The sequence below is a fragment of the Haliotis rufescens genome, unplaced genomic scaffold (genome assembly GCF_023055435.1).
Source record: "Haliotis rufescens isolate VD_foot unplaced genomic scaffold, xgHalRufe1.0.p SCAF_6, whole genome shotgun sequence".
In the NCBI taxonomy this organism is placed as follows: Eukaryota; Metazoa; Mollusca; class Gastropoda; order Lepetellida; family Haliotidae; genus Haliotis; species Haliotis rufescens.
In genome coordinates this window covers 58,758,741-58,830,829 of record NW_025964334.1, presented here as the reverse complement: position 1 = coordinate 58,830,829, position 72,089 = coordinate 58,758,741, and the positions used below count along the sequence as shown (strand labels likewise).

The following is a 72,089-nucleotide window of genomic DNA, read 5'->3' as shown; positions in this document are numbered from 1 at the left end:
AACGTACCAAAGCAGATACTTCCTCAAAATATATACAGTGGAGTTACCGCTGAATTTACATCATGATTAAAAAATATTAAATTTGATTATAAACATTTAATTATAAAAAAAAATACTTGTGATTTGGAACACACATGGATTTGTTATCATTCGATCTTATGTTTCAAGAACACAAATCTAGATAACTATAATCCGGGTCTGTATGTAGGAATGTCAGTGAGAAAAATTCGTTGTTTACCGATCCCTCGGGGCATATTGTGTGATGAACACCTCGAGATCGGTTGACAACTTATACTGTTCTTTTACATAGGATATTGAATGTGTCAAAATCGTTGCTGGACGAATGATCGATGTTTATTGGCGTATTTGCATTCAGGAATATGCACAATAAGAAACACACCATGCACCTATTGATCCGGAGTACTGATGTCGAAATCATGTATAACATCAAATGTTGCTGTCTCAACCTGAGGCAAAATATACGAGCGAGATTTATCTACAGATCTTATTTATGCCTCCCGGCCTACCACTTTGTGAAATTACTTCAAAGTGTCAACAACTGTTGTTGTACCTGATAAAGTCGATATATATTATCTAGTATCATAGATAGAAATATGACATTTTGGAGCTCGATAGTCACTTGTTGTCGTTGTACAAAGGCATTGAAAACTGTTCATTGTCATGTCACATAGGGCCACATGGTTGCGCTGAACTCAGTATCTCGTGTGACCGCCCCGGGCAGCAATCACGGCTCTGCATCTCCTCGGCACTGACTGGATAAGTGTACGAATTCTGTCCTGCAGAATTCTGCGCCATTCTGCTTGTAATGCGTTGGCCAGTTGACCTGCTGACCCACAACAAAGTCAGATCTCTTGGTGTAGGATATGGCCCCCCGCACCATGACACTATCGCCACCGAATTTGTCGAATTCACGTACACAATGTGGGGCAAAACGCTCATTTCGACGACGATAAACACTTGTCTTCGATCTCGCCGGTGAAGAAGAAATCGTGATTCATCGCTAAACCATACTGGTCTCCAGTTTCTCCAATTCCGAGGCTGTAAGGTATGGCACCAACGCAAGCGTTACTGTCGATGGATCTGTTTCCCCGCCTCGCGAAGATGGTTCCTGACAGTCTGGACCGATATCCTCCTCAAACCAGGGATGCGTCCCACAGTCTCCATAGCTGTGGCATTGCGATGACGTAGGTGGAACAGTCGAATGTAGCGATCCTGTGCAGGGGTGGTAACTCTTGGACGGCCGGTTTTCGGACGGTCTACAGTGGAATTGAACTGTATGTATCGGCCCCAAAGGTGGCAAATGATACTGTGGTGAACGTTGAAGTGGCGTGCAACAGAAGACTGCGATTCCCCTCTTTGGATATGTCTTATAGCGATGTTCGGATCGGCAGCGCTGAGTCTCGCCATTTTCGAACTTGAGAAATGTTGACAATTGAATGACAAATTATTGGCTTATGCTTTCCTTTTTATAGCCACGAGTTACGAATGCCATAACTTGCGAGTGCATTTTGCTTTACTGTTTTCCTCCATGACATTTTTCAACAAGTGAAAACAGTGCCGTTTAAGACATTGCAAATCGACAATGGCTGCGTTTTGATGCATCGTTTGTCGAATATCAGGCCACCAACATTTTCCAATAAAACATATCCACTTTAAATACCGGATTTTTTGTGTAGTCAGGTTTAATGAACTACATACTACCTGTGCGTTTCTTTTTTTGAAGAGTGTACATAGAAAGTGTGATGACACCCAAAACTAAACTAAAAAATCTGGACAACTGTATTTTTACAAAGAATACAAAAAAAGCGGCGAAATCCTTTCCAATTCATATGAAGTATCCGTCAAAAAGATTTTTGTCCATTATACGATTCCGACTATATCCTGAGCATGAGTTCATGAATCACTATCAAATAGTCATGATACCAGGTGTTCGCGCAAAGATGGGCGTATCCTGCCCCACCGGGGTTCAGGGAGGGAATTTTGTCGTGATCACCAGGCTACACCGGGATATCCAACCATCAAATATTCCTGTATCAACCTACATGTAAGACAAAAAGTCATTGTTTTTCTACAGATCTATAGTTTGAGTCTTTTTATCTTATGGTTCAAAGTGTCAAATACTAAAAATATCCATGGGAATTGCGGTAACACCTATAACTGGAAACTCTGAACAACGTTTAATTGACAAAGAAAATATAAAAGCTGCAAAACTCTTTTCATATTCACATGAAGTCTCTGTCAAAAGCCGAGTCGATTTACGATTCCGACTATATGGTGAGCATGCGTTTATGAATCCCTATCAAATAGTCATGATACCAGATGTTTTACGAATAGGTGAGACTATCTTTCCTTATCGGGACCCCACCTAGATTCAAGAATAATATGGTTATCAGGGGGGACCAGCCTACACCCGAATATCCTGCTGCATGTTTGTCTTCCTACAGAACACATAGTTTCACTTAGGGGAATGATTCTTCATGGTGCACTATGGACATAATTTGTGATATGGGTGACATTTAAGAGGCACATTATGTTTTATATATTTCCAGTCGAGCGTGCTACTTTACAAGTAATATGTATTGCACGATCACATGGCTGATGGTCGCGTTATGAATGGATGGTAATTCACCCACATTGTCATCAGACTTGAACTATTTAACCAATGAAGTTACATTGATGGTGTTATTATAACATGTGAGAAAGTGTTGTCAGTAGACACATAGGCAGTTAGTGCATGCATTACGATGTACGTTTTAAATGGAAATACACATTACCTCCGACATAATTAACATTGTGCACATCCTGTACAACTGTTCATCGTGAAGGTAAAATCAATATCTACATTTGACGCATCCAAATTTCATCATGCGGATGAGTCTTTCAGAAGTGCAATAGTGAATACATTACAATGCTGGCTATATTTGATAATAGTTGGAGTAGTTGGAGTTGAAATGTTTCTTTCAGGAGTATTTGTTTCCTTATTCTTTTGCCTCCTGTCTCTTGACAAAGGGACCAATACAATTCGCAAAATCGAAAACATTATTTGGTTATATATTATCACTTCCCGTTTGGTACACGGCGCGGCTAAATCAGGAAGAGCTTCAGGATTTTTAGTTAAGAGGAGCCGAAGATGAAGCTACCCCAAAACACCTGCCACCCCATCGGCTTCAGCGACGCCTTGTCTCGTGAATGAGAAGAAACAATTCACTGCCATGTCACAGTTACAGGGCGGCGTGGTAGGTCAGTGATTAAAGCGTTCGCTCGTCACTATGAAGGTCCGGGTTTGATTCCCAACATCAGTCCAATCATCATGTGACCATACTCAATCAAGTCAAAAAATAAATATGACAAAGCACTGTCTATAATTCCTGCTAAGAGGTAATGGCTTCCATCACAAACACAAGCACAGGCAAGTCAATTGCTCACGTGAATAAAACACACTAAGGAACATATAAAATAGGGAATTACATTGCACATCATTTTTGACACTGATGCCTAAAATTTGGAAATGTTCTTCACGTGTTTACCATAAAACTTTTGAAAACTTCCCTGAGGCCACGAAAGTTGTAACAACATCAAACATCAAACTTGATCAAACATGAAGTCATTTGAGTTTAAAGAAGTTGCTTTTTTAGTTTAACATCAAGGTTACATGGTATGGTATCAAGAAGCGACCACGATTTCTATCAAGGTGAGATTGCTTCACCGTCTGTCACCCATTTCCAGTCGGAGATGTTGTAATCAGTGTAATGTGTGTAATCAAGACAGTATCTATTCATGTAAGACTGTGGCATGGTATCTCAGTGACCTAGCACTATAAATCGGCATCAGTCCGGACTAGCACAAGCAGCCACACATACACCAAAAACACACACACACGCACACACACACACGCACACACACAGACACACACACGCGTGCATGTACGTTGCAATAAAAGTGCAATAATATACATTAAACCCCTTTTCACCTCACCATTATCTATGAATAATTAGGTATAAAACAGCGTTTGGGGGGCTTGCATCAAATTAAACTTGCTTGGACAGCTGTTATGCCCGGGCCTAGTACCCCTTCAAAATTACACATTAACTCGAGTTAAAGGACCGGTGTAGAGGGACCCATGAAGATCCGGGTTAGAATTCGTCTTCAGCAACCCGTGCTAGTCGAAAGAGGCGATTAAGGGGGTCGGGTGGTCAGGCTCGCTGACTTGGTCGATGCATGTCATCGTATTGCAATTGCGTAGATCGATGCTCATGATATCAATCACTGGATTGTTTAGTCCAGACTCGATAATTTACACACCGTCGTCATATAGCTGGAACATTGTGTCAAACCACAAACAATCAATTGTCTAATATTACGCTTGGAGTGTTTGTTTACAATCTGCACCACCAGTTTGAGGGAGCTCTGATGTAGAACAAATTGAACTCGACAATTTCTAAAATGAAAATTGCGGGACATATTTAGTCAATATTTTATTTCGTTTCCGCTAGGCAATTTTTAAGTGTCTTCCGTAACGTTACTTGAAGACTTTGAACACGTAATTACTGAAACTGTGCTGTATCTCAGAGATACAGTACTACGGTAAGCATTCTCTTAAATGGCTAACACTGTAGTCAACCAACGATTGCTTACAGAACAAGGATCATTGCCGGGTTCGAACCCTGACCATCGAGTTTTAGCGCCTTGATCGCCGGAGCCCCTTGTGGCAGACTGGGAGACCCATGCTCATGGCCATGTTACCCAGGGGCATTTCAAGGATATTTCAGACTGCAGACTTCCTGTAGAATACGCGTACACTGTTTGCAATGGTCGCCACGTCCTGGGGCAGGACTTACTGACGGCAGCAACACTGGTGATAGTTGCAGTCGCACATCGCCGAAATACCGCTCACGAAGACCAAACACACTTTGAATAAACAACAATACAACATTAACTTCAAATCACATTTATTTATGATCTGGGGTTTGTAACTTTATGAACTAAAAAATGTCCATATGAATGAGTATTTCAGGATTTCATGAGGTATGTGACTCCGTCATGTGTCCAGCTACAGATGCTGGGTCATATGACATCATGGCGGACACTGGCTACTTCGACAGGACGTAGCCCAGCACAAGCGCCAAGGACCCGAAAAGGACGGAGAAGCCTTGGGAGGCGGCGGAGTTCTCAGGCTCTGAAAAACATTACCATATATATCGTGAGATCAACAATAGACATGTGTTGTAATGTTATCAAATATCCAATTTATATTTTGACCTGAGCAATTTCGAGGCTGACAGAAACTAATTCGTGAGTGTGCACGCGTTGTCTTTCATTACAATCATGTTCATTCAAGCGAATCCCCGAGGAGTCAAACAATGCAAATCAATTTCAAACTGACGTTTCCTTCCAATAGTATACTCTCACATAAATGTACGTGAGGCAGAAACCTACTGTGTGATTGTTAACGGCGCTGTGTAGTGTAATTCGAGGGAAGGAAATAGGCTATTTATAAAATCCCTCGCCCCGCCACTAGCCCTCACACCCCATGTCGAGGTACATCACACAGCAGGTGTTCGGGTTGTAAACGAGAAATATTTTAAAAACATAATAAAAAAGAGCATAATTTAATAAAACGTTTTCATTAACACTATGAAGGAATGTTAATCAATGTTATCTTTTGATATGATTCATGTCAGTGTACATTAGTTCTGTTTCGTATATCGTAATGTGCAATGGTACTGGAGGTGAGTGGGTGAATGTCGTTTAAGGCCACTCTTATACAGTTTGCACCGCCCCCGGCATTTAAGTACATAGCATATCCAATAATGCCATATTTCAATTTCATTTAATATATTTCAGTAATTATAATCAGTTATATTGGAGACATTTTCTCCACCATAGGCTTTATCAGAGGCTTTATCAAGAAAATAATGAAATAGTTCGTTTACCTGAAGCCGCTGAAACGGGGCTAAACCCAATGCTGATCACAGCGAAAGCTGGAAGAGACAGATATATGAAGTTAATTGAAATAGTTTAATTTGATATATAAAATGCACATTAGATAATGCATCCACATGGCACATCAGATCATGCATGCATATGGCACATCAGATTATGCATCCTTATGGCACATCAGATACTACATGCATATGGCACATCAGATAATGCATGCATATGACACATGAGATAATGCATGCATATGGCACATCAGATAATGCATGCATATGACACAACTGATAATGCATGCATATAGCACATCAGATCATGCATCCTTATGGCACATCAGATAATGCATGCATATGACACATCAGATCATGCATCCATTTGGCACATCAGATAATGCGTGCATATGGCACATAAGATAATGCATGCAAATGGCACATAAGATAATGCATGCATATGATACAACAGATAATTCATGCATATGGCACATTAGACAATGCATGCATCTGGCACCTTTGATAACGCACATATGCATGTACGGTCCAATGGCATGGTTCAGTTTACGTTTGGCTTTAGTACATGTCCATTGACACTCAAGCGTTTTCTATACAGGCAGCATTTTTACTCAACAGACAGAAACTGATTACATTTGACACAAGTTGCTAACAGTCGCCAATACATCATCAATGTGATTACTCTAAAAGTTTGATGAGAGTATTTCACAACAATTTAACAATTTGATATTATAAAAAACAACATCCACAACAATTTGCAGCAGAAGGTGTGGTTAGAGAACTTCAAACATGTAAACAGTCGATGTCATGAAAAGAAATATATGATAAAAGTATGACGTTGAAACCTACCGACAAGCAGGCACATAGCGAGAAGGGATTCCATCTTTAAGATCAAGTTGTAGCTTCAGACGACTGTGGGGCACCCTCAACCCGCAGTCACATTTATACAGCGGCGGTTGTTTGGTGTGTCACGTGATCAAAGATGACAAGCAGTATTTTTCTTATCCTTTCATTCATCTGTTGTATAGCGTGTAACTCTGTGCGGAATCAATAGAAGTGCCAGTCGGTTAGGTAGTTTCCGATAGCCAGTATCGATTTCTGCATGGGTATTATTTGACTATGACGGGCATTGTGTGATAATATTGATCTTTAAAAACTCCATAGTCACTGTGACTCGGCAGAAATACCAAGTGATATATTGATAAGATTACTTATACGTATATGGAAACATTGTAGTGCTTTGTAAATGTTATTTGTTATCAAATAAAAGAGACAAACCCATTCCACACTCAGAAGAAGTATCTGCGAAAAGCATAGTCGATTGTATGAAACCGACTTTATAATGAACGTGTGTTGGTGAATCACTGTCAAGTAGTGATTATGATCATACCAGGTGTTCGAGAAAAGCTGAGCGTATCATGTTTCACCGGTGGCATCCGCCACAAACACATGCAAAGGCAAAACAATTGTTCACCTGAAAAAAGGACGGCAACATATGGTCAAGGTCAAACTAGGGAATTGCATTTGGCATCATTATTGTCACTGATGCGTCCATTTTGGAAATGTCCTCCACATGTCTGCCATAAAACGTTTTTAAAGCTTCACTGGGGCCTTGAATGTTGTAACCTTGATCAGACAACCTTAGTAGAAAGAGCATGCTCGACTGTATCTCAAAAGTTGTCAAATCTAAACACCAAAGTGAGTGAGTTGGGTTTAACGCCGCTTTTTAACAGTATTCCAGTTATATCGTGTCAGCCTAATGTGGGAGGAAAGCCCGAAGTGATGCAGGTCTCAGACGTTTACCACTTGGTGAAACCTAGAAACATAATCGGGGTGAACCGGGATTCGAACCCACAAACATAGGTTTCTGGCGTGCCCAAGGGGCGCAACTCTGCACAGTGAATCGCGGGGCCTTATACCACTGGGCCGCCCGTGCACCAAAGGCTTGAACGGCAGGACATGCTTGAACATAAAGGGAAAGTTGAACATTGGAAAGTTCTCATTTGTCTCAGCATTATTAGTTTTAGCCGTATCACAAGGGGCTCGTAGTATAAACCCAACGAGGAACGCATAAAACCATATGTACCCCGAGTGATCCTGCTACAACGAATTTATCTTACCGCCATGTGTTAATATGACAATGAAAGACAAATTCAAATTCAATTCATCCCACTTCAAACCTGGATTTAGATTGAATAATTACCGCATAAACACACGAAATGCCAAATGGAAATCCCTCGGGTAATCTGGGTGGTGCTACCACTGATTATACAGTGTAATAAGCTCATTAACTGGGCATCAAGATGACGACAAATGTACAGATGAAGGGCTATACCAGGAAACATGGATGACTACAAGGGAATACCAATCGAATTACCCTCGCAATCCAAAATTCGAAAACGCTCCCACTTCAGGGATACTTTTATATATTTGACTTTAACCAACAGGGGTACAATGTATTTCCAAATAACGACATCCGATGAGCTTCCACCGTTCTCTTTGTCTGTTTGTTTATGTTGAAGAAATTAACTAACATGCGCCCTTTATTATATCGAAATCTTCATAGATCATGGGTAACCAGTCATTGTTCATAAATGCGTATAGATATTGCCTCAAAGCTGTCCTTACAGACGGTAGCCCGGTCTCTTGTCACGCTCAGTTGCGTCAGCGATGTAATCGCCTTACGGCAGCCAGTGAGCCCTGGTGGACAGTGTTAGACCGTCAGGAATAAACCAGAGATTAGGGCATCTCGTGAATGAGAATGATAACAAGATTTCCTTCAGTTGACGAGAAAATTATAGAATATGTTTCTATTTCTAATGCAATTTATCCGACGTCAATGTAAGAGAATTCCCAGTTTTGATTATCCGCTGAAAGAGAGTCCATTTGGCGAAAGGGCAAATAGATGTGAACATTATCTTAATGGACCACTGAAAATAAGTGATGACACCAGGTGTTCGCGGAACGGGCAAGCACGTTCTGCCCTACCGGGGGCACCCGCCATTCACACAATTACAAGAACTCCTGCCATGCGACGGTAGCCTGTAAACAAACCAGACAATCAAGCGATTGATGGATCTGTAAATACCCCTTCACAATAATGTATTTATTTTGTTGAAACCAAAAAAATCGATATGTTAATTTTGAATAACGCCTTTTGAAGTTGACTCGATTAAGATGTATGCTATTGAGTTTATGTTGAAACTCGGGGACTTCAGTCCACCGGCAGAAACATCGACCTAGTTCAAGTAAATATAAAACATCAATACAAGAGAATAATGCAAAAGAATAAAGCATTGTCTGTCGAGTGTAGTTTGAACGACTTCCGTGGTGAAGTCTCGTTAAAGACTCACATGCTACATAGTTTATGACTACGACTAGATATAAAAACGTAAGGTCTTTCAGTGACTCAGCACTTTTGTATCTGCTGAAGAAAAGGTTCCTTTATTGATTAAATTTCCGCCAGGTTAACCCATTTCCTTGGAGAGCTCTAGACACTGCAAGGCCTCGTGGTGTGAGCGTTCACTTACCCCACACTCTATGTTATGTGTACTAACCCCACACTCTATGTTATGTATACTAACCCCACACTCTATGTTATTTGTACTAACCCAACACTCTATGTTATGTGTACTAACCCGACACTCTATGTTATGTGTACTAACCCAACACTCTATGTTATGTGTACTAACCCGACACTCTATGTTATTTGTACTAACCCCACACTCTATGTTATGTGTACTAACCCCACACACTATGTTATGTGTACTAACCCAACACTCTATGTTATGTGTACTAACCCCGACACTCTATGTTATGTGTACTAACCCAACACTCTATGTTATGTGTACTAACCCCACGCTCTATGTTATATGTACTAACCCCACACTCTATGTTATATGTAATAACCCCACACTCTATGTTATATGTACTAACCCCACACTCTATGTTATGGGTACTAACCCAACACTCTATTTTATGTGTACTAAACAAACACTCTATGTTATCTGTACTAACCCCAAACTCTATGTTATGTGTACTAACCCCACACTCTATGTTATTTGTACTAACCCTACATACTATGTTATGTGTATTAACCCCACACTCTATGTTATGTGTCCTAACCCCACGCTCTATGTTATGTTTACTAACCCCACACTCTATGTTATATGTACTAACCCAGCACTCTATGTTATGTGTACTAACCCAACACTCTATGTTATGTGTACTAACCCAACACTCTATGTTATGTGTATTTAACTCAACACTCTGTGTTATGTGTACTAACCCCACACTCTATGTTATGTGTACTAACCCCACACTCGATGTTATGTGTACTAACCCCACACTCTATGTTATGTGTACTAACCCAACACTCTATGTTATGTGTACTAACCCCACACTCTATGTTATGTGTACTAACCCCTCACTCTATGTTATGTGTACTAACCCCACACTCTATGTTACGTGTACTAACCCAACACTCTATGTTATGTGTACTAACCCCACACTCTATGTTATGTGTACTAACCCCACACTCTATGTTATGTGTACTAACCCCACACTCTATGTTATGTGTACTAACCCAACACTCAATCTTATGTGCACTAACACAACACTCTATGTTATGTTTACTAACCCAACACTCAATGTTATGTGTTCTAACACAACGCTCTATGTTATGAGTACACTCTATGTTATGTGTACTAACCCAACACTCTGTGTTATGTGTACTAACCCCACACTCTATGTTATTTGTACTAACCCAACATTCTATGTTATGTGTACTAACCCAACACTCTATGTTATGTGTACTAACCCAACACTCTATGTTATGAGTACACTCTGTGTTATGTGTACTAACCCCACACTCTATGTTATGTGTACTAACCCAACACTCTATGTTATCTGTACTAACCCCACACTCAATGTTATGTGTACTAACCCAACACTCTATGTTATGTGTACTAACCCAACACTCTATGTTATGAGTACACTCTATGTTATGTGTACTAACCCAACACTCTATGTTATGAGTACACTCTATGTTATGAGTACTCTCTATGTTATGTGTACTAACCCAACACTCTATGTTATCTGTACTAACCCCACACTCAATGTTATGTGTACTAACCAAACACTTTATGTTATCTGTACCAACCCCACACTCTATGTTATGTGTCTTAACCCCACACTCTATGTTATGTGTACTAACCCCACGCTCTATGTTATGTGTACTAACCCAACACTCTATGTTATGTGTACTAACCCCACACTCGATGTTATGTGTACTTACCCAACACTCTATGTTATGTGTACTAACCCAACACTCTATGTTATGTGTACTAACCCAACACTCTATGTTATGTGTACTAACCCAACACTCGATGTTATGTGTACTTACCCCACACTCTATGTTATTTGTACTAACCCAACACTCTATGTTATGTGTACTAACCCAACACTCTATGTTATCTTTACCAACCCCACACTCTATGTTATGTGTACTAACCAAACACTTTATGTTATCTGTACCAACCCCACACTCTATGTTATGTGTACTAACACAACACTCTATGTTATGTGTACTTACCCAACACTCTATGTTATGTGTCTTAACCCCACACTCTATGTTATGTGTACTAACCCCACACTCTATGTTATGTGTACTAACCCCACACTCTATGTTATGTGTACTTACCCAACACTCTATGTTATGTGTACTAACCCAACACTCTATGTTATGTGTACTTACCCAACGCTCTATGTTATGTGTACTAACACAACACTCTATGTTATGAGTACATTCTATGTTATGTGTACTAACCCCACACTCTATGTTATGTGTACTATTGCCTGGAATACAGAACGTCAACGCCAGACAAAATCCTGTCTTGATCAGGCCGTCGTCGGAACAGATGACAATGGTGCGCCACAAGGCAAGATAGCAAAATTATATTAATGTCTCATCGAACATCAGTATTGGCACCAGGTGATCGCGAAAAAGGGAAATCATGTCCTACAGGTAGCACCGCCACTTTGCATGTGTCAGCTTAATGTGTGAGGAAAGCCCGAAGTGATGCAGGTCTCAGACGTTTACCACTTCGGTGAAACCCACGAGCACGGGTATGGTGCTGACAAACCTAGAAACATAATCGTAGCGAACCGGGATTCGAACCCACAATCATAGGTTTCTGGCGTGCCTAAGGAACACATCTCTGCACAGCGAATCCAGCGCCTTAGACGACTGGGCCGGCCGGGCCCCCTAATCATAAGGAATTCTATCGGACATTATTTTGCCTACTGTATACTGTTCATGTATGTATGTATGTATGTATGTATGTATGTATGTATGTATGTATGTATGTATGTATGTATGTATGTATGTATGTATGTATGTATGTATGTATGTATGTATGTATGTATGTCAGTGTTTGTGAGTGTGTCCATGTGTGTTAGTGTGTGTGTGTGTGTATGTGTATGTATGTATGTGTTGCACAGTGGAACTAAATATTTGAGCATGGTTTAACATAAATGAAAACTAATCTAAATTTGAATGGCTTACCTTTTAATAAACTGTGGAAAATCTATAATGAACTAAACATGATTCTCTTAATAATGTGATAAAAAAGATGAATAAACTTGAATGAAAGAAACAAAATATTTTATGTTAATACTAATTCCAATGCTAACGCTAACCAGCTGAGAGTACGCCTGTGTATTGTTACCCTACGGGAGTCCAACGCTAACTAACTGACGCAACTGATGGATGCTCCCTGACGTCTTATATCTGTGCAGAACCCTCACATTTCACGTGCACTCATAGCCATACGTTGGTGATCATGCGATGCGATTTTAATGCATAGTGTAAATATAACAGATTAAAATAGAAAAAAAACACTTATTCCGTTAAAAAAGCGAAACCTTTTAATGTGACCATTTAATTCCTCAGTTAATTAATTAATGGTAATGTTAATGATATTCATCACTGTAATGGTAGGCCTATTAAATATATAAACGAGCAGTGTGGTACGACGGTATTGATTAACGATAATTCTCAGTCAACACACACGGCACCTCCCATCTGCGGGCTATGTTATAGTGTTGTAGGACCAGCAAATTGCTACGTTTTGTTCACATGCACTCCCTTAATAACGGCCAAACAGCTATTGTATTTTCAAAGTAAATTAACATAGTAATTACTAAATCATCACGGATTAATTCTTCTGGTAAAACAGTTCATTATATATCGTGCTTCACAGGGTTTCACTGGGAAACACGTTCGGCTTGACTGTGGAGTAACATGGTCATTTGCTAAGTCTTAAACTGAGGGAAGACTGATACCGTGACATAATATATTGTAGGAATGATAATGTTATAAGACATATATTGTAGGAATGATAATGTTATAAGACATATATTGTAGGAATGATAATGTTATAAGACATATATCGTAGGAAAGATAATGTTATAAGGCATATATTGTAGGAATAGTAATGTTATAAGACATATATTGTAGGAATGATAATGTTATAAGGCATATATTGTAGGAATGATAATGTTATAAGACATATTGTAGGAATAGTAATGTTATAAGGCATATATTGTAGGAATGATAATGTTATAAGGCATATATTTTAGGAATGATAATGTTATAAGACATATATTGTAGGAATGATAATGTTATAAGGCGTATATTGTAGGAATGATAATGCTATAAGACATATATTGTAGGAATGATAATGTTATAAGGCATATATTGTAGGAATGATAATGTTATAAGACATATATTGTAGGAATAGTAATGTTATAAGGCATATATTGTAGGAATGATAATGTTATAAGACATATATTGTAGGAATGATAATGTTATAAGGCATATATTGTAGGAATAGTAATGTTATAAGGCATATATTGTAGGAATAGTAATGTTATAAGGCATATATTGTAGGAATGATAATGTTTTAAGACACATATTGTAGGAATAGTAATGTTATAAGACATATATTGTAGGAATGATAATGTTATAAGGCATATATTGTAGGAATGATAATGTTATAAGACATATATTGTAGGAATGATAATGTTATAAGACATATATTGTAGGAATGATAATGTTATAAGACATATATTGTAGGAATGATAATGTTATAAGACATATATTGTAGGAATGATAATGTTATAAGGCATATATTGTAGGAATGATAATGTTATAAGACATATATTGTAGGAATGATAATGTTATAAGACATATATTGTAGGAATGATAATGTTATAAGACATATATTGTAGGAATGATAATGTTATAAGGCATATATTGTAGGAATGATAATGTTATAAGACATATATTGTAGGAATGATAATGTTATAAGGCATATATTGTTGGAATGATAATGTTATAAGACATATATTTTAGGAGTGAGTAAGTGAGTTGGGTTTAACGCCGCTGTTAACAGTATTCCAGTTATATCACGGCGTGTCAGCTTAATGTGGGAGGAAAGCCCAAGTGATGCAGGTCTCAGACGTTTACCACTTCGGTGAATACCCACGAGCACGGGTATGGTGCTGACAAACCTAGAAAGATAATCGGGGCGAACCGGGATTCGAACCCACAATCATATATTGTAGGAATGATAATGTTGTAAGGCATAATGTTGTCTCAGTAAACTTCAAATGACATTGACCTTCATTTTTGTCAATTTGACCTGCATCTTGCGTCCTGCATCTCGTTAAAGTCTCGCGTGGTATTCTGTATGAGGACGCTGATGTTTAAACGTAAATTCTTCCACTGACTCATTGCTTTTCTATCATGCACCCAAGCTGGAGAAATAGGTTTCCTTGGAGAGCTATAGACACAATAAAGCCTCATGGTATGAGAGCGGGCGTCATCCCACATACTCATTATGTTCATATGCTGTCTGAGAAAGGGCCAGAATGTTGTTAGACGTAACAATTGAGATTTTGACAAGTCATGGAGTGTACTGTACGACTGTGACCAAACATGATAATTCTATACAGAAAATGCATTACCGTGACTGCAGAAATAGAAAGTGTGTCAAAGTGAAACATTAATAAGATTACTTTTATATTATAATAGACGTAGTGTGCGTCTTAGTAACATTGCGTTTGTCGGAGTTTATATCAAAACTTGGATTCACTGAAATTTGATTCAAATAGATTGTTATGTTTTCAAATGGAGTTCTAATGGAATATTATTTTCGGTTTAGAAACCATGGATTGGAAAAGTTTTGAGACTTTATTCTGTCAATGAGAAAACTACTCAGTCTGTGTTCAGCACGGAGCGATATGTTCTTACCATATCGTGTAAACTGAACATATATATTGGTGAACTATACATCTGCAAAGCAGTTGAGTATCACTTTTGCATTCATTCTACACTTCCATTTCTCTTTTTGAAATATCTACATTCGACATTGATCGCATTTAGATGAATGTATATGACACCACTAATATCTGATTGAAGGTTTGGAAATACCCTCCATCTGTCTGTCATATAACGTGTTTGAAAGCTTTAACTGAGGCCTTGAAACGCTGAGCAAGAGTCATATGACGCTCTTTGATCTTCGAAAACATTGCATGCTCACATGCACTTGAGCAGTTGTGAAATGAATAAACAGTAGAGCTGGTGGAATATTGCTCGACATAAAGGCAAAGTTGACCATTAGAAAGTTGTCTTACGTTCTTATGGTTAGTGTTTTTGACACTGATTGTTTTATGCATAGATCTGAATGTGAAAAAAATGTCGGTTTCACCTGTCTCACGTATGTCTAATTCAGGGGGGTAAATCGACCATTATTGAACGACATAAGGTTATCGATATACATGAAGCTTAAGTTAAACTTCCTGGCCACGTTAATTTGTTTTGATGTTGCCAGTCCAAGGAGTAAATTCCAATTTATATGCATAAAGAAACAGATCAGAGGGTAGAGGTGTCCAAACGGAAATATTGATTTCTCCGTCAACTTCAGATGACATTTAGCTTCATGTTTGACAAATGGTCGTAAACGTTTGAAGATTAAGATGTAACTGTATATATGGCCATTGCGTTGGACAACACATTCCAATGGATCAAGAAATGAAGTGTTTCGCTAAGTTTGTCCTATGACATAGGGATGTACAAAGTTGCAAAAATTTAAAAAATGATTAATATTTAATGTTTTAACATAATATAACTTGGTTTTTGAGAATCCACAAGGTATTAATTCCATTTGTCTCAAATACTTTCTGTGAAAATACAGAAAGTCCTTCCTTGATTAACGTTAGTTTTTAAGACAGGGATTTGATGGTACATTTGCTTGACCCAACAATATCTACCTCTATGTATGGAATCCTGTACCGTTACATGTCAGGCTAATGTGCCGAGTCATTGCCATACAGACCGTCTTCAAAAGAAATCTGGCTGATTGAAATACGTTATCCGGTTAATGTTGCTGTATTCATACTGGATAAACGACCACAGCCATAAACATTAAATCACCAGTTTCGATCATCCGTCAAAACAGATTCCTTTTATCGCGAGGCAAAGCAATGAAGACTAAAGCAGGTCTACTATTTCAGTTTTGTATTATGTTGAGTTCAGTTGAGAGTTTCCAGAAGGCAAATGATTGATTCGTATCAGACGTCGCGTTTGGAAGAGTGTCGTCATGGAAGATTCCTCCGATCCCACAGAAACATCGAGCGTTGACACAAATACTGGACAGTTCATTGTTTACGTGTGTGCCATTGAGGTTGCATGACTTGCATTTCTTAACCTATTATAGGTGGGTTAACAGACACTTGTGCTCAGCTGTACATTCAAGCTTGTGGTCACGGTTAGTGCACAACAGAATGTATCCCATCGCCGTCTGTATCTGGTTGATTCATTACATTACAAGCGTGGCTCCGACACACGGGCTCCACAGCAAACTTCAATTTACCCACGTGCGAACATTTAAGAGTGAGTGAGTGAGTTTGGTTTTACGCCGCTTTTAGCAATATTTCAGCAATATCACGGCGGGGGACACCAGAAATGGGCTTCACACATTGTACCCATGTCGGGATTCGAACCCCGGTCTTCGGCGTGACGAGCGAACGCTTTAACCGCTAGGCTACCCGACCGCCCCGAACATTTAAGAGCGTGTGAAAGATACATTAATATAAAACCCCGGTTGATACTAAATCTCCAGGGTACTCAAATCCGATTTTCGCACACAATAGAAAATACATTAAGTGACACACACAGGCCAATTGATATTCATATTTCAGCGAGTTTTTTTGTTTTTTTTTGTGACGGGTACCACCGATTGGACAGACTGAGCTCACCTTTTGTACGAGCAATTGGTATCTTCACTAATTGATAGTGATTCATGAACAGGTGCTTGTGGCACAGCCGGAATCGTACAGCAGACTGCTTTTAGCAGAGATTTATTAAGGTTATTGAAATAACGTTGTCGCTTTTATTTCATTGCACATGGACCCCCAGTACACGTTAATTTGCAAATATTTGGATCAGGCTAGTAGGTGGTGTCGTGAGACCAGCATCAGCACCCAGGGCTTAGGGTTGAAATATGTCTCTTTAGTTTAGGACCTGTCTACAACCCATCTTGCATGCTGCTGCAGGTATAAAAGCAAAATTGACATCCAACAATAGACGTAAACCCTGGATGGCATATCAGCTGCGGTTGACATTTGCCAATTCTTGTGTCTTGAAAGTTGTGAATCGTGAAACAGAACTTCCCATAACAGTGAGTGAGTGAGTTTAACGCCGCTGTTAACAGTATTCCAGTTATATCACGGCGTGTCAGCTTAATGTGTGAGGAAAGCCCGAAGTGATGCAGGTCTCAGACGTTTACCACTTCGGTGAATACCCACGAACACGGGTATGGTGCTGACAAACCTAGAAACATAATCGGGGCGAAGCGGGATTCAAACCCACAAGCATAGGTTACTGTCGTGCACAGTGAATCGCGGCGCCTTAGACGACTGGGCCACCAGTGCCCCCACATTGGTATGTGACACTGAACTGTTGCTTATGCGTATAGAGAGAGGACATGCTGGTATTCAGTATGTTGGTATACTTCGATTAGTTAAATATGTACAAGGTTACCAGGAAGGGGGATTTATTAGAAAGTCTAAAAAACAGGGTTTTCAGATTGACGGAGTTTGGCCTGACGCGGTGTCACTGCACATGATGATTTCAATGACAGGGGTTTGCTTCACCGGACTTTACGTGAAGAAGGTTCTATTTGAAAATGTAATTATAAACACGAGGGAGTGGGAATATTCCCGAAAATTACCGACGTAAGGAGGGGAGAAGTGTTTTATCCTACATATAAATCACCAAAATGTACGAAATACGAAAAAGAATAAAAGAAACGTCGGGATACGTTATTGTGAAATACTAGCACAGTCGCGGTTAAGTTAGGTAATACACGACGAGTAGGAGTTACATATAATACAATAAAACACTGCAGGGACAATAAACAATAAGGGGCGAAGCAGTTCTCCTTGCAGTGTTTTATTGTACGATAAACAACGACCACGAGTCGTTTATTTCTTTTATAAGAGGGGCGGTCGGGTAGCCTAGTGGTTAAAGCGTTCGCTCGTCACACAGAAGACCCAGGTTCGATTCCCGACATGAGTACAATGTGTAAAGCCAATTTCTAGTGTCCCGTGCCGTGATATTGCTGGAATACTGCTAAAAGCGGCGTAAAACCGTACACATTCTCTCCTTCGTGAGATATCAACACTTTGAACAGCCTCTTTAAGGACGTTTATAAAATGAACAAACTTCTGCAAAATATTTAGCCCTATTTAAATAATGGAGACTCCCAGAATACAATCTGACCTCGGCAATGACGGACAGGTCTGTTTAGAGAACAGGGGGGATTACGTTTGGTATTTCCTGGATATTCTCACACTTTACACGTCGATGATCGGTACCTTTTCTTCCATTATCGATTGTCATATCTCTTCTACTTTGGAATGTGATCGTTCAGCCACTGCGGTTATCTGTGTAGCCCAGCTACATCTATTGGGAACAACTCAATAGACATTCGCCTCTCAAAACTAACGTCGTCCAAAGACGTCATCAAGTTGCGAGCGCATTTTCGATTCTCCAAAAATGACATCATGATAGCTCATTTTTTTATCGTGTAAAAACCACGCTTCGTTCGTCATTGTTCTTTGCGATTTATCGAGTGGCTGTCGTATATTACAAATTCGATAACAGCGGGCAAGGGACATTCCGTAACCTGCAAGATGACTCGTCCCCCTATCGATGAATGTTGTGTGCGAAAATACGACCAACCAATCAGAATGCGCGTATGACTTCGGTCAAAGAATCCGTCAGGAATGATTTTTTTATTTTACACATGTTGGGAAATATACCGAAGATACAGTTAAATGTGTTCAGTCATACTGTATAATACCGTAAATCCCGAAGTGTTTTAAAAGCATCTGGAATATATATCATATGTCGGGGAACTATATGTAAATCATTAAGCAACGAGTTGGCAATTCTTTCAGCTATGCCCGTTTGCACCTAGACGGAACCCAGTCGCAAAAATGGCCACGAGAGGGGCCCGAGTCGTTGTACGGCTTGTCCCGGAATAACACAAGTTGGTCACGAATGGGGCGGGAAAGATCGTGTGTCCCATGGAAGACAACTAAAGTCAGGTTCGTGTAGGAATTGACAGCTTTGCCCCAGCTGTTCAGTTGGAAAACAGTGGGTAAACTAAACATGGTATGTGACACCCAATATAACACACAAGCATGTCTGACAATTTAAATGTAAATAAAACAACAAAACCTGTTCCATATTTATAAGAAATCTCTGCTGAAAGAGTTAAGAGTACCATTCCGACTTTATCAGGAGAGCATGTGTTTATGAATCACTATCCAATAGGGAAACCTCCCATCATGTCTCACTTACACGTAGTGCCTCACATACTATGAGACCCCAATGCAAGATACCTACCATACGATCGATAGGCAAAGGTGGCAGGATAGCGTAAATAAACATTTCAATTATCATAGGAAATCTCCATCACACCATGACGACAACAACGTCGAAACTTATGCAGATACATATGCGACATTCCTCTTTGGTTTGCTGAGGTTTATCTATTGAATGGGTGGTGTTGGCAAGGCTCATTTGACATTATGTCGAGTAGGTCACGTTGTTGTTGACTAAAGCCTGGGTCTGTATGGATAGCATGTGACAGGAGCACTGTACTCGTTGGTTCAATTCATCAGATTTCTCGTAAAAGCAAATCTGTATTGATTGTAGGTCAACCATGTATCACACTCACTCACTGACTCACTCAAATCTGTATGTCCTGACACTCCGTGATATTATTGAGATACTGTTAAAAACTGCGTGAAACCAAACTCCCTCCCTCCCTCCTTCACTCACTCACTCCTTCAGCCACAAACTCCTTCACTCACTCACTCACTCACTCCCCTTTACTCCTTCACTCCTTCACTCACTCTCTCACTCACTCACTCACTCACTCCTTTACACACTCACTCATTCCTTCACCCCTTCACTCACTCACTCACTCACTCCTTAACTTCTTCACTTCTTTACTCACTAACTCACGTACGTCCTGTCACTCCGAGATATAATTGAGATACTGTTGAAAGCAACGTGAAACCAAACTCCCTCCCTCCCTCCTTCCCTCACTCAGTCCTTCACTCACTCCTTCACCCACTCACTCACCCCACTCACTTCTTCAGTAACGCACGTACGTCCTGCCACTCCGAGATATAATTGAGATGCTGTTGAAAGTGGCGTGAAACCAAACTCCCCCCTCACAAACTCCTTCACTCACTCACTCACTCACTCTCTCTCTCTCTCTCTCTCATGCACTCACTTTAAAACTCACTCACTCACTCACTCCTTCGCTCACTCCTTCACTTTCCAGATATATAATTGAGATACTGTAGATAAATCATTGGTCGGGTAGCCTAGTGGTTAAAGCGTTCGCTCATCACGCCGAACACCCGGGTTCGATTCCCGACATGGGTACATTGTGTAGCCCATTTCTGGTGTCCCCCGCCGTGATATTGCTGGAATATTGCTAAAAGCGGCGTAAAACCACATTCACTCACTCACTCCGTCACTAATGTACTAGGCGCCCTTTGTCCCTAGCTTAGCGAGCTGGGACTTTGTTTAACGAGATTCTGCAAGGATACCGAGAGCGTACAGAGATCAAATTAGATATGTGTCCGTGTATACCAAATGTATTTCTTTGGGTTTAAGGCCGTGAAATGGAAAAAAAAGTGACACACAACTCATTGATTCGGCTCGTGTTTCTCTCGGTATTCCAAACGTATAGGTGCCAAACCCTCGTAAAACATTGAAACTCTTCAATTTCCTATCAATTTCTCTACCTTGAAAAAAGAGGAAGTTCCATTTCTAACGTTTGTGATTGTTTGAAAGTTCGAAATTGTTAATTTCCAACTTACTCCAACTTACTCATTACTCTAAATGTCATTAATGTGGTTTAGGTCGCTACCCCCCGTACATGTATGACATAACCCCCCTTCAGGGATGAGGGACTGGTATGGACACTGACGTAAATGTGTGCATTTCAATAACGTTTTCATGCATTACCGAACTAGGCATACATACGCAAATTATTTGGAATACCACAACACGAAGGGACCGTATTTCCCAAATTTATCCATGTGAGGAAATGAACGTTTAATCCGAAATCCTTATGATCAACGTTTTAAATGCACGTAGCATTTGGCCGCAAAATGTGTATATATCAGGTAGGTCATGAAATAAAAGAGCATCCAAGTGAGTATGAACATATATACCCTTGAAATTGTATATGACACGGTTCAGATGTATCCTATGTTTCATACGCTAGCGCTCCTAAATGTTCAGTCATAAGTAAACGGACGATTACCATATAAACAAAATTAACATTTATTTAAGTGTTTCGATAATATAACTGCATTATATTGCCAGCAGTGGCTCCGTCGTGTGCAGTAATCACGTGCACATATGGCGAGGGGATCCACTTTATCAAAAAAGCATTAAGTGAGTGAGTATGGTTTTACGCTGCTTTTAGCAATATCGAACCCGGGTCTTCGGCGTGATGAGCCAACGCTATAACCACTGGGCCATCCCACCGCCCGCATAGACCATTGAAGTTTCCTGTGTACGCTGAGTGTTTGTTAACCCAACTTCATCGAAGCACTGTACTGAATTGCTATCAGGTTTAACCGAATAGCTAATATGGAGTACAATGGTTGTGATTATGACGAAAATTTTAAAATTTCCATACCACAAACGTTTACACCCAAACGCGAATCAGGAAGGAATACTAATAACGCCTTCCTCTTTTTCCTTATTTAACACATTACGATCGACTGGTATAACCTGGGGTGGTGTTTTACTTCCTCCACTCCAGCCCTTGCTATCAACATGAAGGTCGTCCTCTTTGCCTGCCTCCCAATGGGTAAGTATCTCTATTTAAACCCTCATCCTCTTACACTGTTTGTTAATTATCGGATGACAGGGTATGTATCGTCGAAGACGCCGGATGAGTTGATTAGAATTACGTGGTTCAGACATGCCAGACACCTATATGATTGTGCGTTCGAATACGATATTCGCCATAGTTATGTTTGTGGGGGTTTGTCAGTACCATACTCTCACGAGGGATTTCACCACGTCTGAGACCTGCATCACTGCTCGGCTTTCCTCACACATTAAGCTGACACGCCGAGTCATTTGTCAATTATCTTTTTTCAATGTTGATACATACTTTCTGCAGACTCACGCTGTACTATTTGTCTTATGTATCTATTGTCACACGTTGTCTAACCAGACAGATGCAACACTTATTGTGGGCGTCTTCTCACATTGAGCTGACATTTGGTGATGCAACTGAAATACTATAAGTGAGAGAGTTAGAATACAGACCAGTACTTTATAGCAGTTGTATACACTGCATCATTTGATACCACAAAAGCAATATGGATGTTTGGGATTGTTGTTGCAGCTATTCTGTGCCAGACAATGGTAACGGCAAATAATATGACTACAACCCCTGCAACCCCTAGTCCAACAACGTCAATGCCAGCAGCAACGTCAGCGCCACCGCCAAACACCACGTCCAGTGATGGTAAGTTAGGCCAAATATATATATAATAATTCTCGGGCATCACTGCGTCGTTTTATTTCCAACGCGTCAGACAGTTTTATTGCTAAAATCGTATATTAGTCAAAGTCACCGTCTGGTATAAATATAATGACCACAAGACTGACATTGCAGAAAGAGAAGAGCTCATATCTGCCCAGATGTGTTTGTTGGTATTCTTGGAGGGCAAAATATTTTTAAAAGAATTCAATACTTCTTTTCAGTAGTCCTTTATTAGTCCACCTTAAAGGCGACTATGCTTGTCGTAAAAGGCGACCATGCTTGTCGTAAAAGGCGACTTTGTTTGTCGTAAAAGGCGACCATGCTTCTCCTGCTAGATTAAACTGGAATGCTGCTAAAAGTGGCGTTGAGCTCACTCAATCGTATCAACTCAATTGCATCAACTCAGGTGATTTACAAACACACTTCTGTTAAACATCCTCAAAAAACGAGTTCCTATTGCTATTTTGTCCTTTGTTGTAATGTAATGTACACAGTCATATATTGATAACGATAACATTATTTCCTTGCGTCGTGTTGGCTCGGGCTGTCAATTAATCTACTTCCGTCTATTCTTTAATGCAGTGAGCTGTGACATATAACACCATATATACTGAACCAAATTAAAAACTTCACAATCCTAAAATTTTAACATTTTGACCAGTTATCATTGTGGGCCCTTATTGTGTATTTAAACAGTAATGGCCACGTATTGTCTTCAGATAACACCCGTTTTTGTGCAGGTGAATCGATCAAAGTCATGTGCACAGCACTATAAAGGCACAAATGGTTTTTCACGTGCAACTGGTCACGTGGCCATAATACCGCACGTGTTTTCAGCCATACTTGTAAGCAGTCATTAACAAAAAAAGAAAAACACAAGAAAACCAAAGTCTTTACGGCCATTTGTCATGCCACGCCTTTCAAATGTGCAACGTGAACGTGCCATCGGCATGTTGCAGTCGGGAACGTCCGTAGCTGAAGTCGCAAAGACGATGGGTTGTAGTCGACGGACTGTTTATGATTTACAGACGCGTCTACAGCAAACGGGTACCACCGCTGATCGCCCTCGGCCAGGTCGACCACGTGTGACGTCACATGCAGAGGATCGTCAGATCGTCTAACGTCACGTCCGTAACCGATTTTTGACGTCTACATCAACCAGAAATAAACTTTTTAGGGGTAGACTGAGTGCAAACTGTTCGAAACCGTTTGAGAACTGCTCACCTTCAAGCACGACGGCGGGCCGATTCTGACTCAATTACACAGACGTCAACGTCAATTGTGGGCACAGCGACACTTACGATGGACTCAGAGGAATTTGAATCAAGTCGTCTTCAGTGAAAATCCCGATTTAATCTTCGATTTGCTGATGGTAGGGCGAGGGTGTGGAGGCGCCGTCATGAACGTTACGCCCAGTGTTGTGTACAGGAAGTTGACAGATTTCGAGGCGGAAGTGTCATGGTTTTGGGTGCTTTCTATGGCAATGCACGTTCCAGGCTTCTTGTCATCCGTGGCAACCTCAACGCTGCTGCTTACCGCGACCAGGTACTGGCACCAGAACTTCTGCCTTTTATGGCAGCACATGGACCCGGTTTGATCTTCCAACACGACAATGCCAGACCCCACACAGCAATTTGGACAAGGAATTTCCTTCAGAATGCGGGAGTCAACGTCATGGACTGGCCGTCAAAGTCTCCCGACCTCAATTCCATCGAACACGTCTGGGATGCTCTTGGCAGAAGACTGCGCACTCTCCAGAACCAACCATAGAATTTGCAAGATCTAGGCACTATTTTGCAGCAGCAATGGCGTCGTCTTCACAATCATGTGTTCACAAGCATCACAAGATCCATGCGGAGGCGTTGTGTGGCAGTTGTCAACGCACATGGTGGCCATACACGCTACTGAACTTGTGTGCCATCAGATTCTCGTGCTTGGGACTTATGATTTAAACTGTTGATGTTATTACCGAATACCGTAGGTGCTTGGAACAAACTATGGTTACCACCGTTAATTAAAATCCTTCTTTCGACATTAATGATTAAAAATTACCTCTCTGATACATTTTTCCGTTGTATATCATATATGGGATTACTTTTAAAAATGTGAAGTTTTTAATTTGACTCAGTATATTAGTGTTATAGAGACCAATGCCCGAAGATTTCTGCGTACCACGATGTGTTCAATGCTAGAATAGTCGAGTTGAATTCCATATGTTGTTGACGTTTGATATTTCCGAGTTCCAAGAAGTTGGTTTCAAAAGTTGCATTTTCCTACAGTGATTAATGGTAGCCATTGCGGACTGTTTCAGGAAGGGAGGTAACTGTGTCACTGGTTCCCCTGATCGCCAGCTCTCTGCTGCTGCTCATCCAGTAACCTGTGCATGACGAACCATGACGTCTGACCTCTTTCTGACTCTGACTGGCCCTGGTCTCTGACGTCGTTCAATGCCTGTGCCAGCTCAGGGGCGACATAGATGCTTCTATGACGTGGGACAGCCGTGTGCTTAAAACACTGATAGTATCGTTGTCGTTTTTCTTTCAAACAATTAAACATTTCTTTTGTTAAAAATGTTATCTTTGTTTTATATTTGGACGATGGTACTTCAGTTATATCAGGAGTGGTTAAATGAGTGAGGAATGCAGTGACTGAGAGTCAGTGATTGACCGACAGAGAGACAGTGATGAGGAGAGAGAGAGACAGTGATGAGGAGAGAGAGAGACAGTGATGAGGAGAGAGAGACAGTGATGAGGAGAGAGAGACAGTGATGAGGGAGGGAGAGACTGGTGAGGGAGGGAGAGACAGTGATGAGGAGAGAGAGACAGTGATGAGGAGAGAGAGAGACAGTGATGAGGAGAGAGAGAGACAGTGATGAGGAGAGAGAGACAGTGATGAGGAGAGAGAGACAGTGATGAGGGAGGGAGAGACTGGTGAGGGAGGGAGAGACAGTGATGAGGAGAGAGAGACAGTGATGAGGAGAGAGAAAGTGTTGAGGGAGGGAGAGACTGGTGAGGGAGGGAGAGACAGTGATGAGGAGAGAGAGACAGTGATGAGGAGAGAGAGAAAGTTTTGAGGGAGGGAGAGACTGATGAGGGAGGGAGAGACAGTGATTAGGAGAGAGAAAAAATGTGAGGAGAGAGAGTGATGAGGAGAGAGAGAAAAGGTAATGACGGAGGGAGAGACAATGATGAGAGAGAAAGGCAGTTATGAGGAGAGAGACAGTGAAAAGGAGGGAGAGAAAAAGGGATGAGGGAGGGAGCGACAGTGGTGACGGAGTGAGATATGGTGATGAGGAGAGAGAGACAGTGATGAGGGAGGGACAGATAGTGATGAGGAGGAGAGAGAAAAAGTGATGAGGGAGGGAGATTCAATGAAGAGGAGAGAGAGAAAGTGATGAGGGAGTGAGAGAGTGATGAGGGAGGAAGAGACAATGATGAGGGAGTGAGAGACAGTGATGAGGAGTGAGATACAATGATGAGGAGAGCGAGAAAGTGATGAGGGAGTGAGAGATAGTGATGAGGGAGGAAGAGACAGTGATGAGGGAGGGAGAGACAGTGGTGAGGGAGGAAGAGACAATGATGAGGAGAGAGATACAATGATGAGGAGAGAGAAAAAGTGATGAGGGAGTGAGAGACAATGATGAGGAGAGAGAGATAGTAATGAGGGAGTGAGAGACAGTGATGAGGGAAGGAGAGACAGTGATGAGGGAGGGAGAGACAGTGGTGCGGGAGGGAGAGACAGTGGTGTTGGAGGGAGAGACAGTGGTGAAGAGGAAGAGACAGTGGTGAGGTGGGGGAGAGACAGTGGTGAGGGAGGAAGAGATAGTGGTGAGGTGGGGAGAGACAGTGGTGAGGTGGGGGAGAGACAGTGGTGAGGTGGGGGAGAGACAGTGGTGAGGAAGGAAGAGACAGTGGTGAGGTGGGGAGAGACAGTGGTGAGACGGGGGAGAGACAGTGGTGAGGTGGGGGAGAGACAGTGGTGAGGAAGGAAGAGACAGTGGTGAGGTGGGGAGAGACAGTCGTGAGGGAGGGAGAGACAGTGGTGAGGGAGGGAGAGACAGTGGTGAGGTGGGGGAGAGACAGTGATGAGGGAGGGAGAGACAGTGATGAGGGAGGGAGAGACAGTGATGAGGGAGGAAGAGACAGTGGTGAGGGAGGGAGAGACAGTGATGAGGGAGGGAGAGACAGTGATGAGGGAGGGAGAGACAGTGATGAGGGAGGGAGAGACAGTGATGAGGGAGGGAGAGACAGTGATTAGGAGAGAGAGAAAGTGATGAGTGAGGGAGAGACAGTGGTGAGGGAGGGAGAGACAGTGATGAGGAGAGAGAGAAAGTGATGAGTGAGGGAGAGACAGTGGTGAGGGAGGGAGAGACAGTGATGAGGAGAGAGAGACAGTGGTGAGGGAGGGAGAGACAGTGATGAGGAGAGAGAGAAAGTGATGAGGGAGGGAGAGACAGTGATGAGGAGAGAGAGAAAGTGATGAGTGAGGGAGAGACAGTGATGAGGGAGGGAGAGACAATGGTGATGGAGGGAGAGACAGTGGTGAGGGAGGGAGAGACAGTGGTGAGGGAGGGAGAGACAGTGATGAGGGAGGGAGAGACAGTGGTGAGGGAGGGAGAGACAGTGATGAGGGAGGGAGAGACAGTGGTGAGGGAGGGAGAGACAGTGGTGAGGGAGGGAGAGACAATGGTGAGGGAGGGAGAGACAGTGGTGAGGGAGGGAGAGACAGTGATGAGGGAGGGAGAGACAGTGATGAGGAGAGAGAGAAAGTGATGAGTGAGGGAGAGACAGTGGTGAGGGAGGGAGAGAAAGTGATGAGGGAGGGAGAGACAGTGATGAGGAGAGAGAGAAAGTGATGAGTGAGGGAGAGACAGTGGTGAGGGAGGGAGAGACAATGGTGAGGGAGGGAGAGACAATGGTGAGGGAGGGAGAGACAGTGATGAGGGAGGGAGAGACAGTGATGAGGAGAGAGAGAAAGTGATGAGTGAGGGAGAGACAGTGGTGAGGGAGGGAGAGACAGTGGTGAGGGAGGGAGAGACAGTGACGAGGGAGGGAGAGACAGTGATGAGGGAGGGAGAGACAGTGGTGAGGGAGGGAGAGACAGTGGTGAGGGAGGGAGAGACAATGGTGAGGGAGGGAGAGACAGTGGTGAGGGAGGGAGAGACAGTGATGAGGGAGGGAGAGACAGTGATGAGGAGAGAGAGAAAGTGATGAGTGAGGGAGAGACAGTGGTGAGGGAGGGAGAGAAAGTGATGAGGGAGGGAGAGAAAGTGATGAGGAGAGAGAGAAAGTGATGAGTGAGGGAGAGACAGTGGTGAGGGAGGGAGAGACAATGGTGAGGGAGGGAGAGACAATGGTGAGGGAGGGAGAGACAGTGATGAGGGAGGGAGAGACAGTGATGAGGAGAGAGAGAAAGTGATGAGTGAGGGAGAGACAGTGGTGAGGGAGGGAGAGACAATGGTGAGGGAGGGAGAGACAGTGATGAGGGAGGGAGAGACAGTGATGAGGAGAGAGAGAAAGTGATGAGTGAGGGAGAGATAGTGGCGAGGGAGGGAGAGATAGTGATGAGAAGAGAGAGAGAGAGAGAATGATGAGGAGAGAGAGAGGCAGTGCATGTACATCGGGGTTACGTTTTGAACCATTTTTATAACTGTCTATACAGTTTCGTTATGAACAAATATGTTCATATTTTAAGGAAATGTCTGATATACGTTTCCATAAACATACAAATAACCCACGCCCCATCGTCCGCGATCCCCAGAATGAGGAAAAATAAATTGTATAAAGTAAATTCGTGTTGATCAATTTTAATAGTGTGTTTTTGTCCAATTGTGTGTTTGCATAGAAAATTCATAACCAAACACTTCCTGCAGGAAGTGAACGATACACAAATATGCAAGCTTTTTAAGGTGATGTTCAGTATGAATGTATATGTGAACGTCAGTCCTTAGATTCAATGGAATACATTGACAAGCCTGTAGGTTTTATTCTATTTCATTCACTCAGAAGTTGTGTAATCAAGGTTACAACATTCGGGGCCTCAGTAAGGCTTTCAAAACGTTTTATGGCAGACATGTTGAGGACATTTCTCAATTTGAAGCATCAGTGACAATAATGATCCCTATCGTGACCAAATTAACCATGTTTTGCCGTGTTTGTAGGTGGATGAATTGACTTGCCTTTGCATGTGTTTGTAACGGGTGCCACTGATGGGACAGGATTCGAGAATGTTTGGTACACGTTTATCACAGCTATTTGATAATGATTCATAAACACATGCGGAATCGTAAATGTGCATGTTTTGGGATTTAAGTTAGGAACATTAATTGTGTGAATGGAGAGTGTTACTAGATACTGATTCATAAGCACATGCTCATGATAAAGTCGGAATCGGACTTTTTTGTCGTTTTTATTTACAATACTCTGATACAGTTTTGAATACACTTATTACAAATTATGCATCTACTGTAGCATGTTATATTTCTGTCTCATTTCTGATTGTATTTATAGTTACGATACCACCTCTATTTAAACTATCGATATACTGAACATACTATGACATGCATTTCGCTATATTTTGAATATAGAGGACTGAGCCTAGTTTACGATATTTATCGTACCTACCTAAACCAAAGTGAGTTTCTTCCTAAGAATATCCTCAATGTACAGAAAAATGTGATTACGTCTCTGGTATGGTTGCTTGTGTCAACTTTCACTTATATTGATACCCGTGAAGATCCGGGTTAGAATAAATCTTCAGCAACCCATGCTTGACGTAAAAGGTATCAGTATTTACTGGGGTTCTTTTCCGTAATGTTCACACATGTCATAGAATGAGTCATGTATGGCAGTCCAAGCTGTCTGACATGTTTTTATGACCAATTTATGAAGCGACACACTGTCCAAACTGTTTCTTATGCACAAAAACACGTACTGACCTTTTGAATGATGTTTGACGTAAGTGACATTCCCCTCCCTGATCTGAAACATCTTTGTCAATATAACTGATGATATATGTTTAAGTAAGGATAAATAAATACTAGTATACTTCCAGATATCATTCGTCACTACTCGCCCCTTTCCGTAACCTACAAGAAGACTCGTCCCCCTATCGATGAATGTTATGTGCGAAAATACGAGAAACCAATCAGAATGCGCGTATGATTTCAAGTTCTTCCTCAAAGAATCCCTCAGAAATAATATTTGATTTTACATATGTCTTGTATCTAAAAATATACCCAAGACACAGTTAAATGTGTTCAGACATACTGTATAATTCCGCATGTCCAGAACTGCTTTAAATTGCATCTGAATTATATTATATAATATACGGGGAAATTTGTGTGAACCATTTCGCAACGAGTTGACAATTGTTTTAGGTATGCCCGTTTGCGCCAAGACGGAACCCGGTCGCAAAAATGGCCACGAGAGGGGCACGAGTCGCTATTCGGCTTGTCCCGGAATAACACGAGTTGGTCACGAATGTTCCAGATATATGAGTCGGTCTACATGAAAATAACATGTTTACGCTTAGGTTGTGTCCACTGATTCACTTGTGCACACGCTACGTGCAAAACCTCATGAACACAGAGGGATAAATACCCAACGTAGCATAGCGACATTGTCCTGAAGTTGGTGGAATCAAACGCCACATCAACTGTCAACTATGATATTCAGAGTAAGAAGCATGGCAAAACTTAACGATCGCGTCATTTATATGAAGTATAATTTATTTGACAAGAACGTGATTAATCCATGCTGCAGTGCAATATGGTCTGGACAGTAAAGAAGTAGAATAATGTGCAATTATTATTTCATGATATTTTCCGGCGTTCATGCTCATTTACAGTTACAAATCAATATTATAACATGTGTATACGGTTGAAACGTGGACACCAAACAACTTTGAGACTATCGTTGCCACAACAAAACATTCCTTTTTCGGCTACCATGTAAAATCCTATAGTATGTCCGTTGCACGTTCAAGTGCAAAATAATTTATTCATCTTGAATATAGTTTTAAAGGTGTGGTGCATTGCCAATGACAATTGTTACATGATTTACGCTTCACTTCAGTGCATTTAGGTGGAAACGTTTTACCAAATAGATCCGGGACCGAGGGTGGCCTTGCAGTACAATTGTTCGCCAAGGACGCCACAGTCTCGAGTTTCTATCCCACCGGTAGATCTCGATCACTCCAGAGACCTTTTGGTTTGATTTGTTGTTTTACGCCGCACACAGCAATATTCCAGCTATATGACGTCGGCCTGTAAATAATCTAGTCTGGACCAACAATCCAGTGATTGACATCATGAAGGTCGATCCACGCAATTGGGATACAATGACATGCATCAACCAAGTCAGCGAGCCTGACCACCCGATCCCGCAAGTCGCCTCTTACGACAAGCATGGGTTACAAAAAATCAACTTACATGTCTATGGAGTTAATGGTGACATTAATTAGATTAGTTTGTAGATTTGTATATTTAAGTACATATAGTTTGTGTACGTGAGTGAGTGCGTTTACCACTTAAGTAATACGTAATAGCACCGCAGGTACACGAATTATCATCGTATATGAACTTATTGTTTTTTGTGAGGTAACTGGATCGTGTTGATGTTAAAGATTTGGATAATATGGAAATTATAGTTTATGGAATTCTATCTGCGTCCAACTATGAATGGCGTTCTGCTTCATGTGCTAGAAACATAGCAACCTCTTAAATCAGAATTCACTTTGAGGTGTATGTATGCTAAGACGAACTGTCTCAATCTCGATGAGCATCCGGGCGCTGCTTATATTACACGAAGTGTGAACGCACAAATAACCAAACACACATAAGGTTAAGCTAACGTTGATACTTCATGTGTCCAGCATTGACAGAAATGGCGGATTGGTATCTCTCAAACACGCAAAACCCTTAACCCTTCTACATATATGAACACATAATTATATGTACATCTTTTGATTCACACGCTCGGTAATCTGTGAATCCTGTTGTTTAAAGATGTGCCCAACTGGAGTATTAACTATATCAGTATCCTTTCGAGACGTTGGTATACCACGTAGTTATATGCTTGTGTTGATCAGATAGTCAGTGGTGTTGTGTTGTTTACCTCATGCTTCATTGCCATTTAGAGTGTGCATTGTCATGTGAACAACGCTCAGTGTCGGCTTCCCACTGAATACATACGACGGATTAGTGGAGTCACAAAGTAGATAAGGGGGCTTAGTCGTAGAATACAAATGTCAGCCGAAATTGCCTAGGCAGAAGGCGAACTCTTAAACACCTAATGCAACAACAACAACAGAATACAAAGTATATACACATTCGTGTAATTCGTGCTTCTGAAAGATCGTCGGTGTTAATTGTGGGAATGGTAGAAGTAGGTATATAGGTGAGCACTCACAGGTTGGTAAGGCGACTCCGGCCACGATTATCATTTCGATTTATATCTGTGTGATTGTCAGAAACTTCAGTGCGTTGGTCTATTGAGGATCACCGGCCACCGGACATCGAACCCCCGAGTACACACAGAATGTCAACAACCCCGGTGAACTGAACATTATACCTGTGTCAGGAAGGAACATTTGAGAGAACCAAGTAAACGGTTATTAAAACATTAATGATGAAGAGACATGAAGGTTAAGTAGTTTGACACTGACACAAACTCTTGAAATAGATAGAGGTTATTGTACAAGCATGTGTGTGATGTGAGTTTTACAAAACAAGTGTCAGAATTCTTGTATTTTCCCGGGCGAGATCAAGGGCAATAAATTAGTACACGTTTCGTAAAATTAGTATGCCACACATGCGAGTGTGATAATTTCTTTAGCACCCATTGTTTCGTAATCCTTTTGAGCTCCCCTTTAGAAACATGCACTGATCACACTCGTCGTTGTCGAAAACCTCAATGTCGAATGACGGTAACAATATTATGTTATGACGTCGTTTCTGGTGTGACGTCATTCCGACCTTACGACACAATGCGATTTGAATGACGTCAACAATGCCGTCCGGATGATGTAAACAGTACACTGGTGCGCGAGACGTGTTCTAGTACACATACGATTTTTATGAACTCGGTTATTTCTAACCATATGTGTGATAAACATACTTACGTGGTCATTTCGGAATTGAAGATGGCCGACAAATTGACAGACAACACAACAGCCCTCAACCTCAACTCTGTGCCCCTGAGAGTTTAATGGCCACACCGTACCAAACACACACTAGATCATTCTAACCCACTCTTGTCTAACCTCAAGGTCCTTTTTAGGACTTGTGGTAATGTGACCACCTCAACCCCCGGAATCTGGACTACCCCCCCCCCCCCACAAACCTTATATGAACCCGAGGGCAATTTCCTCTACGTTTCCTCTCCCAATCTATTTTGTCTCTGGCAACTTGCATATTCCCTTGCTATGTTACTTTTATTGTTTTGCTCTAGTACTCCGACCCTCGACCTACTACTGTCACCCCTGGTTATGAGTGGCCCCGTATGTTTCCTGTGCTCTTCAACTCCTACATCGCCTGCACTCAACATATCTTCCCATGTGTTATACCTATATCTTACTGTTTTAGCCCCTCATATTGCCTACTTATATAATAACCGTAGATGTCTTAATGAATTGCTAATTACCATTATTTCATGCCAATAATACTTGTACCAATGATGTGTTGAGTGAGTGTGGTGACAGGTAAAATTACTCACTGTTATAATATTTAACTTTTGATGGCATAAACACCATGTTCAGATGTCATATATTTCTTGTTCGAATGTCGTAAGCATGGTATTTATATGTCATATATACCCTGGTCAAAGGTCACATATAGCGTTTTTTGTTTGTTACCGAGCTACCAGGTGAGAAAATATATATTGTTTTTCTTGTCTACATTCATTCCACTTTTGCAAAAATCCAGGCATGTAGGGAAGTATAAGGTTTCTTCGATGCCAAACAGAAACTCAATTGCATATTCACAAGGGATTGTTATTCCTGTCTCCGATGCATTTGACTTAACAACGTGCGCTAGTCGTGCGCGGACTTGATTTGACATTTTCATTTCGATCAATCATTTGAAGCGCAGGTAAAATCGTTTCTAAATATGACTACGAGAAACTAAGTCTTTGAAAGCCATTTTGAAGTGACACACACGAGGAAGAGAAATCAGGGATATCAGCTTCTTTATGATGAGGAACACAACATTTAGGAGTATATACTTACTCCTTCATCAGGTTATGACTGCATTCGCCTGGTGAAGGTGTAAGTGTATACACCGAGACGTTGTGTTCCTCATAATAAAGAAGTTGACATCCGTAAATTCTCTTCCTCACGAGATACCAGCCTTGTGTATGCAAGGCTGCGTTACCGCCCTCCCCACCCGAAGTAGAATCATCGTGATTATTAATTATTATTGATTATTAATTAAAGAAGATAGATGGTAGTAGGTCGAGGGTCGGAGTACTAGAGCAAAACAATAAAAGTAACATAGCAAGGGAATATGCAAGTTGCCAGAGACAAAATAGATTGGGAGAGGAAACGTAGAGGAAATTGCCCTCGGGTTCATATAAGGTTTGTGTGTGGGTGGGGGGGGGGAGTCCAGATTCCGGGGGTTGAGGTGGTCACATTACCACAAGTCCTAAAAAGGACCTTGAGGTTAGACAAGAGTGGGTTAGAATGATCTAGTGTAGCGGTAGCGGCTAGAGAGCGGTTGGGGAGACGACATCTAGACTGGTGCTCCGTTCTCGGCTTGTTGGTGCTTATATAAGCCATTCCTACGATACGGAATATTACTCAGGAACTGGTCGTCTATATACCGGGGGGTGAGATTGCTCTAGGGACTGAAGCATTTGTGTCTGGCACCCTCCATTTTATGTCACATGTTTCACAACCCGCTCCCAGCCATTACAAAACAAAATAGAACTGTCATTCATTCCTATACAGGATCCCTTCCCGTTCGCTTCACCATATCAATGCACGTTGATATACGGTAAAAACGCCTTAATTACTTCGTAATCAACACGCGTGTAAAATGTATATTACACAGGCCTAGGGAACATGTTTAATGGATGGTAATATTATGTGTTTGATAAACATCAAAACCGATGTCAATGTACAAAAACGTCATTTCCATGGATATTGAACACTTTACAGGGATTGACATTCAACGCGCGACGGAAGCAGCGTTGTAAGCCGCTTTATCTTTGATGAGCAGCGAAGGTTTTAAAATCACCAGAGCGTGACTCAAGTGAGAGAGACACCAATAAAACTGAATGCATGATTCGTACATATCCTGCTCTCAGCACAGACAGAAGCCACGGACAGATTGCAAGGGTGGCCCAGTCGTCTGAGGCGCTGTGTTACCTCCCTTGGGCACGCCAGAAATTAATGAACGTGGGTTCGATTCCCAGTTGGCCCCGATTATGTTTCTTAGTTTGCCAGGACTATATCCGTGATCGGGGGTTTCACGAAAGTGGTAAACTTCGGGTTTTCCTCCCACATTAAGCTGACACACCATTATATAACTTAAATACTTTTCAACGCGGCGATAAACCCAACTCACTAACTCACTAACCACGGACACCCATGGAATGAGAACTGAAGTTGGAGTATGGTGGTGGTCATTGGATCTGTATTTATTGATTTTGAACTTGGTTCAGGGAAAAAGCATTACGTAAAGGTTACACCATTAACTAATTTCACCTCATATGTCTTAAAATGAAGGGTAAAAAGAAAATATTCAATTGAAAACTGAAAGAACTGTTGTTAAATTTGAATATGTCTATTAACAATACATCGTGTTCAGACGTCATATGCTTCGTGCTCGGCTCGCATAAACATTTTGATGCCATCATACACCCCGTTCAGATGTCATATATATCTTGTTCAGATGCCATATACACCACGATCTGATGCCATATACACCACGATCAGATGCCATATATATCATGTTCAGATGCCATACAGACCGTGTTCAGATGCCACATATACACTGTTTACATGCCATATACACCGTGTTCAGATGCCACATATACACTGTGTTTAGATGCCATATACACCGTGTTTAGATGCCATATACACCGTGTTCAGATGCCACATATACACCGTGTTTAGATGCCATATACACCGTGTTTAGATGCCACATATACACCGTGTTTAGATGCCATATACACCGTGTTCAGATGCCACATATACACCGTGTTTAAATGCCATATACACCGTGTTCAGATGCCACATATACACCGTGTTTAGATGCCATATACACCGTGTTTAGATGCCACATATACACCGTGTTTAGATGCCATATACACCGTGTTTGGATGCCACATATACACCGTGTTTAGATGCCATATACACCGTGTTCAGATGCCACATATACACAGTGTTTAGATGCCATATACACCGTGTTTAGATGCCACATATACACCGTGTTTAGATGCCATATACACCGTGTTCAGATGCCACATATACACAGTGTTTAGATGCCATATACACCGTGTTTAGATGCCACATATACACCGTGTTTAGATGCCATATACACCGTGTTCAGATGCCACATATACACCGTGTTTAGATGCCATATACACCGTGTTCAGATCTCATATACACCGTGTTTAGATGCCATATACACCGTGTTTAGATGTCACATATACCCTGTTTAGATGCCATATACACCGTGTTCAGATGCCACATATACACCGTGTTTAGATGCCATATACACCGTGTTTAGATGCCACATATACCCTGTTTAGATGCCATATATACACCGTGTTCAGATGTCATATACACCGTGTTTAGATGCCATATACACCGTGTTTAGATGCCACATATACACCGTGTTTAGATGCCATATACACCGTGTTTAGATGCCACATATACCCTGTTTAGATGCCATATATACACCGTGTTCAGATGTCATATACACCCTGTTTAGATGCCATATACACCGTGTTCAGATGCCACATATACACCGTGTTTAGATGCCACATATACACCGTGTTTAGATGCCATATACACCGTGTTTAGATGCCATACAGACCGTGTTCAGATGCCACATATACCCTGTTTAGATGCCATATACACCCTGTTCAGATGCCACATATACACCCTGTTTAGATGCCACATATACACCGTGTTCAGATCTCATATACACCGTGTTCAGATCTCATATACACCGTGTTTAGATGCCACATATACACCGTGTTCAGATGCCACATATACACCGTGTTTAGATGCTATATACACCGTGTTTAGATGCCACATATACACCCTGTTTAGATGCCACATATACACCGTGTTTAGATGCCACATATACACCGTGTTTAGATGCCATATACACCGTGTTCAGATGCCACATTTACCCTGTTTAGATGTCATATTTACCGGGGACATGGGTGGCCCTGTTGTTTAAGGCGCCGCGATTCGCTATGCAGAGTTGCGTCCCTTGGGCACGCCAGAAACCTATGAATGTGGGTTCGATTCCCGGTCCACCCCGATTACTCTGAAGGTTTGTCCTGCACATTCGACTCGTTTCTTTTCATTGTCCAACGTCAGCCATCTGTGGCCGCCATGTGAGTGTCAAGATGCGCTAGGTCGAATGGTGTGTCAGTACGCTTGCCTTCTCTTTGTCTTCACCATACCAATAAATGTGTATAGACGGTAAAAAGAGCCATATACATCCAGACCTCAAACAAAACATTTATTCAATGTAACGTGCACAGGCCTGAGGCAATGTTTAAAGCATTTTTAATATTCGATAAATATTCAAACATGTGTGAAAAAACAGGCATTTATATGTCAATATTGATGTGTAGGACGCCCAGGGAATGCGATCTCACGAATGTTTTCAATAAACAACACACTCGCTTGTTATAAACCTACTAGAGCGCAACGGTATTATGACAAAGCATGTTTTTTATATCATGTTTTCAGAATGTTATTATATGCGACGAGACATTTGGATGGGACGTGGTGAGTCATTTGATCGTATAATGTATATATAGATATAAAAGTGTTTTATTGGATTTCCATTATAAAAAAACAGAAGACATAAATATGGAATACATAATGTAGCCTGCACAGAGTTCTTTCTGAACCAGGGACACGGCTGGATCAGACTCAGATGTTGCCTATCTTCCACCAGGATCCGCTGCTCCCAGTTGTATTTGACTGCTCTCGGGTTTTAAATGTCATAGATCGATTTGCGCTACTCTGTGTTCCCCTCATAGTCTAGCGGAACCGAGATCGTGAATACTTTGTTACAGTTCGCCACATGTTTGTATTACCATACAGCACCACAGTCCTCAGATACCGTCTCCCTTTTTAACACGGTCTATTGTTCCTGTGATATATATCAACATTAAGCTCGTGGGAACATTGATCGTCATATCAAGAGCGATCGATCCTTTCCAGATAACGACAGTGAAGGGTGAGTCACGTCTTGGCGGTGTTACAGACACGGGATGGATCGATTTGCTGGCTGGAACAAGTTATTAACAAATAAGTTTTGTTCGACGTGTATATGACGAGCACTGATTCAGACGCCCCAGACCATTTACAATATGCCCTTACATCAACACAAAACCCCACCTCTATACTGCTATACTTTACTATTACCACCCATGTTACATGCAACTATTACCACCCATGTTATATACGACTATTACCACCCATGTTATATACGACTATAACCAACCATGTAATAAACGACTATTACAACCTTTGTTATATACGACTATTACCAACCATGTTATATACGACTATAACCACCCATGTTATATACGACTATTACCACCCATGTTATATGCGACTATTACCACCCATGTTATATACGACTATTACCACCCATGTTATATACGACTATAACCACCCTTGTTATATACGAGTATTACCACCCATGTTATTTACGACTATTACCACCCATGTTATATACGACTATTACCGCCCATGTTATATACGACTATTACCACCCATGTTATTTACGACTATTACCACCCATGTTATATACGACTATTACCACACATGTTATATACGACTCTTACCACCCATGTTATATATAACTATTACCACACATACTTTATACAACTATTACCACCCATGTTATATACGACTATAACCAACCATGTTATATACGACTATATCCACCCATGTAATATACGACTATTACCACCCATGTTATATACGACTATATCCACCCATGTAATATACGACTATTACCACCCATGTTATTTACGACTATTACCACCCATGTTATATACGACTATTACCACACATGTTATATACGACTCTTACCACCCATGTTATATATAACTATTACCACACATACTTTATACAACTATTACCACCCATGTTATATACGACTATAACCAACCATGTTATATACGACTATATCCACCCATGTAATATACGACTATTACCACCCATGTTATATACGACTATATCCACCCATGTAATATACGACTATTACCACCCATGTTATATACGACTATAACCACCCATGTAATATACGACTATTACCACCTATGTTATATACGACTATTACCGCCCATGTTATATACGACTATAACCACCCATGTAATATACGCCTATTACCACCCATGTTATATACGACTATTACCAACCATGTTATATACGACTATTACCAACCATGTTATATACGACTATTACCAACCATGTTATATACGACTATTAACAACCATGTTATACACGACTATTACCACCCATGTTATATACGACTATTACCACCCATGTTATATACGACTATTACCACCCATGTTATATACGACTATTACCACCCATGTTATATACGATTATTACCAACCATGTTATATACGACTATTACCACCCATGTTATATACGACTATTACCACCCATGTTATATACGACTATTACCACCCATCTTATATACGACTATTACAACCCATGTTATATACGACTATTACCACCCATGTTATATACGACTATTACCACCCATGTTGTATACGACTATAACCACCCATGTTATATACGACTATTACCGTCCATGTTATATACGACTATTACAACCCATGTTATATACGACTATTACCACCGATGTTATATACGACTATATCCACCCATGTAATATACGAGTATTACAACCCATGTAATATACGACTATTACCACCCATGTTATATACGACTATAACCACCCATGTTATATACGACTATTACCAACAATGTTATATACGACTATTACCACCCATGTTATATACGACTATTACCACCCATGTTATATACGACTATTACCACCCATGTTGTATACGACTATTACCACCAATGTTATATACGTCTATTACCACCCATGTTATATACGACTATTACCACCCATGTTATATACGACTATAACCACCCATGTTATATACGACTATTACCAACCATGTTATATACGACTATTACCAACCATGTTATATACGACTATTACCACCCATGTTATATACGACTATTAACAACCATGTTATATGCGACTATTAACAACCATGTTATACACGACTATTACCACCCATGTTATATACGACTATTACCACACATGTTATATACGACTATAACCACCCATGTTATATACGACTATTACCACCCATGTTATATACGACTATTACAACCCATGTTATATACGACTATTACCACCGATGTTATATACGACTATATCCACCCATGTAATATACGAGTATTACCACCCATGTAATATACGACTATTGCCACACATGTTATATACGACTATAACCACCCATGTTATATACGACTATTACCAACAATGTTATATACGACTATTACCACCCATGTTATATACGACTATTACCACCCATGTTATATACGACTATTACCACCCATGTTGTATACGACTATTACCACCAATGTTATATACGACTATGACCACACATGTTATATACGACTATTACCACCCATGTTATATGCGACTATTATCAACCATGTTATATGCGACTATTACAACCATGTTGTATACTACTATTACAACCATGTTATATACGACTATCACCACCCATGTTATATGCGACTATTACCAATCCTTATATATGCGGCTCTTACAAATGGTCCTCTACAGACTATTACCAGCCGATGCTGAAAACAAACAGGGCTCGGAAATCATTCATACCAGCCAGTAGTAGTTTTTTAAATGTTTATCTGTTTAACACTTTTTAACAGTTCGCTGTACACAAATCCTATCCTGTCAGACCGCCGTCATATAGCTGAAATATTGCTGAGTGCTCAATTAAAGGTTACTTTTGCTCTGATATAAATGTATATACTTTAAACTTCCGTTCCTTGTCGTCACTGTGAATCAATTTTCTAGTGTTCAATTTTCTACATGTTTTTACTCGTGGTAATATTAGTAAGTGTCTTAATTCCTGATGTCCATATTCTAATATTATATATTTTCTTTTTTCATATTTTAGTGCTAATCAACTGTGCAATATGAATTTCCCTTGGAATAATAAAGTCCATATAACCATGTTATATAAGAATATTACCCACCATGCTCTGTAGTAAAAGCCACAAAATCATAATCATAAGGCATCTCTGCATAAAGCAGTGTCTGATGTACAATTCCGAGTATATCAAGATCATGTGTTTATGATTCACTGTTAAACAGTAATGATACCAGGTGTTCGCGAAAGGGTGAGCGCATCCTGCCCCGCCGATGACACCCGTCCCAAACACATTCAAAGGCCAGTCAATTGTTCACCTGAAAAACCTACTTTACTAAGGCATTGGATGTTGTAACCTTGATCAAACAATACTTAGCAAGAATCTTATGGCCCTCCTTGAAATCTTGGTGGAAATAGCATGCTCGATTGTACCTCAATAGTTGTGAAATGTAAACACCAATCACACCAAGGGCTAAAGCTGGAGTAATATTGCTCGACAAAAAGGGCATAACACTATTTCCACTATTACCAACAAAGTTGTATAAAACTATTACCACCAAAGTTGTATACAACTACTGCAACTATTCTGTACAAAACTATTACCAACAAAAATGTATAAAACTATTATCAACAAAGTTGTATAAAACTATAACAACCATGCTGTATAAAACTATTACCAACAAAGTTGTATAAAACTATTACAACCATACTGTATAAAACTATTACCAACAAAGTTGTATAAAACTATTACCAACAAAGTTGTATAAAACTATTACCAACAAAGTTGTATAAAACTATTACCAACAAAGTTGTATAAAACTATTACAACCATGCTGTATAAAACTATTACCAACAAAAATGTATAAAATTATTACCAACAAAGTTGTATAAAACTATTACAATCGTGCTGTACAAAACTATTACCAACAAAGTTGTATAAAACTATTACCAACAAAGTTGTATAAAACTATTACAACCATGCTGTATAAAACTATTACCAACAAAGTTGTATAAAACTATTACCAACAAAGTTGTATAAAACTATTACAACCATGCTGTATAAACCTATTACCAACAAAGTTGTATAAAACTACTACAACTATTCTGTACAAAACTATTACCAACAAAGCTGTATAAAACTATGACCAACCATGTTTCTGTTAATGTCATGTTCAGGTCTCACTCAATAGAGACGCCTAAAGTAGGAATCAACATAACATACAGTAAACAATGATCATAACAAACTCGTAGGGACCAGTAATTTGAGCTTGCTGTAACCGTTGTTCGGTATAAGCATACATACAGCATATATACAACAAATGACCGGGACCAAAAATAAGTTTGTTATATCTTTCAGTTCGTTACCACAGTGTTTCTTTATAAGATGTAGTTTACTGTATAAACAATACATGTATGTATTCACCTATTACCTGGGTGGATACTGTGTGTGACAGCACGTTACTGTTTTATTTGAAACCAGTACTATTGACCCCCGGTTTAGTATCCAATGCCATGTTTCTAGGTCTGTCAGCACCATACTCGTGTCCGTGGGTGTCACCAAAGTGGTAAACGTCTGAGACCTGCATCAATTCAGGCCACTACATTAAACACGCCGTGATATAACTGGAATATGGTTCAAAGGGACGTTAAACCCAACTCACTCACTCCCTAATATGCCTGTGTATCAGACAGTCAGGGTGTATAAATAAGCTGTTCACTCAAAAAAGATTCACGGATCCAAAACACACCCATGACAGAAGAAGAAAATAAAGGATATATTTGTCAGATATCAGATTTATTCGTGATATTCATGCGGGCAACTGATGCATGGATCTGTAAGTGGACATAACGTTACAATTCTGTCACTACAGGTTCGAAGAATACACGTGATCAAATGATGGGTGTCACTTCATGACGTACACCGTGGCTACAGGCTCGAAGAATACACGTCATAAAAGGATGGGTGTCACTTCATGACGTACAACATGGCTACAGTCAGGATTAAGGTTTTGTTGCCCCTGCGTTGTGTCCATCTACAGATCCTGGACAGATGACATCATGGCGGACACTGGCTACTTCGACAGGACATAGCCCAGCACAAGCGCCAAGGACCCGAAAAGGACGGAGGAGCCTTGGGTAGCGGCGGAGTTCTCAGGCTCTGAAATACAAAGTTCTGAATAGCTTAACACTGTATTGAACATACCAACAAAGAATTTAATATCTGCACTAAGTATTGAATACCTTCATTAAGTATTGAATATCTACAATAAGTATTGTATATCGGTGCTAAGTATTGGAAACCTGCACTAAGTATTGACTGTCTGCACTAAGTATTGAATATCGTCATTAAGTATTGAAAACCTGCACTATGTATTGAATACCTATACATAATACAAAGTACACTAAATAGTGAATGAGTGAATGAGCTGGGATGATTGTCGCTTTAAACAGTTAAGTCATACTTCGACATGACAGTGAGAGGAGAGCCCTCAGTAGCCGAGGTCGTAGAGGTTGCCACTTCGATGAATCCCCCGAGCACAGCTGTGTACTTGCATAACAAGGTTTATAATCAGTCGATAATAATACATTAATCAGTTTATACTCAGCCCGATATTAATACATTAATCAGTTTAGATTTAGTCCAATAATGATACATCAATCCGTTTATATTCAGTCCGATAATAATACATTAATCAATTTATATTTAGTTCGATAATAATACATTAATCAGTTTATACTATGTCCGATAATAATACATTAATCAGTTTATATTCAGTCCGATAATTAGTCCAATAACAATACATTAATCAGTTTATACTATGTCCAATAATAATACATAAAACAATGTATACTCAGTCCAATAATTATACATATTATATTTAGTCCGATAGTAATATATATAGTCAGTTTATACTCAGTCCGATAATAATACATTAATCAGTTTATACTCAGTTCGATAACGATTTATAAATCAGTTTATATTCAGTACGATAACAATACATCAATCAGCTTATACTATGTCCAATAATAACACATTAATTAGTTTATATTTAGTCCGATAATAATACAATAATCAGTTATATTCAGTCCGATAATAATACATTATTCAGTTTATAATGAGTCCGAAAATAATATATATTAATCAGTTTATATTCAGTCCGATAATAATACATTAATCAATTTATGCTCAGTCCAGTAATTATACATTAATAAGTTTATATTCAGTCCGAAAATAATACATTAATAAGTTTTTACTATATCCGATAATAATACATTAATCCGTTGATACTCAGTCCGAAAATGATATACATTAATCAGTATATATTTAGTCCGATAATAATACATTCATCAGTTTATACTCAGTCCGATAATAATACATTAATCAGTTTATACTCAGTCCGATAATAATACATAAATCAGTTTATATTCTGTTCGATAATGATTTATTAATCAGTTTATACTCACCCTGATAATAATACATTAATGCGTTTCTATTTAGTCCGATAATAATACATTAATCAGTTTATACTCAGACCGATGATAATACATTAATCAATTTATACTCAGTCCGACAATAATACATTAATCAGTTTATATTTAGCCCGGTAATACTACATTAATCAGTTTCTATTTAGTCCGATAATAATACATTAATCAATTTGAAACCTCTGCCTCACGAATGTGTTTCGAATTAGATTTAGAGGTGTCAAATATACGCATCATACAGGAAACACAATCATTTTCTCTCGAATGTGATAAAAAATCTTTCTTTGATTATTTAATAAACTTAACTGGACACTACTTTTGCAGCTATTTCATATTAAATATAAGCAACGAAACCTTATTCATAATTAAAAAAATCTTACGATTCCGACTTTATTACACGATTGAATATCAATACAATAATCTACAGCAGCAGTGAAATACCAGTCGGTTGTTGAAATGTTAGATCATCTATCCCTGACTTATTTTGCCACAAGTCGCACCGAGTGAACTCAGGAGTATGTCATGTTATTGAAATATATTGACTGCGGGATGACCCGAGCCCAGGGCTCCGTCCTCCCTATCAGCAGGAAGTTTGTCAAAATATGTCAAAAAGTTAATAAATAACTACAACATAATTCATCGCATAGTGATCATTTAGATGTGAACCTCGCTACAATAAGACCCGTTAAGAAATTAATTCACAGATCAACACGGACATGTTATTTCAATATTATTGCAAAGATTAGATATGCCGCAACCAATCCCTACCACTCGTAGCTTTCCGTCATCGACAATTAGCCTTTCGGCTTGTTCCGGAATGACACCTGTGTCTACCACAGGTCTGGTGACAGTTTGAGTGTTGATCTAACATCAATGTAAAAGACGACCAAGCTTGGTCGGGAGTACTTCCGAATTACGAGTATATCTACTGGTGCCCTTGAAGTTGTTATATCACAACGCTTAGGACACACGGGCCGGAGCTCGGGTAATTTCAGTATATAACTTTGTATCATTTTACGAGTAGTATCTATATCATAGTACGGTAAATAATATTTAACATTGTGTTATGTCAAAGTATGATATTATTTAAAAAACGATTTTAGATATATCATTTGAAGTATTTCTATCGATGAAATCACGAAGTAGCTGCCTTACCTGATGCCGCCCAAACTGGACTAAATCCAAGGCTGACCAAGGCGAGAACTGGAAGTAGAAAATAGAAGTTAGTTGACAAATTCAGATATTATTTTTTTCTCTTCTATATCGAATAGACATTAGCATCGTAGATATCAAAACATTCCTGTCGTTTAAATTAACTACGTAAATTAATATGAGTTAGGACAACAGTATGATTCCGTCACTACACCGCAGTGATTGAGATTACCCCCTTTATCGTGTTCTGAGATCAAGTCATATAGTTGCGTATCTTTGGACACTGGATTACAATTGCTGACATAATTATTTTGATATCTAAAATAGTGATAAGATATTTTAAAATATATGTAGTGATATTTAAGAGGGGTTTAAAGTGTATCACATAATCAGATGATAAATAAGGTCAACCCAAAGTATCCCAGTCTCGATTATCCGACAGAAACATCCTATGAAAACTATACATACCAACAAGGAAGCAGAAGGTGAAAACTGACTCCATCTTCACACTTTCAGTCGACTGTAGGAAAAGCTCGAGGGGCTATCGCGTTTATACATATACGCGATATTGTTTAGTCACGTGGTCATACATGACGAGGTTGTGTATTACCGTCGCTGTTCTGCCTGGTCTGTTGCAGCTAACGCCCCCCTTTGTCCTGGACTGTTTGCTTGAGTTAACTACCAACCTCATGGTGGGTTGGCTGAGCGAGCAGGTAGTGGGTACGTCCATACATGTATAAAGGCGACACTTACATCAACTCGACAAGCTCACGAATCCGTTCAAATAATTACGTACATGTACGGTAGTGTGATGCATAAACCGGATTTTATTCAAGTTATAGAATCATTTCTATTGGAATTAATTGAAACGGTTTATTTTTTTTCTTTCGTTTATTTTCTCGCAGACATGATGTTGACAGAGCCCTCGACTAAACAACATGTGGGGAGGAAAATCATGTACATGTTTGTTTGTTTGTTTGTTTGTTTGTTTGTTTAACGCCGCACACAGCAATATTCCAGCTAAATGACGGTGGTCTGTCATCGACAATCTTGAATAGACAATCTAGTGATTGATATCATCAACATCGATCGGGATACGATAACATGCATCAAACCAAGTCAGCTAGCCTGACCACCGGGTAACGTTAGTCGCTTCCTACCACAAGTATAGTCGCCTTTACGGCAAGCATTGGGTGCTGAAGACCTTTTCTACCCGGATCTTCACGTGACTCCTGAAGAAAATGTCTTTATTTATAAGCAGTAGAATCTCTACACTTGTACACAGGATACGTAATTCAAAATTAACATGTCGTTTTTAGTTTCAAAACAATCGGTAAATAGTTTCAACACAATCAGTAAATACGATGGGGACTGACTTGACTTCTGGTCCTTCATCTGATTTGTTTAAAGACCGCTGTTCCATGGCAGGAGTACTCTTGTAGTATGGTACTCCGGTGTACAAGGGTGTTCCCTCCTATACTACAGTGTTCCCTCCTGTACAACGGTGTTCCCTCCTGTACAACGGTGTTCCCTCCTGTACAACGGTGTTCCCTCCTGTACTACGGTGTTCCCTCCTATACTACAGTGTTCCCTCCTGTACTACGGTGTTCCCTCCTATAGTACGGTGTTCCCTCCTATACTACAATGTTCCCTCCTGTACTACGGTGTTCCCTCCTGCACTACAGTGTTCCCTCCTGTACTACAGTGTTCCCTCCTATACTACAGTGTTCCCTCCTGTACTACAGTGTTCCCTCCTATACTACGGTGTTCCCTCCTGTCCAACGGTGTTCCCTCCTATACTACAGTGTTCCCTCCTATACTACGGTGTTCCCTCCTGTACTACAGTGTTCCCTCCTATACTACAGTGTTCCCTCCTGTACGACGGTGTTGCCTCCTGTACAACGGTGTTCCCTCCTGTACTACGGTTTTCCCTCCTGTACTACTGTGTTCCCTTCTGTACTACAGTGTTCCCTCCTGTACTACAGTGATCCCTCCTGTACTACAGTGTTCCCTCCTATACTACAGTGTTCCCTCCTGTACGACGGTGTTGCCTCCTGTACAACGGTGTTCCCTCCTATAGTACGGTGTTCCCTCCTATACTACAGTGTTCCCTCCTATACTACGGTGTTCCCTCCTGTACTACAGTGTTCCCTCCTGTACTACAGTGTTCCCTCCTATACTACAGTGTTCCCTCCTGTACTACAGTGTTCCCTCCTATACTACAGTGTTCCCTCCTGTACGACGGTGTTGCCTCCTGTACAACGGTGTTCCCTCCTATAGTACGGTGTTCCCTCCTATACTACAATGTTCCCTCCTGTACTACGGTGTTCCCTCCTGCACTACAGTGTTCCCTCCTGTACTACAGTGTTCCCTCCTATACTACAGTGTTCCCTCCTATACTACAGTGTTCCCTCCTATACTACAGTGTTCCCTCCTGTACAACGGTGTTCCCTCCTATACTACAGTGTTCCCTCCTATACTACAGTGTTCCCTCCTATACTACGGTGTTCCCTCCTGTACAACCGTGTTGCCTCCTGTACAACGGTATTCCCTCCTGTACAACGGTGTTCCCTCCTGTACTACAGTGTTTTCTCCTATACTACAGTGTTCCCTCCTGTACTACAGTGTTCCCTCCTATACTACGGTGTTCCCTCCTGTACTACGGTGTTCCCTCCTGTACAAGGGTGTTCCCTCCTATACTACAGTGTTCCCTCCTATACTACAGTGTTCCCTCCTGTACTACAGTGTTCCCTCCTGTACAACGGTCTTCCCTCCTGTACTACGGTTTTCCCTCCTGTACTACTGTGTTCCCTTCTGTACTACAGTGTTCCCTCCTGTACTACAGTGTTCCCTCCTGTACTACAGTGTTCCCTCCTATACTACAGTGTTCCCTCCTGTACGACGGTGTTACCTCCTGTACAACGGTGTTCCCTCCTATAGTACGGTGTTCCCTCCTATACTACAATGTTCCCTCCTGTACTACGGTGTTCCCTCCTGCACTACAGTGTTCCCTCCTGTACTACAGTGTTCCCTCCTATACTACGGTGTTCCCTCCTGTACTACAGTGTTCCCTCCTATACTACGGTGTTCCCTCCTGTACTACGGTGTTCCCTCCTATACTACGGTGTTCCCTCCTGTACTACAGTGTTCCCTCCTGTACTACAGTGTTCCCTCCTGTACGACGGTGTTGCCTCCTGTACAACGGTGTTCCCTCCTATACTACAGTGTTCCCTCCTGTACTACGGTGTTCCCTCCTATAGTACGGTGTTCCCTCCTATACTACAATGTTCCCTCCTGTACTACGGTGTTCCCTCCTATACTACAGTGTTCCCTCCTGTACTACAGTGTTCCCTCCTATACTACAGTGTTCCCTCCTGTACTACAGTGTTCCCTCCTGTCCAACGGTGTTCCCTCCTATACTACAGTGTTCCCTCCTATACTACGGTGTTCCCTCCTGTACTACGGTGTTCCCTCCTATACTACAGTGTTCCCTCCTATACTACGGTGTTCCCTCCTGTACTACGGTGTTCCCTCCTGTACTACAGTGTTCCCTCCTATACTACAGTGTTCCCTCCTGTACTACGGTGTTCCCTCCTGTACAACGGTCTTCCCTCCTGTACTACGGTTTTCCCTCCTGTACTACTGTGTTCCCTTCTGTACTACAGTGTTCCCTCCTGTACTACAGTGTTCCCTCCTGTACTACAGTGTTCCCTCCTATACTACAGTGTTCCCTCCTGTACGACGGTGTTGCCTCCTGTACAACGGTGTTCCCTCCTATAGTACGGTGTTCCCTCCTATACTACAATGTTCCCTCCTGTACTACGGTGTTCCCTCCTGCACTACAGTGTTCCCTCCTGTACTACAGTGTTCCCTCCTATACTACAGTGTTCCCTCCTGTACTACGGTGTTCCCTCCTATACTACAGTGTTCCCTCCTATACTACGGTGTTCCCTCCTGTACTACGGTGTTCCCTCCTATACTACAGTGTTCCCTCCTATACTACGGTGTTCCCTCCTGTACTACAGTGTTCCCTCCTGTACTTCAGTGTTCCCTCCTGTACTACAGTGTTCCCTCCTGTACGACGGTGTTTCCTCCTGTACAACGGTGTTCCCTCCTATACTACAGTGTTCCCTCCTATACTACGGTGTTCCCTCCTATACTACGGTGTTCCCTCCTATACTACAGTGTTCCCTTCTGTACTACAGTGTTCCCTCCAGCACAACGGTGTTCCCTCCTGTACTCACAGTCTGGTCCGTTATCCTTCTCAAACCAGGGATGCGTCCTGCAGTCTCTTTAGCTGTGGCATTGCGATGACGTAGGTGGAACAGTCGAATGTAGCGATCCTGTGCAGGGGTGGTAACTCTTGGTCGGCCGGTTCTCGGAGATCTGAAGTGGAATTGAACAGGGTGTATCGGTCCCAAAAGGCGGCAAATGGTGCTGTGGTCGACGTTGAAGTGAAGTGACGTGCAACATAAGACTGCGATTCCCCTCTTTGGATACATCCTGTGTTCCGATGTTCCGATCGGCAGCGCTGAGTCTCGGCATTTTCGAACTTGAAAAATGTTGACAATTGAATGACAAATTATTGGTTTATGTTTGCCTTTTTATAGCCACTACCACGAGTTACGAATGCCATAACTTGCACGTACATTTTGCTTTACTCTTTTCCTCCATGACATTTTTGAACAAGTGTGAAAACAATGCCGTTTAAGGCATTGCAAATCGACAATGGCTGCGTTTTGACGCACCGTTTGTCGAATATCAGGCCACCAACATTATCCAACAACATATATCCAATATATATGGCGGATTGAAGAGCGTATTATGGAAACGAGTTTGTCGCATATATTTAGTTTCCTAAATCTATGTATTTAGCATAGTCACGCAAGGATGCATATCGTGATGTACAAGCTGTTTACTCCCGGATATAACTTGGCCTGAGTTCATTAGATCCATACAATGTGGTTTCTTCGTATGCTATATAATTACTATTTCGGGGTACTTCCGGGACATTAGGCAGGTCGGCCGTGTCGATGAAAGACGCACAGTCATACCACAAGCTGTCTTCTCATACCACCAAAAAAACATCTTCTTTCATAAAATTCCATGCTGCTATCAAATTATGTCATTGAAACGACAATGGCTATTTACACGGTTCTACCCTTACAGCGCTGATACAGAGAAGGTCTGTTTGTGTTCACGTGGCAGTTACACATGCTTTCCCAGGGTCATTCGAGCTTCTTGGGCCTTGAATCGCAACAACCTAGTAACATGAGAGTTTGAGTGAGTGAGTGGGTATGGTTTTACGCCTTTTTTAGCAATATTCCAGCAATATCACGGCGGGGGACACCAGAAATGGGCTTCACACATTGTACCCATGTCGGGAATCGAACCCGGGTCTTCTGCGTGACGAGCGAACGCTTTAACCACTAGGCTACCCGACCGCCCCTGAGAGTTTGAGAACTCTCACAGTGTTATCGGTTATTATAATATTTGTTATACCTACTGATGTCAACTTATTATTGCAATTGTAAAGACATACTTTAACGGAAGTATGTGTTTGTTTGTTTTTAGTTTTTTTGTATATTCCAGCGGCATGACGGCGGTGTGTAAAACATCGCGTTCGGAACAGTCAATCCAGTGATTGATATCACCGATCTACGTAACTCGGGTACGATAACATACATCAACCAGTCAGAGAGTCAGACCACCCGACCCCGTCAGTCGCCTCTTGTGACAAGTATGGGTGCTGAAGACCAATTCTTAACCGGATCGTCACAGGGAGGGAACGTGTTATTAAAACATGCGCAGAACAAAATTAGAGCGACGCGCATCTAATTCGACCATCCACCCTGGTTGATCTTTATTAAAATAGATATCATTATACGACTTAATTCTGTCATCGATCCTGGTTGATCCCTTGAATAAACAGATGTCACAAAACGACTTAATTCTGTCATCGATCCTGGTTGATCCTTTCAATAAACAGATGTCATAAAACGACGTAATTCTGTCATTGATCCTTGTTGATCATTAGAATAAACAGTTATCTTTATACGACTTAATTCTGTCATCGATCCTGGTTGATCCTTTCAATAAACAGATGTCATAAACGACTTAATTCTGTCATCGATCCTGGTTGATCCTTTGAATAAACAGATGTCATAAACGACTTAATTCTGTCATCGATCCTGGTTGATCATTAGAATAAACAGTTATCTTTATACGACTTAATTCTGTCATCGATCCGGGTTGATCATAAGAATAAACAGTTATCTTTATACGACTTAATTCTGTCATCGATCCTGGTTGATCATTAGAATAAACAGTTATCTTTATACGACTTAATTCTGTCATCGATCCTGGTTGATCATTAGAATAAACAGATGTCATAAACGACTTAATTCTGTCATCGATCCTGGTTGATCCTTTGAATAAACAGATGTCATAAACGACTTAATTCTGTCATCGATCCTGGTTGATCATTAGAATAAACAGTTATCTTTATACGACTTAATTCTGTCATCGATCCGGGTTGATCATAAGAATAAACAGTTATCTTTATACGACTTAATTCTGTCATCGATCCTGGTTGATCATTAGAATAAACAGTTATCTTTATACGACTTAATTCTGTCATCGATCCTGGTTGATTCATTGAATAAACAGATGTCATAAAACGACTGAATTCTGTCATCGATCCTGGTTGATCATTAGCATAAACAGTTATCTTTATACGACTTAATTCTGTCATCGATCCTGGTTGATCCTTTGAATAAACAGATGTCATAAAACGGCTTAATTCTGTCATCGATCCTGGTTGATCCTTTCAATATACAGATGTCATGAAACGACATAATTCTGTCATCGATCCTGGTTGATCATTAGCATAAACAGTTATCACTATACGACTTAATTCTGTCATCGATCCTGGTTGATCCTTTCAATATACAGATGTCATGAAACGACATAATTCTGTCATCGATCCTGGTTGATCATAAGGACAAACAGTTATCACCATACGACTTAATTCTGTCATCGATCCTGGCTGATCAATAGACTAATGATCATCAGAGGTCATTATTGTATGTCGGATATCAATCAATCAATCAATCAGTTTATTCGGTAATAAGGCCTCAGGCCCACGTACATATATATAAAAATTAGTTTCACATCAAGTGCTGCATGAAATAATATTTACAGGTAAGAAGAACGAAGACAGATAGAATTTTTAACATAATTGGCTAAGTTCTCAAGGCGGTTTACATCAGAAGAGTTTAACATTCTAACCAGTGTGTCTTTACGATTATTACCAGTAATGAAGTCTAAATATGGGAAATATTTTGAGCCAATATCTTCATAAATGGGGCAAACAAGAATGAAATGAATTTCATTTTCAACTGCCCTTAACTTGCACAATGGACAAAACCGGAGTGTCTTATCGATGCCATCCCTCCTTCCTGTGTTATGCATAATTCCCAGTTCTCCAATACGTAAAAGGGTAAGCATACGTCGCTTTTCTTTTGATAATACATTTAATAGATACGGTTCAAGTGATAATGATGTCTTAAATAATGAATACAGTTCTAATTTCGAGCATCCAGACAATTCAGAATACCATGTTTGTGCATGACAGTCCTTCACCCTCAGTCTAAACTCATTTATAAAATATTCAGGATCACCAGCACCTTGAAATTCCCACACATGTCCGAAGCCATGAGAATATAACATATTCTTAATAGCCGAAACCCATGTATTCCTACCAACGGCATCAAACCTAACTAACATATCGTAAACCCGTTTTGGAAATCTCTCTTGAGACATATTAAGAAGCTTAAACCAGTATCTTAAACATCTTGTGTAAGAATCAATATAAATACCGTATCGACCACACTCTCCGAGCACTGCAACATTTGTAGATTTGGAACCGATACCCAAAACAAATTTACAAAACTTTGCTTGGAAACGTTCGAGAAACAACCATTTATGAACCCCCCAAATCTCTGAACCATATACAATAATAGGTTTAATCTGAGAGTCGAACATTTTAAACAATACTTTGGGAGCGATATTTGGGAGCGATACTCCGGAAACAACATATGACGCCTAAGGTTTTTAAGCTGGAGTAAAGGTTAAATGAATGTAGGTGGAGGCAGAGATCAACCAGCACAGCACGGGGAGCGACTCTGTGTCGTGATCACTGGGCAAGGTAAAATGGCCGTTAGCTATCAGTCAGACAGCATCTCCAGGTATGTGGTCGGTATCCCCGCGGTTTACTTTCAAGGTCACGTATATGTGCATGACTCTCTAATTCAGTCTGCATAAGTAGATAACAAACCGGGAAGTTATCGCTTGAGTGATCAGTTAGACCAGTCTGACTCGCTGCTTTATCGTGAGAGTGTCACCGTGAGCATTGTCCCTATCCCTTGTTGAACATACGTACCACTCAACTATCGAGAAGGATGAATTACTTTATACCGTTAAGGAACTGAACGGACAAAAGCTTATAGTTATTGTATGTTCAAATGAAACAGAAAATGCATCGATTCCATGATAATACCGAATCATATTCGTTTGACAACAATCTATAGTAATCAGTCACCTTCTGTCTCCACCTTCTGCGTGTGTGTGTATGTGTGTGCGTGTGCGTGAGTGCGTGTGTTTGCGTATGCGTGTGCGCGTGTGTGCGTGTGTGTAGGTGTGCGTGTGCGTGCGAGCGTGCGTGCGTGCGTGTTCAATGTAAACGTCTCAACATATGTATTTTCTTAACTGACCGAGAAAGGAAAATTACTCTTGAAAATTGAAATGTTCCCAGGCTGAAACATTGCAAAAGTAAGATCCACATCCCGATACCCGTATCAAAAACGTCAACGTCTAACAACCATTTCTGGTTTGTTTCAGTTTTACCACCATCAAAGATGGGTGTATACTTTCTGTTACCCGGCAGTTCAGTGTGGCTGTGTTCCCGACATACGTTGTTATTGATGTACATAGTAGCTACACATGCCCTGAGAAATTCCAACAATATCAGCACGAACACGATGTTAACTGTCGCTTTAATTGGGAAATGAGTCACTGTGTAGGAACTGAAGTCGGGTACGGACAAAGATAACCTTCTTAACATACGGTTGGCGTACTGCGTGAGACCTGTATTGTGAGTAGTTACAACTATACTCAACAACAAACGTTCCTGTGACACCAATATTTTAGTGTATTTTTCAAACAAGTAAAGTTTGGTTTCAAATATTGTAGTACATGTATGGAATCAAGTCACAAAACGCAACTGCTACAGAAAAGCATGCATTTCATGCAAAAGTGGACTTTTATGCAAGATCTATGTTTTTCACTACCCAAGAATGGGTATACAAACATGTGCGTTAACGGGATTTCATATGCATTGTTGACTATCGTGCTGACAACAACCACTCAGAAAAACAACAAACTTACGCAATTATTCAACATTACAAAATGCCACGCCTGTCCGAAAATGAGCGTCTGCGACCCATTGGTATGCTTGAAGCAGGATCGAGTCAACGTGATGTTGCAAGACAATTTAACGTCCACAGAAACACCATTTGGTGTTTATGGCAACGTTGGCAACAGACGAATGCAGTCAGAGACTATCCTGGGAGTTGCAGGCCACGCCTAACCAATAATCGAGAAGACAACTGGATTCGAACAACGCACCTACAAATCGATTCCAGACAGCAACAGTGACTGCAAGAAGCATCCCTGGCCTTCGACGAATATCTTCACAAACCGTACGTCGTCGCCTCAGATGTGCAGGGATTGTCGCCAGAAGACCCGCCAGACGTCCCATTTTGACAGGAAACCACAGCCAAGCACGTCTACAGTGTTGCAGACAGCGTCTACGCTGGACGGCCATGCAGTTGGGACAAGTTCTATTCACTGACGAGTCTCGTTTTCACCTCAGCCACAGCGATGGACGGATTCGAGTGTACCGACGTCGAGGTGAACGTTACGTAATTAGTGTGTCATGGAAGAAGATCGGTTCGGATGCGGCAGCGTTATGGTATGGGGTGGGATTACAGCAAGACAGAGGGAAATCTTAATGGACAGCTCTACCGCGACGAGATCATCGGCCCTGTTGTTCTACCGTTTTTGCGTCGTCATGGTCCAGGCATTACCTTTCAACATGATAACGCCCGGCCTCATATTGCGCGACTTGTTCAGGATTCTCTTCAACAAAACAACGTGAATGTTATCCCCTGGCCGGCTCGCTCCCCTGATCTCTAACCAATCGAGCACATGGCGGATGAGATGGATCGGCGCTTTCGACGTCAACCACGTGTTCAACAGACACTCCAGGAACTTCGAAACATGCTTCAGCAGATATGGACAGATATCCCACAGGACTTTTTTCGCGCCTGTTCCATTCCATGAGACGAAGATGTGTTGCTTGCATCGCCACCAGAGGTGGACACACACGCCATTGATTTGTAAATTTACATTTTGGCATGTTCATGTTTTTTATGAAATCACGCATTTTCTGGAGTCAGTATGGCAAATGAAACCATTTGAATACTTACAGGAGTCTTTTATCTGTTGCAAACCGAAATTGTTTCAGATTTGGTAAAAAACGTAACTTTGCATTAAATCTTATTCAATGTCACAGGAACCTTTGTTGTTCAGTATAGTTGTGTTCATAAACTCACGATATCACTTGTTAAACTTCTAAAAATAGTTTGTATTCATAAACCCGTCGTCCGGGTAAACATGAAGCGTATCAGTACACATGGTGTTTATAGATACCAACACGTGAGATAAACGTTTTCCTCGTGGACGATAAAGATAACAGTGTGAGCATTTTATAGAATGTTATATTCCACATTGGTAGAGTATGATCACAGAATTACAACAGCATGTTTTGTTCCACATTGGTAGATTATGATCACAGTATTACAACAGCATGTTTTGTTCCACATTGGTAGAGTATGATCACAGAATTACAACAGCATGTTTTGTTCCACATTGGTAGATTATGATCACAGTATTACAACAGCATGTTTTGTTCCACATTGGTAGATTATAATCACAGTATTACAACAGCATGTTTTGTTCCACATTGGTAGATTATGATCACAGTATTACAACAGCATGTTTTGATCCACATTTGTAGAGTATGATCACAGTATTACAACAGCATATGTTATTCCACATTGGTAGAGTATGATCACAGTATAACAACAGCATGTTTTATTCCATATTGGTAGATTATGATCACAGTATTACAACAGCATTGTTTGTTCCACATTGGTAGAGTATGATCACAGTATAACAACAGCATGTTTTATTCCAAATTGGCAGATTATGATCACAGTATAACAACAGCATGTTTTACTCCCAATTGGCAGATTAGAGCACTACTATACAATAAGAAATGTGTTTATAAATCACTGTGAAATACGCGACAAGGGGAGCACACATCGATGGCACACGTCACAAACACATGCAAAAATCAGTCCATTAATCACCTGAAACAACATGTGAACATATTGTACAAGTCAAAATAGGGAATTGTATATTTTTTGTCACTGATGGCACGCACACTTACTCACTCCCAGACTCTCTCACTTACACTCACACTCACACACACTCACACTCACACACACACTCACACTCACTCACTCTCACACACACTCACACTCAATATCATACATATTCGAACTCACACACATTCATTCACGCTCACTCATTCACGCTCTCACACACATCCACACACACACACACACACACACACACACACACACACACACACACACACACACACACACACACACACACACACACACACACACACACACACTCCAAACAGACACCAGACGCCGCACACGAACACGCACGCACCCATACAAACACGCGCACACACGCACGCACATACGCACACACGCTCACCACACACGCATCGGACACACATACCACACACACATGCACCCGTACACGCGCACACATAGGCACACCATCGGACACACACCACCTAAACACACGCCACATAAGCCACACACGAGGCAAACACCACGCACACATATCACGCTCACACACACCACACACACGCACAACACATTAGCACCACACACACACAGCACACACACTCACCACTTATACGTACCACACACACACACACACACACACACACACCACAAACTTCTTTGAGTGAGTAAAGTTTAAATGTTTTCGAACGTTTGTTGTATTTTACTGACGCTTCTTTTAATATTAGATTGCAATGGACTTGAAAACACTTCAACCATTCCTGAACGAAAACATCACTTGAAGTTAACGTTATTTGGACATGTTAAGGTACTTTCTCCAACATGACAACCAACTTGAAATCAGTTGCACTTGTCTTCCAAATCCACAGAGATCTTAAATGTACATGTGTACAAGTCAAAACTTAAATATGCCTTTACACCATAGGGGCACAGGTGGCCAAGTGGTCTGAGGCGCCGCGATTTGCTGTGCAGAGTTGCGTCCCTTGCAATTGGGCACGCCTAACCTATGATTGTTGGTTCGAATCCTGTTCGACCCGATTATGTTTCGAGGTTTGTCAGCACCATACCCGTGCACGTGGGTTTCACCGAAGTGGTAAACGTCTGAGACCTGCATCACTTCGGTCTTTCCTCCCACATTAAGCTGACACGCCGCGATATAACTCGAATACTGTTAAAAGCGGCGTTAAAACCAACTCACTCACTCACTCACATTTACACCATAATCGTTACGCCAATTGTTGATAGCTCATAGGGCTCGTTGTACTTAGATTAGGATTAAGCTCATTTGCGGTATAATACACTCGTTTGTAAGAGTTAGAGTGAGATATCTCTCCATAAGAATATGCAAAATACAACCGGCCACAGATAACACATGTTCCCTCTTTTAAACACGTCAAACAGGTTGGGTTAGTCTGCCTGGGTTTTTGAGACCGACGAAGACATATTTGACCTGCCGAACAGCTCGGGGGGTATCTAACACGAGGATAAGGAAAACTGGAATGGTAATGATGAAGACAGCTACGTAGCCAATACTTGTGGATGAAGCCCTGTGGTCCGGGGCACTGATCTTCATCCGAATACTTCTGGAGAGTTTCTTCTTCTCCAAGGTTAGCGCTTTGGCAATAGCTGCCAGGATGGCACTCAGCTCCTCCGCACTCATATCAGTGACATTGTATAATCTGCATACCCGGTTCTCATGAGAAGTGGTCTCTGAACTGTCTGAGATGTCGTCTGTTCTCCCGTGGTTGTCGTTTGCTGGCGAAGAGGTCTCATCTGTACTCTGAAGGTCGTTTGCTGGCGAAGAGGTCTCGTCTGTACCCACAGCATTGTCGTTTGCTGGCGAAGAGGTCTCGTCTGAACCCACAGCATTGTCGTTTGCTGGCGAAGAGGTCTCGTCTGTACTCTGAAGGTCGTTTGCTGGCGAATAGGTCTCGTCTGTACCCACAGCATTGTCGTTTGCTGGCGAAGAGGTCTCGTCTGTACCCACAGCAGTGTCGTTTGCTGGCGAAGAGGTCTCATCTGTACTCTGAAGGTCGTTTGCTGGCGAAGAGGTCTCGTCTGTACCCACAGCATTGTCGTTTGCTGGCGAAGAGGTCTCATCTGTACTCTGAAGGTCGGTTGCTGGCGAAGAGGTCTCGTCTGTACCTACAGCATTGTCGTTTGCTGGCGACGAAGTCTCTATACTCTCTGATGGAACTGACGTCATTTGCGTGGTTTGTTCCTTCTCAGAAGTCTGTTCTCCCTCACCGTCTAGACAACAGAAAACATAAGTGCACACCTACATCTCCACTTCTTATCAAACACGTGATTGACATCCAATGACACCAAAGACTTTATTGAGTCTGAGTCATATTGCGATGAGAATAATATTTCCTTTAAACCTTATCCAAAAAGGGACAGTTCACATATAGCTATCACATATCAGATAATTTAGAATATAGAATAAAAAAAGTTTTGATAAAGAAATTGACGAGTTATCATGAACATTTACTTTTGTTATGTTTTGTTATTATTATTTACAGATTGAAATTTTAAAAAAGCAGCAAAGAGGGGTTGGATGATCCTGGCACAGTCAGGCTGGTTAAGCTCATCATCAGCTCAGGGCCCTTACCCTCTCTACACGCAGCCCAGACAGCGAATGGGACTTCTCCCAGGAAGAGCTTTGCCAAGTCAAACCCACCCATAACCTTTCGGAGAATGTGAAGACTCCCCAACACTGCAGCCTTCTGCATAACCCAGATTGTCAGAAGGACTGTATTCCTGGTAGCAAATCCGGGTACTCTCCCGATGTCAGTCAACAGATTGGGAGGTACCAAACCTAAGGCACCGAGAACAATGGGGAGTCGGACAATTTGGCACTTGGGATGCAAGCGTGACATTTCGAAAGCGAGGTCTGCATTTTTGCCATGTTTTTCCTCAATATTGTCAATCACATTAGCGTCAAAAGGGACAGAAAATTCAATGATATAAATGATTTCTTTGGATTCATCAAAAAGGACAAGATCAGGTTTGTTGGCCTGGATACGTCTGAGGCTGTATACGGGCCTATTCCAAATAATTTTATTATTTATCATTTTCCATGACGCCCATATTCCGGCATATTCTACATATTCCGGGTCGTACCATGGATGAACATCTGTATCAAAACCACAAGCATGGCGAAGACGGTAATACATTGATCGAGCCACCCCATCATGTCACTTAAGATACTGTGTTTGTACCAAAGCTGGGCATCCACTGACAATGTGTTGGACAGTCTCATTAAAATCATTACATAATCTACATTTCATATTTACATTTTGATGCAAAATCACGCATTGAGGGAGTGGGAAGTGACTGGTCCTGAGCAGCAAACAGAAAGCCTTCTGTTTCACTTTTCAGGCCAGACGACTTCATCAATGCAAAGGACTCTGCATGATTATTTTGCATGTCATCCGTTGTGTATGCTAATATGCCAGTTAAACACGGAAATTACCTTCTGGTGGCAAATAATTACTGTGAACGATATATTGATTATAGACAAGCACAAACAACACCTTACCGGCCTGGACTACGGGCTCACACTGATGGGGAATCTTAGACCTGTCATCTTCTGCCATGTACTCGGTGGTATTCTCCATGTTAAATGACACTGGAATAAGGACAATGCTAGATTAATCCAGTGTTACAGGTCGTTTGTGTGTGTTTAACGCGACAATATTCCATGAAATGATCGAGACAATACAGTGATTGATGTTGTGAGCACCGATCCACGGCGTCAGGGTACGATGACACACAAGTCACACAACCTGTCCACCCGATCCATTAATCCACCACCTGTTACCTGTGACGTAGTCTGACCCAGAATCCCCACGGGGTTGTTACAGCCGAAGACGAGAGACCATTTAAGGTTGTGTCATTTATATAGATTTGAGCTGAGATGCGATTACTGCTAAATCAAAGACACGCCGCTGTTGACAATGATACAAAGGATGGTTTCACATTACAGTAGTCGATATGTGACAACCACGTTGCCTCACTGAGTTCAGACATATGTTACATACCCAATACATTGATGGATATCTTTTACCAAAACGGGACACGAGTGGCCCAGTCGTCTGTACAGAGTTGCGTCCCTTGGGCACGCCCGAAATCTATGATTGTTGGTTCGAATCCTGGTATGCACCGATTATGTTTCTAGGTTTGTACACCATACCTGTGCTTGTTGTTTTACCAAAGTCGTACACGTCTACGACCTGCATCACTTCAAACTTGCATCCACATCAAGCTGACACGCCGTGATATAACTGGAATACTGTTCACATCGCATTAAACCCAACTCACTCCTTCATTCACTTTGACCCAAATGCTATGAACATTGTATTCTGAACTAAGTGGAGGATCCCCGGAATATATCAATCTATATGGGAGGGTCGTAAAAATACATTTGATAAAATGATATAAAGTGCCTCCACAGTCCCGAAACAATTAGGGTAACCATCCCAAGCCTGGGGACACTCGGATTGTGCCACATCAGACAGAACATGGACACTCATCCCAGCACTCCCGTAAGAACACTCTGAAAAAAGCACATGTCATCTCCAGAATTCCTTGGGGCAAATGGTCGTGGTCAGGTCGTATACTTGCACACCGTAAAGCCAGGGAATGTTTCTAAGGTATTGGAACGTCATTGTAAGTTTCGCCATCGGGCATTTATATTTCTATAGTGAAAATACACTAAACTATGGTTATAACTATATCAAAGGGACCACTAATTTTAGTTCGTTATAACAGTTGTTCGATAAGCATATATACATCTTATACACAGCAATTTGCCGGGACAAAAAAATCAGTTTGTATATACGTCAGTTCGTTTCAAGCGTATTCGTTATAAACGTAGTTTACTGTATATATGTTTCATTTTGACACTATGAATAGCGTTTCTGTGACGCGTTCACAAGTCCGCCGTAACAGGAAGAGATCAAACGACGGTAAAGGTACAAAAATTTACCAGATTTGGTTTCTTCGATTTCAGTTGAGATAAATATTGTTATCTCTTATTACTTTTGTTAAATGTGAACAAAAAGTATTTGAAAACTGATATACCCCGAAATACCTAACTAGTGTTATGCAACCTTATATATCAGAACTCATGAAAATATTCTCGTTTATTGGAATTGTAATTTTGTATATTCTAGTAAACGAGAATATTTTCATGAGTCGTGTTGATTACAGAAAGGGCAAAACTCGAATGTTTAATTTATGTTTGTTTCCTGTCGTCACAACGAGATGCATAAGTGTAGGTTTCCGTGAATGTGACGACTATACGAAATGATCCTAATCACTGTCCATTAGTGCAGTATGCCCTCTCTGTTCATGTTATAGAAAATCACAGAAGTACCAAATGAAAATGCAACGGCTCAGCGTCAAGTCTTCACCCCACATTAAGCTGACACGCTGTGATATAAATGAAGCAGTGTTCAAACCGGCGTCGAACCCAACCCACTCACTACTTGACACACAGATCCTCCTACCTTCGGCATTTGCTTTTCTCTCGCATATGAACGAATGGGTGTGGTCACAGTTGTGGCCATCCAACACAAAATCGGACTTCCGGATTACAAAACACTGGTCTCCGCTCCAACTTGAGGAGTCGCCATCTTGGAACAGTGCTAGTGATGTATTGGAGAGGGCCAGCTCGTTGCAGGTGCCCTCCCACTGCAGCATGGACTGATTCCACTGCAGTCCGACCCACGCATACCCGTCCCACCTGTCGACAACAACAACACACACTGATGGTCCTCGCCACTGGAATATACTCACCGCCAAAAGAAACGCGAACCATAGAAACATTTAGAAAAATTTAGGCTACGAAGAGATGTTTCCAATGTGTAACACTGTAATAATAATTACAGAAATGCCAAAAATTGCAAAGTTCGCTCTTCAAGAAATGTCCATTAGCCAAAACATCATCACTGAGTTTTGACCACGTGATTACAATCCGATTGAGAATCGGCATTCAGGTGACTGCGAGCGACTATATTCAGCAACATTACCATCACGAACTGAAAGAATTGGTATATTGCTGGCATGTTGCTGGTATAGTGCTGGTTAAGAGGTGTACACCTTACACACTGACTTTCTCACTGTCTCACTGACTCACTCACTGACTCACTCACTCACTGACTCACTCACTCACTCACCCACCCACTAACTGACTCACTGAATAATCTACGTCCATAGCGTAGATCAGTTCGGAACACAAAACCACTATGTTTGACTGACCCGGCTTCCCATGTGTCCTGAGTCAGCTGCTTCACCCTGTCCAGACGCTCCACGGAGTCCACGATGGCCAGATTACCACCATATCCCCGACAGACTCTCCGCGCGGTGTTCCACGACTGATGGAACGTAAAGAACACATACTCCATCCCTACATCTGAAACGTGACAGATGGCAGAAGTTAAGTTATACTCACACATGACATAGGTCGAGTTTTGCTGGGACGTGAGAGAGAGGTCGAGTTATACTGCAACATGCGAGAGGTCGAGTTATACTGAAACATGCGAGAGGTCGAGTTATATACTAAAACATGCTATAGGTAGAGTTATACTGGAACATGACATAGATAAGGTTATAGTGAAATATGAGAGATGTCGAGTTTTACTGAGAGATGTCGATTTTTTTCTGAAACATGCGAGAGGTCGACTTATACTGCAATATGAGAGAGGTCGAGTTCTACTTGACCATGACAGAGGTCGAGTTATACTGAAACATGAGACAGGTAGAGTTATACTTTAATATGAGAGAGATAGAGTCATACTGAGACACGAGGGCGGTCAAGTTAAACTGAAACACGAGAGAGGTCGAGTTATATACTAAAGTATGCTATAGGTGGAGTTATACTTGAACTTGACAGAGGTTGAGTTATACTGAAACATGGCAAAGGTCAAGTTATCTATTGTACGCTTCCGACTATATCATGAGCAAGTGTTCATGACAGGGGTCCAGTTATAATGAAACATCAAAGGGCGAGTAATACTTGAGTTATCAAACCAAAAGATCGCAGATGATCTCTTTGCCTCTCATCAGCTCAACACTGGACGAACATCTGTCCTATGTCACGAAAATCTTGCCGAAGAACGTTAAGACTCCAAGGAAGTTGCCACAAAATCGAGCACTGCAGTCACATGCAACCCTTATTTCGATGGGTTTTCACGTTGTGGAATATACCAAACTGTCTTCTCACCATGCTCAACTCCTATCACAGGGGCTCTATATATAGGCATGTTCAGTTTGGATAATCTTGTCAATGAATGCTACAGAGTCATTGAGAAATTTGATATACTCTAAATCGTGATGACAACCGTTGCAAACGATGAGTTGCTTGAACTTTGTTGTTAGTTAACTTCGGTTCAGTGTGACGAAGAGTAAGGGGCATTTGATAATGTTTGTCTGAGCTTTGATGAATACCGTCCTTCATAATCTTCAGAAATCTCATATCGTCATAGGACATCACTTTATCTCTGGTCTCATGATCCACAAAGTCTCGCTCGAGCGATCGGGAAAATTGAGATGTGAGTACAGTTTCTCCCAGAGTAGTCTGCAAGGAAATCATCACTCTGTTCAAATTGCCACATGTCTCTTTAGCCGCCTCACAGCTTGGAGACAACACTGGTGGGACATCATTTGTGAGGATTCGACGACTTGTTCCTATAGGATCTCCATCTGCAGCCTCTGGATCCATTACAGCAACCACACTCCATCCAAGATCTGTCCTCACTGCATAAGCTCCACCTCCATCAGAGGGAATTACATACCTGGGTGCTAGAGCTCTGGAGCAATTAACCCAATAAGGATACCAACTTCACAATCTTATCAGTTCATTCACAACGCCAGCTAGATGTGACCACTGAGTTACATTCTCGGGGGTAGGAATGTGATCACGATTTGCAGGCATAATACCTCTGGTATAAGATGTTGGCAAGTTTATTTTTAGAGAACTGGTGTATACTCTCACTGTCAGATGTTACATTTTCTGGCATTCAATAGTCTCATCTTCAGCATGCATTATGGATAACATCAGCTGAACCTTAGGTCCACTCACTTTCAGTTTATCACACATGCCCTTCAGAATGAAGGTTGCGTCCGATTGTGTGTCTGACAATGCATAACTCAGTACTTCCGAATCTGGATTGTCTTCGTGGGATAACCACACTGGTACGATCATTTAGATGGCTCACAGCGACTTTTCCATTGATAGATTTCACATGTATCTCTTCACCCACTCTGATGTTTCCTGGAACCAACTTGACAAGTTTTTTCTAGCTAGACAATCCTTTGAGCGGTGACCACAGTTCAGATAACCAAAACATACTCCTCTTCGCATTACAAACTCATTTCGGTCATTCATGGATTTCTTAAGAAAAACATCACAATGTTCAAGATCGTGATCCTACCGTACAGGAGACACAACTTCTTCTTGAGCTCTGTTGACATAGATCTGCATATCCGCAGTCTGCATATCTCTGAACTTATCTCTGTTTGAGGGGGGCACCCGTCACTGGTTCACATGCAAACTTCACAAACTCAGCAAATGATGGATATTCGCTGCTTGACCTTCGTTTCACAACTACTCGACTCCATCTTTGGATTAAGGCCTCTGGCAATTAAGAAAATAGCTTTCTTTTCTCCTTTTTAAAATCTAGTGCCTTCAGAATAGTTCCCGCTGCTATCGAACATTGTTTCAAAAAGTCAACATACGTTCTCAATGCAGTTCCACTTTTTCCACTCTCTGAAATCACTGAGATGAGATGACTTGATGACATTATCTTTCATCAAGCAACTGTTTTGCTTTATCATATGCTATGGGTGTTCTCATGAAAAAATATCCTTCAAGGTCATCTTTCACACTGCCACCAACGTATTTCTTCAGGTAATAAAGTTTCTCTAGAGGCTGAATTTCACGAGTTTCAATCAAGGTTTCAAAGGCAGTCTTCCATGAAGGATAGAAGATAGGATTGCTATAAAATATACCAGGTTCAGAACCAGATAATCGACTCAAACTGAACTGCTCTGCAAAGGTCCGTCTCCGTGTCCGTGTCCGTGTCCGTGCCATAATACTGTCCATGTTCTCATTTTCAGTCCTCGGACCCCTAGTAACATAACCGGTAGTAGTAACATAATAAATTCTTCTGCGCCAAAGTTCAGTTTTGTAGAAGCAAAGGGTTGCCTATCACAAGCACTATTCATATGTGTTTCTGTTTCTTTCGTGGGAATAGGTGTAGAATCAAGTCTTGACTGGCCTCCATAATCAGGTGAAATTAACATGACCATGTTTAACAGGCTGCTTATCAGCGTTTTTAAGAATATCTGGTTACGTTGCTTTCTCCTACCAGTACAATGACAAAGTTCGAGTAATTGAATGTACGGTTCCGACGATATCATGAACAAGTGTTCATGACAGGGGTCCAGTTATATTGAAACATTACAGATCGGGTTATGCTTACACATTCTGAAACATGACAGGTCTAGTTATATTGAAACATGACAAAGGTAACTCAACGGAAGGGTGCAGGGAATTAGGTGAACCAGACCGTCACTTAGCCCTGTTTGAGGATTTCAATTTAAGTGCCGCTTCTAAAACACAGGGCATCTTAGAAAAAGTAATACAGGCTGCTCTGCCCCCTGTGAGCGTCCTCGTGCTTTAACTATCATAACTCAGGGCAAAACTATACTTCAATGTTATGTATACAAACACAGCGACCATGGGGGTGTCAGATAATCATATGGAGCTGAGGTACCCTTCTACTTCCCATGTACACATGGTAATGTACCTCACATAAGTACGTGCGACCCAGCTCCTGGCACACTCACACGACTCATGTACACATGGTAATGTACCTCACATAAGTACATGCGACCCAGGTCATGGCACACTCACACGACTCATGTACACATGGTAATGTACCTAACATAAGTACGTGCGACCCAGGTCATGGCACACTCACACGACTCATGTACACATGGTAATGTACCTCACATAAGTACATGCGACCCAGGTCATGGCACACTCACACGACTCATGTACACATGGTAATGTACCTCACATGATTACGTGCGACCCAGGTCATGGCACACTCACACGACTCATGTACACATAGTAATGTACCTCACATAAGTACATGCGACCCAGGTCATGGCACACTCACACGACTCATGTACACATGGTAATGTACCTCACATAAGTACGTGCGACCCAGCTCCTGGCACACTCACAAAACTCATGTACACATAGAAATGTACCTCACATAAGTACGTGCGACCCAGGTCATGGCACACTCACACGACTCATGTACACATGGTAATGTACCTCACATAAGTACATGCGACCCAGCTCCTGGCACACTCACACGACTCATGTACTTATGGTAATGTACCTCACATGATTACGTGCGACCCAGCTCCTAGCACACTCACACGACTCATGTACACATAGTAATGTACCTCACATAAGTTCGTGCGACCCAGGTCATGGCACACTCACACGACTCATGTACACATGGTAATGTACCTCACATAAGTACATGCGACCCAGCTCCTGGCACACTCACACGACTCATGCACTTATGGTAATGTACCTCACATGATTACGTGCGACCCAGGTCATGGCACACTCACACGACTCATGTACACATGGTAATGTACCTCACATAAGTACATGCGACCCAGGTCATGGCACACTCACACGACTCATGTACACATGGTAATGTACCTCACATAAGTACATGCGACCCAGCTCCTGGCACACTCACACGACTCATGTACACGTAGTAATGTACCTCACATGAGTACATGCGACCCAGGTCATGGCACACTCACACGACTCATGTACACATGGTAATGTACCTCACATAAGTACGTGCGACCCAGCTCCTGGCACACTCACACGACTCATGTACACATGGTAATGTACCTCACATAAGTACGTGCGACCCAGCTCCTAGCACACTCACACGACTCATGTACACATGGTAATGTACCTCACATAAGTACGTGCGACCCAGCTCCTAGCACACTCACACGACTCATGTACACATGGTAATGTACCTCACATAAGTACGTGCGACCCAGGTCATGGCACACTCACACGACTCATGTACACATGGTAATGTACCTCACATAAGTACGTGCGACCCAGCTCCTGGCACACTCACACGACTCATGTACACATGGTAATGTACCTCACATAAGTACGTGCGACCCAGCTCCTAGCACACTCACACGACTCATGTACACATGGTAATGTCCCTCACATAAGTACGTGCGACCCAGGTCATGGCACACTCACACGACTCATGTACACATGGTAATGTACCTCACATAAGTACGTGCGACCCAGCTCCTGGCACACTCACACGACTCATGTACACATAGTAATGTACCTCACATAAGTACATGCGACCCAGGTCATGGCACACTCACACGACTCATGTACACATGGTAATGTACCTCACATTAGTACGTGCGACCCAGCTCCTGGCACACTCACACGACTCATGTACACATGGTAATGTACCTCACATAAGTACATGCGACCCAGCTCCTAGCACACTCACACGACTCATGTACACATGGTAATGTCCCTCACATAAGTACGTGCGACCCAGGTCATGGCACACTCACACGACTCATGTACACATGGTAATGTACCTCACATAAGTACGTTCGACCCAGGTCATGGCACACTCACACGACTCATGTACACATGGTAATGTACCTCACATAAGTACATGCGACCCAGCTCCTGGCACACTCACACGACTCATGTACACATGGTAATGTACCTCACATAAGTACATGCGACCCAGGTCATGGCACACTCACACGACTCATGTACACATGGTAATGTACCTCACATGATTACGTGCGACCCAGGTCATGGCACACTCACACGACTCATGTACACATGGTAATGTACCTCACATAAGTACGTGCGACCCAGGTCATGGCACACTCACACGACTCATGTACACATGGTAATGTACCTCACATAAGTACGTGCGACCCAGGTCATGGCACACTCACACGACTCATGTACACATGGTAATGTACCTCACATAAGTACGTGCGACCCAGCTTCTGACACACCCACACGCAATCACACCAGTCTTATTCACATTCAAGGGAAACCTACTGATACAAAAGTACAGTGTTCAACAAACATTCATCTCTGTGAGCAAATAAATACGCATACAAGAGTGGAAGCCAAGTATTAGAGTAATGACGCACTCGATACGAGATAATGTGTCACTGCAACCAGAGACTCTTAGATCCACTTCCTATTTCAATACACCTATTCCAAAAGTAACTACATGCAAAACACTCCCTGAGTCGAGTGTGATCAATACTGACTGCACACTTAAATAACTTCACACTGATGCATGCTCACCGCACTTATCACCCTGATCAATGTGCATCCTTGCTGCATCCCCAGCTCCATGGAAGTATAGGCGCAGGGGCGGAACAATGGTCACAGCCAACTTGATCAAAAAGCTAATCTTACACTCCATCCAGTCTCATTGAATACGACCAGTGAAGATCCGGGATAGAATAGGTCTTCAGCAACCCATTCTTGTCGTAAGAGGCGACTAACGGGATTGGGCTGTCATGCTCGCTGACTTGGATGTCATTGTATTCCAGTAATTTAATTCTCATAATGTCAATCACTGAATTGTCTGGTCCAGACCTGATTATTTTCAGATCGCCGTCATATAGCTGGAGTATTGCTGAATGCAGGCATCAAACAACAAATAAATTAACTCGTCTGAGCGTACAAGGATCAGATGTAACATTGAACATATTATTATTGCAAGATATAGTTTATACTATATACGCCAAAGGCAATATTACGAAATGATAACAATAATACATTAAGCACATGTTTGTAGCATGAGCATATCATATATCATAGTTTCCGACCAAACAAAAATTTATATCATTATGTCTACAACTGATTATTGATTAACTAAACGTCTAGCTATCTGTATCTATCAAGCAATGTCACCTCGTAGTACATTATTGTCAGAACAAAAAATCTGTGTACATCAAATCTATTGTAATGCAATTATTGGCCAATTGAACTATTGGCCGATTGAATTAGTTGAATATAATAGTTTATACAGGGCTTCTAAATAATAAATGACCAGAAGGCATGAATATGCAATACATTTTGTAATTTCATAACATCTAAGTATTTCTAAGAATAAGTGAATAAATCTGTTTTACATTTTCTCTATTAAATGTGTAAAGCATAGATTTTGTTGCCATAATTACTGCATTGAGTGAATTGTTAATATTTTTCTCTCTAAATGCAAGCAATATGTGTTCATCACCAAAATTACCCTGCCTTCTGTATAGTTTCCAAGCCAATCGGAAGGTTTCATCCACATTAAAGCAGCGTAGTGACAATTACCTAATACATGAGTAATTGTTACAATATTATTCATAAGATCACACCATGAAAATCAGTATTTTATGTATACCTCTTTGCCACTCTGTATTTGTATAGTGTTTTTTCAAAACAATTTTCCCTTTTACTGCAGCACTTATGTTTTATAAATTGCATACCTTTGATTTTGTTATTATATCTTATCATTATTGCTAAGATGTATGCACAAAGAAGACAGATTTATGGCGATATCGGATCCCCCTGGCGAAAGTCCCTTGTTATCTTAAAATAATTGGTCCCACATTTCAAGAAATTAATACATTATGTTTCAATTTTATATTCCACAGAATAAAATATTTTTTTATCAAAATCAACTAACAACAATAAACCTGGTATTTGGTAAGATTCAGTATATCCCATTACATCATAAATAATTCATGTGACCTCACTTATACATCTACCAGCTACAAAACCTACTGAACCTCGTGAATAATTGAAGGCAAAACGTGTTTTATTCTGTTTGCAGTTGAAGCTGCAGCTGACTTATAAGATGTGTTAAGAATGGAGATAGGGCGCCAGTTCTTTGAAAATAATTTGCTTGATTTTCTTTTGGAATACAGGTTATCAATCCTTGTTTTTATGTGCGCCTAAGTTGCCTAATGACCCAATTCGTGTCCATAATGTCTGCCTTTGATCACTAATCAAGAGGAGAAAGACTAAAGATTAAAACAATATTTAATAACATATGTAAAAATATAAGGTTTGTCGAGTTGTTCTAAGATGGCTGACCTCTGTATCCATGCGTTTCAAGAGAGCACCGTTTTAATGCACTCTTGCAGTCATGGTGGGAGTTCTATATATATTTCTAAACGTGAATACCATCGGTCCAGTATGTGGAAAGGTAAAAGCAATGATGTTTGGATTCCCAACTCTCGGTAGGTTTGACATTGCAGACATTCTACACTCGATAAGTATGGAAA

The 72,089-nt window shown here is 41.2% G+C and overlaps 1 protein-coding gene and 3 long non-coding RNA genes across 4 annotated transcripts; 1 reads left to right on the top strand and 3 right to left on the bottom strand.

Annotated features, from left to right (window-relative positions):
* Positions 1–22,283: 22,283 nt before the first annotated feature.
* Positions 22,284–25,696, top strand: LOC125374733. Its single transcript, XR_007218734.1, has 3 exons — positions 22,284–22,438; positions 22,985–23,107; positions 25,437–25,696. It is a non-coding gene; the product is annotated as an uncharacterized LOC125374733 (long non-coding RNA).
* Positions 25,697–37,813: 12,117 nt separating this feature from the next.
* On the bottom strand, positions 37,814–50,707 carry LOC124143184. The gene is made up of 2 exons (XR_006862260.2): positions 50,415–50,707; positions 37,814–38,606 (listed from the first exon to the last, which is right to left on the bottom strand). It is a non-coding gene; the product is annotated as an uncharacterized LOC124143184 (long non-coding RNA).
* On the bottom strand, positions 43,309–46,796 carry LOC124143182. Its single transcript, XR_006862258.2, has 3 exons — positions 46,639–46,796; positions 46,174–46,221; positions 43,309–43,690 (listed from the first exon to the last, which is right to left on the bottom strand). It is a non-coding gene; the product is annotated as an uncharacterized LOC124143182 (long non-coding RNA).
* Positions 50,708–58,795: 8,088 nt separating the features above from the next.
* On the bottom strand, positions 58,796–63,720 carry LOC124143230. The gene is made up of 3 exons (XM_046512109.2): positions 63,194–63,720; positions 61,222–61,311; positions 58,796–59,930 (listed from the first exon to the last, which is right to left on the bottom strand). The coding sequence occupies exons 1-3, from the start codon at positions 63,510–63,512 to the stop codon at positions 59,074–59,076; spliced, it is 1,266 nt and encodes a 421-aa protein (XP_046368065.2). The 5' UTR covers positions 63,513–63,720; the 3' UTR covers positions 58,796–59,073.
* Between the last annotated feature and the right edge of the window lie 8,369 nt (positions 63,721–72,089).

Excerpts from the sequence above, each read along its gene's own strand:
- LOC124143230 (XM_046512109.2), bottom strand. The coding sequence starts at position 63,512 with ATGTTTCTATGGTTCGCGTTTCTTTTGGCGGTGAGTATATTCCAGTGG. Across the intron at positions 61,312-63,193 it reads GAGAAAAGCAAATGCCGAAG|TGTCATTTAACATGGAGAAT; the intron begins GTAGGAGGATCT and ends TCCTTATTCCAG. Across the intron at positions 59,931-61,221 it reads TGAGCCCGTAGTCCAGGCCG|ACGGTGAGGGAGAACAGACT; the intron begins GTAAGGTGTTGT and ends TCTGTTGTCTAG.